We start from the raw sequence: 72,089 nt of genomic DNA, 5'->3' as shown, positions 1-72,089 counted from the left end.
ATAATTTTTTATTGTTCCATGCTATATTATATTCTGTTTTGGACATTATTGGGCTTTATTATACACTTTTACATTATTTTTGGGACTAACCTATTAACCGGAGGCCCAGCCCAGAATTACTGTTTTTGCCTATTTCAGAGTTTTGTAGAAAACGAATATCAAACGGAGTCCAAACGGAATGAAACCTTCGGGAACGTGATTTTCGGAACGAACGTGATCCAGAGGACTTGGACCCTACGTCAAGACATCAACCAGGAGGGCACGAGGTAGGGGGGTTCGCCTACCCCCCCCCCCCCAAGCGCGCCCTCCACCCTCATGGGCCCCATGTTGCTCCACCGATGTACTTCTTCCTCCTATATATACCTACGTAACCCCAAACTACCAGATACGGAGCCAAAAACCTAATTCCACCACCGCAACCTTCTGTACCCGTGAGATCCCATCTTGGGGCCTTTTACGGAGCTCCGCCAGAGGGGGCATCTATCACGGAGGGCTTCTACATCAACACCATAGCCTCTCCGATGATGTGTCAGTAGTTTACCTCAAACCTTCGGGTCCATAGTTATTAGCTAGATGGCTTCTTCTCTCTTTTTGGATCTCAATACAATGTTCTCCCCCTCTCTCGTGGAGATCTATTCGATGTAATCTTCTTTTGCGGTGTGTTTGTTGAGACCGATGAATTGTGGGTTTATGATCAAGTTTATCTATCAACAATATTTGAATCTTCTCTGAATTCTTTTATGTATGACTGGTTATCTTTGCAAGTCTCTTCGAATTATCAGTTTGGTTTGGCCTACTAGATTGATCTTTCTTGCAATGGGAGAAGTGCTTAGCTTTTGGTTCAATCTTGCGGTGTCCTTTCCTAGTGACAGTAGGGGCAGCAAGGCACGTATTGTATTGTATTGTTGCCATCGAGGATAACAAGATGGGGTTTATATCATATTGCATGAGTTTATCCCTCTACATCATGTCATCTTGCTTAAAGCGTTACTCTGTTCTTATGAACTTAATACTCTAGATGCATGCTGGATAGCGGTCGATGTGTGGAGTAATAGTAGTAGACGCAGGCAGGAGTCGGTCCACTTGTCTCGGACGTGATGCCTATATACATGATCATACCTAGATATTCTCATAACTATGCTCAATTCTGTCAATTGCTCAATAGTAATTTGTTCACCCACTGTAATACCTATGCTCTTGAGAGAAGCCACTAGTGAAACCTATGGCCCCCGGGTCTATTTTCCATCATATTAATCTCCCGACAACAAGCTATTTCTGGCGCCGTTTTATTTTGTTTTCTTTACTTTGCATCTTTATCATAAAAATACCAAAAATATTATCTTATCATATCTATCAGATCTCACTCTCGTAAGTGACCGTGAAGGGATTGACAACCCCTTTATTGCGTTGGTTGCGAGGATTTATTTGTTTGTGTAGGTGCGAGGGACTCGTGCGTGGCCTCCTACTGGATTGATACCTTGGTTCTCAAAAACTGAGTGAAATACTTACGCTACTTTGCTGCATCACCCTTTCCTCTTGAAGGGAAAACCAACGCAGTGATCAAGAGGTAGCAAGAAGGATTTCTGGCGCCGTTGCCGGGGAGTCTACGCAAAAGTCAACACACCAAGTACCCATCACAAACCCTTATCTCCCGCATTACATTATTTGCCATTTGCCTCTCGTTTTCCTCTCCCCCACTTCACCCTTGCCGTTTTATTCGCCCTCTCTTTTCCGTTCGCCTCTTTTTTCGCTTGCTTGTTGTTATGGCTAGTCCTCTATCTTCTCCGTTGTCTCCCGAGAATGAAGTTCTTAATTTTAAGCAACGGGAGGGAGAAAATCTAAAAGACGCTTGGTATAGAATTTGCAATGCTCAAAATAGATCTACCAGGAAGCAATCTACTTCCGTCCTTCTCCGCAATTTTTATGTAGGCGCTACTCCTCGGTACAGATATATCCTTGATACCATTACCGAAGGGAATTTCTTGGGTAGCCATACTTTTGATTCTTATAATGCTATGATAGATTTGTTTGGCTCATCACCTCTTTTGGTTAATGGAACTATGTTAACTTTGGAGCATGTAATGCAAAGACTTGAAATAATTGAAAATAAAGTTGCTACCGTAGAGCTAATTGAAAATTTGGATAAAAAGATCCACAACCGAATCACTCAATATGGATCTAAAGTAGGAGTCACTTTGAAAAATATTAAGGAGAAGGAACCCATAGTTAATGAGAAAATAAATCAGGATTCCACTAGAATCGATAAACTTGAGAATATCATTACCAACTTGGGAACCTCTTTTTCTTCCGTAAAGAGTACTACAAGTCCTCCAACTAAAATTGCCAAGCTTATGTATGTTCCTAAGAATAAGGGTGAATCCTCTAGTAAGGAAACTGCGGATCTCAAATCTATAAGTATTCATCCCAATCTTTTTGCTATCATTAAGGAACCATTTGCTACAAATGAATTTTTCAATCTTGTGCCTAAAAGTTTGATAATTAATAAAAAGAAAGAAACTCCTAATGATGATATATGCCTCATTGAAGAATTGCCTACCAATGATGGCAATACCTAGATCTATCCTTGCTATTATGCCTAGCTAGGGGCGTTAAACGATAGCGCTTGTTGGGAGGCAACCTAATTTTATTTTTAGTTTTTTGCTTTTTGCTTCTGTTTAGGAATAAATCTTTGATCTAGCCTCTGGTTAGATGTCTTTTTATGTTTAAATTAGTGTTTGTGCCAAGTTTAACCTATAGGATCTTCTTGGATGATAGTTATTTGATCTTGCTGAAAATTCCAGAAACTTTCTGTTCACGAAAATAATTGTTAAAAATCATCAGAACGTGATAAAATATTTATTCCAATTTCTGCTGATCAATAAACAAATTGTCTAGGTCGTCCTATTTTTGTAGATTTTTTGGAGTTCCATAAGTTTGCGTTAGTTACAGATTACTACAGACTGTTCTGTTTTTGACAGATTCTGTTTTTCGTGTGTTGTTTGCTTATTTTGATGAACCTATGGCTAGTAAAAGAGTTTATAAACCATAGAGAAGTTGGAATACAGTAGGTTTAACACCAATATAAATAAAGAATGAGTTCATTACAGTACCTTGAAGTGGTCTTTTGTTTTCTTTCGCTAACGGAGCTCACGAGATTTTCTGTTAAGTTTTGTGTTGTGAAGTTTTCAAGTTTTGGGTGAAAGATTTGATGGATTATGGAACAAGGAGTGGCAAGAGCCTAATCTTGGGGACGCCCATGGCACCCCCAAGAAAATCTAAGGACACCTAAAAGCCAAAGCTTGGGGATGCCCCGGAAGGCATCCCCTCTTTCGTCTACTTCCATCGGTAACTTTACTTGGAGCTATATTTTTATTCACCACATGATATGTGTTTTGCTTGGAGTGTCTTGTATGATTTGAGTCTTTGCTTTTTAGTTTACCACAATCATCTTTGTTGTACACACCTTTTGAGAGAGACACACATGATTCGGAAATTATTAGAATACTCTATGTGCTTCACTTATATCTTTTGAGTTATATAGTTTTTGCTCTAGTACTTCACTTATATCTTTTAGAGCACGGTGGTGGTTTTGTTTTATAGAAACTATTATTCTCTCATGCTTCACTTAGATTATTTTGAGAGTCTTAAACAGCATGGTAATTTTCTTAAATAATCCTAATATGCTAGGTATTCAAGACTAGTAAAAACTTTCTTACGAGTGTGTTGAATACTAAGAGAAGTTTGATGCTTGATGATTGTTTTGAGACATGGAGGTGGTGATATCAAAGTTGTGCTAGTTGAGTAGTTGTGAATTTGAGAAATACTTGTGTTGAAGTTTGCAAGTCCCGTAGCATGTACGTATGGTAAACTTTATGTAACAAATTTGAAACATGAGGTGTTCTTTGATTGTCCTCCTTATGAGTGGCGGTCGGGGACGAGCGATGGTCTTTTCCTACCAATCTATCCCCCTAGGAGCATGCGCATAGTGCTTGATTTTTTATGACTTGTAGATTTTTTCAATAAGTATGTGAGTTCTTTATGACTAATGTTGAGTCCATGGATTATACGCACTCTCACCTTTCCATCATTGCTAGCCTCTACGGTACCGTGCATTACCCTTTCTCACATTGAGAGTTGCTGCAAACTTCGCCGGTGCATCCAAACCCCGTGATATTATACGCTCTTTCACACATAAACCTCGTTATATCTTCCTCAAAACAGCCACCATACCTACCTATTATGGCATTTCCATAGCCATTCCAAGATATATTGCCATGCAACTTTCCACCGTTCCGTTTATCATGACACATTCATCATTGTCATATTGCTTTGCATGATCATGTAGTTGACATAGTATTTGTGGCAAAGCCACCATTCATAATTCTTTCATACATGTCACTGTTGGTTCATTGCATATCCCGGTACACCGCCGGAGGCATTCATATAGAGTCATACTTTGTTCTAGTATCGAGTTGTAATCATTGAGTTGTAAATAAATAGAAGTGTGATGATCATCATTTTCTAGAGCATTGTCCCAAGTGAGGAAAAATAAATAAATAAAGGCCATAAAAAAAGAAGAAGGCCCAAAAAAATGAGAGAAAAAGAGAGAAGGGACAATGTTACTATCCTTTTACCACACTTGTGCTTCAAAGTAGCACCATAATCTTCATGATAGAGAATCTCTTGTTTTGTCACATTCATATACTAGTGGGAACTTTTCATTATAGAACTTGGCTTGTATATTCCAACAATGGGCTTCCTCAAATGCCCTAGGTCTTCGTGGGCAAGCAAGTTGGATGCACACCCACTTAGTTTCTTTTGTTGAGCTTTCATATATTTATAGCTCTAGTGCATCCGTTGCATGGCAATCCCTACTCCTTGCATTAACATCAATCGATGGGCATCTCCATATCTCATTGATTAGCCTCGTTGATGTGAGACTTTCTCCCTTTTTTGTCTTCTCCACATAACCCCCATCATTATATTCTATTCCACCCATAGTGCTATATCCATGGCTCACGCTCATGTATTGCGTGAAAGTTGAAAAGGTTTGAGATTACTAAAGTATGAAACTATTGCTTGGCTTGTCATCTGGGTTGTGCATGATGAGAGCATTCTTGTGTGACGAAAATGGAGCATGACTAAACTATATCGTTTTGTAGGGATGAACTTTCTTTGGCCATGTTATTTTGAGAGGACATAATTGCTTAGTTAGTATGCTTGAAGTATTATTACTTTTATGTCAATATTGAACTTTTATCTTGACTTTCGGATCTGAATATTCATACCACAATTAAGAAGAATTACATTGAAATTATGCCAAGTAGCATTCCACATCAAAAATTCTGTTTTTATCATTTACCTACTCGAGGACGAGCAGGAATAAAGCTTGGGGATGCTTGATACGTCTCCAACGTATCTATAATTTTTGATTGTTCCATGCTATATTATATTCTGTTTTGGACATTATTGGGCTTTATTATACACTTTTATATTATTTTTGGGACTAACCTATTAACCGGAGGCCCAGCCCAGAATTACTGTTTTTTTGCCTATTTCAGAGTTTCGCAGAAAAAGAATATCAAACGGAGTCCAAACGGAATGAAACCTTCGGGAACGTGATTTTCGGAATGAACGTGATCCAGAGGACTTGGACCCTACGTCAAGACATCAACCAGGAGGGCACAAGGTAGGGGGGCGCGCCTACCCCCCCAGGCGCGCCCTCCACCCTCGTGGGCCCCACGTTGCTCCACCGACGTACTTCTTCCTCCTATATATACCTACGTACCCCCAAACTACCAGATACGGAGCCAAAAACCTAATTCCACCTCCGCAACCTTCTGTACCCGTCAGATCCCATCTTGGGGCCTTTTCCGGAGCTCCGCCGGAGGGGGCATCTATCACGGAGGGCTTCTACATCAACACCATAGCCTCTCCGATGATGTGTGAGTAGTTTACCTCAGACCTTCGGGTCCATAGTTATTAGCTAGATGGCTTCTTCTCTCTTTTTGGATCTCAATACAATGTTCTCCCCCTCTCTCGTGGAGATATATTCGATGTAATCTTCTTTTGCGGTGTGTTTGTTGAGACCGATGAATTGTGGGTTTATGATCAAGTTTATCTATGAACAATATTTGAATCTTCTCTGAATTCTTTTATGTATGATTGTTTTTTTTGCAAGTCTCTTCGAATTATGAGTTTGGTTTGGCCTACTAGATTGATCTTTCTTGCAATGGGAGAAGTGCTTAGCTTTGGGTTCAATCTTGCGGTGTCCTTTCCCAGTGACAGTAGGGGCAGCAAGGCACGTATTGTATTGTTGCGATCGAGGATAACAAGATGGGGTTTATATCATATTGCATGAGTTTATCCCTCTACATCATGTCATCTTGCTTAAAGCGTTACTCTGTTCTTATGAACTTAATACTCTAGATGCATGCTGGATAGCGGTCGATGTGTGGAGTAATAGTAGTAGATGCAGGCAGGAGTCGGTCCACTTGTCTCGGACGTGATGCCTATATACATGATCATACCTAGATATTCTCATAACTATGCTCAATTATGTCAATTGCTCAATAGTAATTTGTTCACCCACTGTAATACCTATGCTCTTGAGAGAAGCCACTAGTGAAACCTATGGCCCCCGGGTCTATTTTCCATCATATTAATCTCCCGACAACAAGCTATTTCTGGCGCCGTTTTATTTTGTTTTCTATACTTTGCATCTTTATCATAAAAATACCAAAAATATTATCTTATCATATCTATCAGATCTCACTCTCGTAAGTGACCGTGAAGGGATTGACAGCCCCTTTATTGTGTTAGTTGCGAGGATCTATTTGTTTGTGTAGGTGCGAGGGACTCGTGCGTGGCCTCCTACTGGATTGATACCTTGGTTCTCAAAAACTGAGGGAAATACTTACGCTACTTTGCTGCATCACCCTTTCCTCTTCAAGGGAAAACCAACGCAGTTCTCAAGAGGTAGCAGTCCACCACAGACTGGGAGGCTAAACATACAAGTTGTATGGTGCAGAGGCAAGTAAAAAAACGCCATCGAGAGCCATCCACTGAAGAAAAAAATCGCTCCTGATATGTTTCTTCAGTCGTGCCGCCGGCCCCCTCTATAATCCAGTTCGCTCGGGGATCTGTTATCTTTTTTTCCAGAGGGCGAACAAGTATCAGCTAGGCCTAGGTTTTGTATTTTAACATGCGTAGCCCATGACATACGGTGACAGTGGTTTCAACTTATTTTTTGAGGTCCATACCGGCCTATGGGCTTTTTCTTAAAGATCGGCGGCCCAATGTATTTTTTTAACCACATTATATATATTTATATTATTACTATTATCGTATCTTTTATAGAGACTTATATATACATTATAAAAACATCCCACGTGTTATTAACTTATAAAAGTAAATGTTTAACAGAAGTTGGCAAGGAAAATCCTGGTTGTTTTGACTCACAAGCAAGGAAAATCCTGGTGATTGCGTACAAAAGCTTGCGGAGATTTTAAGGACCAATGTAATAATAACGCACTCATTTTTATTTTGTGCAATAATTCGCTAATTTGTTAATTATGTATATAAAAAATGTGCCTCTCTGGTTTATTTTTGATATTAATTGCTCCTTCTAACATAACATTATATATATAACGAGCCCAGCTAATTCGTGTATTTGAAGCAAGTGCAAATGGGTTGGGATTTCTTAGATAATATAAATGGGCCGCATTGACGCGAAATTATTTGTTCACCCAGCCCAGCAAATGGACTGTACATTCTAGAAAACATGGGTTAAATATATGCCACATTTTTGCAGGCTGACATGTGGGCTAATAGGTCGAAGCCTACGCAAGGCATTGTCAACTTGGTTGGCATGCCCCTTCAATCTCTCGTCTTCTTCCTCCAGCGTCGCCGGGACCGCCTAGTCCGGCCTCCACCGGCTAGCGGCTCTGCTTAGCACGCATCGCTGCAAAGCGATACCCCACCGCCGGCTAGGCTATCTCTCCACCCCTCCACACCTCCTGTTATTCTCCACCGACTGCAGCCCCACGCCGCACCAGAACTAGTTATAACCCTTCTCCTCCACTCAATCTGCGACTCCACTGCCGCGTCTTCCCATCTCCGAGTCGTTCCCGTCCGGGGCCTCGCCGTCGTCCACCGCCTCGCTGCGCTCGGTGTGGCGTGGTCAACAAACGAGAGTCATCGGAAGAGTACTGTACGTGGAGAGCCTGACGGCTGGGACGCACGAGGTCCATGGTCGCACACAAGGAAAGTTCCTCCTTATTAAGCTGAAAAAAATGTTTCCTCCACCTGACAGCCGGGACCCACCGGCTGTATCTTCACACGGAAGGAAGTGCCTCCTTGTTACGCGAAAAAATTATTCCTCCCGTTGACAGCTGGGACCCGTCAGATTTGGTGGCTGACTTGTGGGCCCACTAAGCGGACGTGTACACAGGGCTTTGTCAACTTAATCAACAAATGATTCTAGCAGCTGCACCGTTGGATGTTAATCCAATAGCCGTGCTCCTTCTTCAACCTCTGTTCTTGCTCCTGTCTCCCGTGGGCGGCACCGCGGCTGTGCTATCGCGCACCCGAACCAGTCAAGTTTCACACTCCTCTCCATCTGCGACTCCACTGCCCCGTATTCCCCATCTTCGGGTCGTTCTAGTCTGGGGCCTCGCCGTCGTCCACCAGCCTTTGGTGCGCTCGACACGGTGTGGTCAACGTGGTCAACAACCGAGAGTCATCGGAAGATGACTGTACGTGAGAGGCTGACGGTGGGGACGCACCACGCCCATAGACGCATGCATGCAACGGAACGTGGCGTGGTCAACGTGGTCAAGGAACGACTTCCATCGGAAGTGTACTGTACGTGGAGAGGCTGATAGCTGGGTCCAGAGCCGCAGCAAGGAAGTGCCTCCTTATTACGTGGAAAATAATGATTCCTCCACCTAACAGCAGGGACCCATCGGACGGGCCACCGTATTTTGCGAAAAAACGTTTCCCCCTGACTGCTAGGACCCACCGGACGGCTCACCGTATTTCGCGAAAAAACGTTTCCCCCGCTGTCAGCTCAGACCCACCGGAAGTGCCTCCTTATATTACGCACACAAAAATGAATACTCCCCCTGCTAGTTGGGACCCACCTTCGTGGGTGGCTGACTTGTGGGCCTACTAAGTTGACGGGGACGGAGTGCTTTGTCAACTTAGTCAATATGAACGATTCTAGTTCCAGAGACCGTACGATGTCCATCCAATGACCGTAGTGCTTCTTCAACCTCTGGTCTTCTTGCTCCAGCCACCCAAAGCAGCACCGGTCTCGCCGCATGCTCCTGTCTCCCGTGGCCAGCTGTGCTGCCGCGGAGGCCTCACCGCCCCCTACTATTCCCACCGCTGGCCAGGCCTTGCAGCGACGGCAGCCTCACACCGCAGCCGAACCAGTGAACCCTCGTACTCCTCTTCGCGCGCGCTTCCACTGCCGCGTCCTCCCTGGCTCCGCGCCGTCCCCTTCCTAGGCCTCGCCGTCGTCCACCGCCTTGGTACTCTCGGCGCGGCGTGGTCAATGTGGTCAACGACCGACTTCCATCAGAAGAGTACTGTACGTGGAGAGGCTGACAGCTGGGTCCACAGCCGCAGCAAGGAAGTGCCTCCTTATTACGCGCAAAATAATTAATCCTCCACCTGACAGCGGGGACCCACCAGACGGGCCACCGTATTTCATGAAAAAAACGTTTCCCCTTGACTGCTGGGACCCACCAGCTACATCTTCGCACGCAAGGAAGTGCGTCCAGGCAAAAAAACGATTCGCCCCCTAATTGCTGGGACCCACCAGCTACATCTTCGTACGCAAGGAAGTGCCTGACAGTCGGGACCCACCTAGTCGAAGCGTACGTAGCGTTGTCATTCTGGTCGCGAACGTGTACGTACATACTGGTCGATGTAGAGGCGCGCACGTGTCGTAGTAGAGGCGCGCTCGTAGCATGTACACGTACGTACAGCGACCAGTGTGCAAGAAAGAAAATACGGCCACGTACATACGGGCAGGGTCTCGAACGCCTACTCGCGCATATGTACGGCCATGGCTCGTGTACATGGCTGGGTCGGAACGGAGAAACAGCATCGTCGTCGTGTTCATGGGGAGCCAACCAGCTGGGTCGGAACAGAATGCGTCGTCATGTTCATCGGGAGGGCTTGGACGGAACAGCCGATGGAAACGAGGCCTGGCGTACCGCAGAACGGAGGAAACGGCCTTGTGTTCGACCGGCCATGTTCGAAACGGGATCCTGTTCATCGGGAGGGGTCTGGTGTACCACAAAACGGAGGAAACGGACCTCCTACGGTCGAAAAGGGGGTCCTGTTGATCGGGAGGGGTGTGGCGTACCACAAAAAGGAGGAAACAGACTTGTGTTGGAGTGCTACGATCGAAACGGGGGTCCTGTTCATCGGAGGGGTGTGGCGTACCGCAAAATGGGACTCCATGGGATACTGTTCATCTCCACCTTCGACCCCCTCCAGCTTCCACGGGCTACTGTTCATCCACCGTCGACCTCCTCCAGCCTCCACCTGCGACTGTTCATCCACGAGCTCATGTTCATCCAGCCTCCACCGCGCGCTACTCCACCGGCTACTGTTCAACCAGCCCTCTCCACGGGCTCCTGTTCAACTACCCCTCCACGGGCTACTGTTCATCCAGCCCTCCATCATCTACTGTTCATCCAGCCCTCCACGGGGTGGTCCTGTTCATCCAGCCCTCCACGGGGTCCTGTTCATCCAACCCCAACCGGCTCGATCGATCGGGGTCCTGTTCATCCAGAGGCAACACCACGGGGTCCTCTTCATCCACCCCCACCGAGAACTATTCATCCAAACCCCCCGAGCAATGCTCACTGTTCATCCAGAGGCAGCATCGATCGGCTTCAGTTAGCAGCAGTAGCGAAGGAATCGCTCGATCGGGTTTGGTTAACAGCCATCGATCGATCGCTCGGGTTCAGTAATGTGTAGCCTGCAGTGCAATCGCTCGGGTTCAGTTAGAGCCCAATGCCTCACTCGGGTTTGGTTAGAGCCCAACGCCTCGCACCCACGCGCGTGCGTGTACGAGAGAAACACGCATCGCTCGGCCCTGACCACCCACCGTAACTGGGAACACCCCGATATTTTCCTCGCCCTCGCTTCTACCATGGTTTTTTCCGTCATGGACGGCCCAAAGAATGTCATGCAGCTGCGTCTTCGGCCCGTCCAGGACGAAAAGCCTATTTTCTGTCATGATTTTTTGTCATAGAAGTAGGACCCCACCACATCTATGATGATATCAGGTTTTGTCACAATTATCGTCATATAAGTGTCATAAGTATGACAGAGAAAATTTTCGTTCGGCCCAAAATGTCACGGATGTGTCTTTTTTTGTAGTGAAAGTCGCTAGTTTTGTTAGAAGGGGTGGTCTTGCCCTTCTTGGAAGTACCACCCATACACATGTTCTTCTTCTTCTCATGAGCACCCTCTCCCGCTTTTACGAAAACTTCTTTGATTGGGAGAGGTTGCTTGGTCTTGCTCTTCTCCTTCTTCTTCTTGGACGTGGGTACAAACCCAAGTCCCTCGTTTGCCAAAACTTCCTTTTGATTGCTCAAAAGGTCATTGAGGTTCTTCTCACCTTGTATGCACGTCACAAGGCCTTTGTTGGGGATGTAACCCCGCGGTGAGACCCGCCCAGAAGGGGTCGGGTTACGTTGTTGGTGACTCAGAGATGAAGGGCTGACAACCTAGGAGGTCACATGAAGGGTTCGAAGGATGACCTGTATGATGAGCCGCCACGAGCCCATCCCAGAAGATGATGTGAGACCCGGCGTCGGTAAGCCGCCGGGTCATGGCTTATCCAGAAAGGCAAGGAGATTTAGAACCCGAGTCGGCCACGTTGTGTGGTCCGACTTGGACTCTTGTAAATCCTAGGGCCTTGACCTGTGTATATAAAGGCCAGACCCTACGGTGGGTTAAGGGAAGAGACAATTGATCAAGAGCTAGGTCAAGCGATTCCGCTCCCTTGTAATCGATACTCAAGCAATACAACACAAAGCAGGAAGTAGGATTTTACCTCGTTGAGAGGGGCCGAGCCTGGGTAAACTTGTGTCCCTTGTCCCGTTCAACCCCTTCGAGCTAACCAACGCTGTGATGGCTCCATGCTAAGTCCTTTGATTAGGACATCTGTCGTGACAAATCCATGATAGTTGGCGCCCACCTTGGGGCCAGTGCACGGTGGTTTCGAGTTCTTGAAGGGCAATTTACCAGGGATCAAGAGTTATGCCGTGGGTCAGATGACTAAGAGCCGCCGTGGAAAACTCTACATCGACGATGCTGGTTGGGGCCCCGAGGCTGACTCAATCGAGTACGAGTACCGGGTCCCCTTCGGCGGTATTCACGTCTTCATCGGCATGATCCGCGAGTCAGAGCCCGAGCCGGACGTCTCCACCAACCTCATCGAGTCCGCTCTGCGCGTGCAACCTGCCCGGATTCACCCCGGGTAGAAGCACATTTTCATGGGTTGTACGTAGGCCATGGAGCTTGCCGAGGGTTCTGAATCTAGAAGAGAGACGACCATCTATTCTAGCGATGAGTCCTCAACCGGAGAGACAGAGTCACTCTATCAACTTCAGGACGGCGGGCTTGGGGGCTATTCCGATGGTGACAATATTCTGGATCCCTATGAGCCGCCATCTAGGGCTGCGATCTTCATGGATGGAAAAGGGCTAGTTCCCAACTGGTCAACTACGGCAGCTATGACGTCTGTTTTAACGGCTGCGGCAGTAGTAGCTGGCAGGTCAGGCCCTTCGCCGGCTCAGGTCTTATCAGATCTGTTGGGCACTTTGGCAACCTTATTAGCAACAGAGGTCACCGTGGTGAATCAGGTGGAGCATAACGCAGAGGTGGCGAAGGTGCGAGACCAATTGGCTAAGTCTCAAGAGGACATGAATGTGGACAACGTCAGGGTGGTGGCGGAACCAGTCCAGATGGATGCAGAGTCCTAGCGCATCAGGGCGGAGGCTTTTCGTCTAAGTTTGGATCAGGACGCCTCTAACGCGGTTCTTCGCAGGAGACACCAAACCCGCCTCCCTTCCCAATATGAGGGGCGGGACCTTTTTAATACACCTGGGGCAGGAACAAGTGACCCGCCAGGCACAGCCCGGGCTGTAGAAGCGCCAGGGAGCGGTGCGGTGGCTCAATCCCGGCAGACAGACTCGCCTCATAGGGATCAGACCCCGCCTCGGCAATTTTCAACACCACTTGGTCACTATTCAAACACGGTGGATAACATGCTAGCGGCCGCAACCTGACTGGCCGCGATTCCAATCGAGGGTGAGTCGCCCATGGCGGTGGAGACCCGAAATGTAATAGAATTACTTCGAATGGCTGTTGCACAACAGGCGGCTTACTCATATAGCAGTGATCATGTTCATTCAACCCCTCGCCAGAGTCGAAGTTACAGCCAGTGCATTGAATTGCCCACAGTTTCCAGCAGTGAACGACGACGTCGACCGCTTCAAGATAACCCGCCCCAAAATAACAACTTGTTGGTCAATGCCCAGGCGATTATGGATCAGGCCAGAGCCCGCCGAGAGGCGGAAGCGGCAGCGGCGGCTCATGTAGTGGCGGCTTAACTGGGGGCTTATCAGCAGCCTTTGGCAACCCCTTCAACTTCAATGGGAGCTGCGAAAATCTCTAGGACAGTTGGAGTACCATATCTGGTACCAGCTTTGCATAACGAACGTCTACCCGAAGACTTCAAGGGCCCTCGTAAGGTGGATAATTACACCGTTGACCTCCCCTTGAGACCTGGATAGAGAGTTATGAGTTAGCCATGGAGATGCTGGATGTCAATGATGTTGTATGTGCTAAATACTTCACTATGATGTTGGATGGACCAGCTCGCACATGGTTAAAAGGATTGCCTCCTAGTTCTATCAATTCATGGGCAGAGCTGAAGGCACAATTCATTTAGAACTTTAAAGGAATGTGCAAGCAGCCCCTTACAATCATTGATCTTGATGGATGTGTACAGCGTGAGGATGAGTCAGCCCATCACTGGGTCTGGCGGGTCTCAGAAATTATTCACTCGTCAGAAAGCACGGAACACCTGACAAGCCAGCCACTCATGCTTGGAAGGATTGTTTCATCATGCGAGAGTACAGAAATTACAATTTCAATCAGCATCACGACAATAATAATGGGCCGCATGGCGGATCAGGATCTGGTCCTCAAGGGTCTGACTTTGGGGGTGGCGGCTCAAATTATGGTTATCAAGGTCAAGGTAATCATGGAGGGTACAATCAGCAGTCTGGTCAGGGCAACTAGCAGCAGAGTAGTTAGTCAGGGTATCAGAGTAACCCTAAGCAGCTTAATGGAGGCCAATATCATGTTTTCACCACAAGTCTTTGCAAGTGTGATCAAAAGGTTCATAAGCGCGCCGTCAATGCTGTTGAGCCAACAGTACCCCAGTACTTGCGATGGTCAAAGCAACCTATCACATGGAGTCGAGCAGATCACCCGCCCCGGGTTGACAATCCGGGTCATCTAGCATTTGTGGTAGCCCCTCAAGTGGGGGGTTACAAATTCACTAAAGTACTTATGGATGGTGGCAGCAACATCAACATCCACTATTACGACATGTTTCGGCGGATGAATTTAACTGGCAAAGACCTTAAGCCATCTTCCACAGTTTTCCACGGTGTGGTGCCTGATGACCCTCAAGTATATGGGATCAATTGTAGCCTTTTCGATAAGTAAGTGTGTCGAACCCAACGAGGAGCAGAAGGAAATGACAAGTGGTTTGCAGCAAGGTAATGTCTGCAAGTGCTGAAAGTGTAAGTAGCAAAGTAGTTTGATAGCAAGATAATTTGTAACGAGCAATTAACGGTAACGGTAACAAAAGTGTAGCAAGGTAGCCCAATCCTTTTGAGGCAAAGGACATGCCAAAACGGTCTCTTATAATAAGCAAAGAGTTCTTGAGGGTACACGGGAATTTCACCTAGTCACTTTCATCACGTTGATTCAATTTGTGTTCGCTACTTTGATAATTTGATATGTGGGTGGACCGGTGCTTAGGTGCTGTTCTTACTTGAGCAAACCTCCTACTTATGATTAACCCCCTCGCAAGCATCCGCAACTACGAGAAAAGTATTAAGAATAAATTCTAACCATATCATTAAACTCTTGGATCCAATCGGTCCCCTATGGAAGAGCGCATAAATTAGGGTTTAAGCTTCTGTCACTCTCGCAACCCATCATCTAATAACTACTCCAAAATGCATTCCCTTAGGCCCAAATATGGTGAAGTGTAATGTAGTCGACGTTCACATGATACCACTAAGGGAATCACAAGATACACACTATCAAAATACTAAACACATATCAAGTTCACATGATTACTTGCAACATGATTTCTCCCGTGACCTCAAGAACAAAAGTAACTACTCACAAATGATAATAGTGCTCAAGATCAGAGGGGTATTAAATAGCATATTGGATCTGAACATATAATCTTCCACCAAATAAACCATATAGTAATCAACTACAAGATGTAATCAACACTACTAGTCACCCACAAGCACCAATCTATAGTTCTGGTACAAAGATTGAACACAAGATATGACTAGGGTTTGAGAGGAGATGGTGTTGTTGAAGATGTTGATGGAGATTGCCCTCCCCAAGATGGGAGAGTTGTTGGTGATGATGATGACGATGATTTCCTCCTCCGGGAGGGAAGTTCCCCCGGCGGAATCGCTCCACCGGAGGGCAAAAGTGCTCCTGCCCAAGTTCCGCCTCGAGACGGCGGCGCTCCATCCAGAAAGTCCTCCCCTTATTTTTTTCCTATGTCAAAATGACTTATATACCAGCAGATGGGCACCGAAGGTGGGCCGAGGGGAGCACAACCCACCAGGGCGCGCCTGGGCTCCCTGGGCGCCCAGGTGGGTTGTTCCCACCTGGTAGGCCCCCTCTGGCACTTATTGGCTCCAATATTTCTCAAATATTCCATAAAAATTCCCCGTGAAGTTTCAGCTCATTTGGAGTTGTGCAGAATAGGTGGCCTGATGTAGCTTTTCCAGGTCCAGATTTCCAGCTGCCAGAATTCTCCCTCTTTGTGTGTACCTTGCATACTATGAGAGAAAAGGCATTAGAATTACTCCGAAAAGCATTATTATGCATAAAAACATTACAAATAACAGTAGGTAAACATGATGCAAAATGGACGTATCAACTCCCCCAAGCTTAGACCTTGCTTGTCCTCAAACGAAAACCGAAATCGAAAAACATGTCCACATGCTTAGAGAAAGATTTGTCAATAAAAACAAAATACGTACATAGCAGCATCATGTGGATTATTATAACAACAACAAACTTAAACATAAAACTTTTATCATAGACTTCTCATGAATAAGTAACAATTCATCACACTATCGAAGTATAAAGCATAAACTCTATTAGAAACCAAAAAACTATGTTCTCAGTCAACTTTGCAACTACAATTCATCATCTTTTCAGGAATGGTCACGTATCGGAGCCTTTAGGCAAGTCGACATACTCAACCATCATATAGTCTTCTATGATTGCTAACACTCACCGCATACACATGAGCAAATCATTTCAATCGGACACATAGAAAGATAGGGGCTTATAGTTTCGCCTCCCACCGTATTCACCTCAAGGGTGATGTCAACAATAATAATTCATGCTACCCATATTCAACTGGACATATGTGCCTATATCTTCCCTCATCACATGATACTTGCCAAAGGAGTAAAATAAAAGGAAAAGAGAAAAGAACTTTGACTCTTGTATAAAAGTAAAAGATAGGCCCTTCACAGAGGGAAGCAGAGGTTGCCATGCACTTATTTGTTTGTATGCTCAACCCCTTAATGCAGAGAACGTCACGTTATATTGCCCCTTGTGATGGCAACCTTTATTATGCAGTCTGTCGCTTTTATTTCTTTACCATCACAAGTTCGTACAACACTCAATTTTCTCTTACACTAAATGATCTTACACTTTTAGAAGCAATTTTTATTGCCTTATTGCACCGATGACAACTTACGTGAAGGATCTTACTCAATCCATAGGTAGGTATGGTGGACTCTTGAAAATAAGATTTGGGTTAAGGGTTTTTGGATGCATAAGTAGTATCTCTACTTAGTGCAGAATTTTTGGCTAGCAAAGATGGGGGGCAAGCACCACATGTTGAAGGATATATGAAAATATAACTTCTATGTGAATATGAACAAACATAAATCATTAAGTTGTCTTCCTTGTCCAACGTCAATAATTTTGGCATATAATATTTTGGTGGGGGCTCACAATCACAAAATATTTCCATGATAGTGTATTTATATGTGAATCTTCCACTAGTACAGCGAGGTACTATACAAACGGTTTTTAACCCCTTTCCGCGACAGCATTTGGAACCGTCGCCAACTGAGTGTGGGCGATAGGGGGGTCCTTCTCACACGACCCAGAAACCATCGGGGATATGCCCTCCTGGCACACACGCTCAGCAAAATGAGGTCGTGTGCGACCGGCGAGCACTCAAATACAGAAATACGTACAGTAGTGCTAAAAAATCCAATTATATATGCGAAAGCATTTCCGGTCGTAAGTACATCCCACACAGTCAGTAACCGCTAAACGTTTCCGTTCGTATATACATCCCACACAGTCGCTCCAAGGAAAACGTTTCTGTTCGCAAGTACATCACACACAATTTTCCCGGTTAAATCGTTTGTGATAGCGTTTCCATTGCACACGGTATTCACAATTTTATCATTTGCGTTATTAAATGCATCACACACGGTGTCTAGAAGAAACTGTGTGTCAAGGGCTCGCAATCACACACAGCTTTTATGTGGTAAACGTTTGCGCCAGGTGGCCTAACGCAAACAGTTTTCAAGAGGATGTCGTGTGTGATTGTTCATTAATCTAACACGGTTTATTCCTAGAAACAGTGTGCATTATTGAATGCATCACACACAGTGTTTTCTCAATAATTGTTTGCAATAGAAAAGCCCAATTAGCAGGCTAATTATCCGATTATTAATAATCCATTTATTAATCTAATTGACATTTCATATTAAGCACACAATATAGTTCATTTTCATAATTGAAATACATCAGAGTACAACATCATATAGCTTCAGCACTCAGCTACCCCATTACACAACTACACCAGCACCAAGTCTCATATGCAACACCTATAATCTTTCGAAATTAGCATCATAGACGGTACATAAAGAGATGTATCTCATCTGGAAAACTGCTGAAGCAGAAGGCGAATATTGAGCCTTCATTGATGTTGAAGGTCTTTGTAACTTTAGGCCAGTGCCTGTGGATGATTGACCGTCCATCCTTCGTCCTCTTCAGGAACACTTCAATATTGAACCGTGGGTGTTGTATGAATACCTTCCGCGCCTCCTGACAATACAGGTGGTTTGAGAGGTAATCATCAGTGAACTACTTTGTAAAGGCCTGAAAACAAGGATGTGCATAAATATCTTATCTATATTGGAAATGGGGCAAAGGAATGAATAAGGAAAGGTATAATAGTTAGTACCATCCTGTAGTGAACTGATGTCTTCTTCATTGTGCAGACAAAGATCATGTTGTTTTTGTCGCTAATTTCTTTATCCTAACAATCTTTCAGAGTTTCATGACTTGACTGATATTCATGGACAACTCATTTCCCCATATGCAAAATGGGTCGAACAGTGGGTCAAAACCTCTGACAGCAGGACCTACATGTGCAAGACCAAATTGTTAAAAACCTAAATATTAGGATTGTTCCTGCAATTGCACAATAATGTGCTATTAGACAACGGACCATGCACGTGCTAACCTCAATTGTAAACCTCAGTGCTTCCCATTGTTTCCCTGCAAAACATATAAGGTAGTTAGTCATCAGGTTAAGTAAGGGTTCGCATGCTATCAGTAAAATATGTTAATGAAAAATAAGCACATTGCAGATTCATCAGATTAATTCAAGCCACTTGGAAAACACATTTATCCAAACCAAGCATGATTAAGAACTAGGAAATATAGCACTTGTATATGTTTCTCATGTATTAAGTGCAACCAAATTCGATTTATTCCTCACATGCACAACAATACAAAATTCTACCCACGACAATTGGACATCGCAGTGTAGAATTGAACCAAGCAGTTAGCTAAACACCACAACAAATGAACCAAACATTAACTGAGCACCACATTGCACAATATAACATACTCCTAATAAAAGATCAGACAGTTAACCAAACCAAGCATGCTTAACAACTTGGAAATATAGCAATTGTATTTTTTTCTCATGTATTTGCTACAGCCAAATTCAATTTATTCCTCACATGGTATACACCAACAGAATGCACCCACAACTATTGAACATCACATTGCATAATTGAACCAAACAAAACAGTTAAGTAAACACCACAACAAATGAACCGAACGTTAACTGAGCAGCACATTGCACAATATAACATACTCCTAACAGAAGATTAGACAGTTAACCAAACCAAGCATGCTTAACAACATGGAAATATAGCAATTGTATTTGTTTCTCATGTATTTAATACAGCCAAATTCGATTTATTTCTCACATGGTATACAATAACAGAATGCACCCACAACAATTGAACATCGCATTGCAGAATTGAACCAAATAGCCAACTGCGTCGCGTCATCGGCGCGCAAGGCATCGATGGTGGCCTCGACGACGAGGTGCTCCTCCAAGATCTGGGGGTCGACACGAATGGCAGCCATCGCGACCTCATCCACGCGTGCAGCCGCAATTTGCTTCTCCGCTACCAAATGGTCCTTGGGATCCTGGCTATACTACGCGCACCATGGCTTAGGGCGGCACTTATTTGGTGGAGGGTCGGTGATTTGGGTGGAAGGTGTCATGCCGGCGGTTGGGGCATGTGGGATGTGGAAGGAGAAGGAGGATGAGGGTCGGGTGTGGATTACCTGCCTGGATAGGCGAGGCCGAGCAGCATGGAGGAGGGTCGCCAGCGAGGAGGCGGCGCTGCAAGCAAGGAGTGAAGGTTTCAACTTGGAAAGGAAGGCAGAAACAGGGGAAATGTGGCTTTTTGCAAGGGGGAGGGGGCGGGGAGGTAGATATTTCCGCGGAAGTCGAAAATTTGGAATCGCTTTAGCGAAAAAACTGGCGCGCAAAATGTCATCAGACACGGTCCCTTATTCAGAACTGGGTACAATATTTGAACATCACAAACGATTCAGATAGCTTAACCCATGTGTGTTGAGTTTGAACGTCAGAAATTTTGGTTCGAATTTCCCTGGTTAGAGTGGTCATCCACGTCATTGCATAATTTGGGTACACAAAGGAGACTACAGCAAGTTCAGCAATTAAACAGAGGTAGCTGACCTAAACATTACTCTAACAAATTAAAGACCAACGCTCTTAATTAAACAAAACAAAGAGTACTACTACGGCTGGTGCTCGTCGATCTCCGCCGCCGCCTCCATGTCCAGCTTGCGCCCGAGGGTCTCCTAGGGAATGGGCTCCATGGCATCAATTGCACCATACTCGGCAAGCATCTCGCCATCCGCGTCCGCCATATCTTTGGAATAGGCCACCATGAGCTGGGCATAGGCAGCCGCGATCTGGGCTCTGTCGGGCTCCGTCATGGCAAGGTATGCCACGAAGGAACGGACGGCTGCTCGAACTCTCTCGGCGATTGCCAACTCTTCGGCCGTGGGTTGCCGACCGTTGTCGGAGAAGCTTCGTTCGATTTGTGCGGTGACCGCCACGAGCTGGGGCGTGGACGACCTTGACATGGTAGTGGGCGGCCTCCATCAGGGCTAAGGCCGCCGCTGCGGAACGAACAGCTGTTGTGCCGCTCTCGCCATTTGCTATCCCCGAGGCAGATGCTGTTGCCGCCGCCTGAGAAGCAACATCAGCCGTTTGGGCTGCCTTGGCCGCCCGGACGCAGACTGCGGTCGCCCTCACGAAGCTTGTTAGCACGCGCCTGGCAGCTACGGCCGTGCTCTCACCAGAGTGGGCCGTCGGAGTTGCCCTCACGACGTGGGTCCATGTCCCCATCTTTCACCGGTGACGAATGAATAGTGAAATGATATTTGGGGAGTGAGCTAGTGTGCTTGACACGCCGTCTGTGGACTGTAGCCGACGCACCTTCTCGCGTAAGCCATAGGCGTACTATACACCGACGGTGCTCCAAGATATTTTGTGCTGCATCTCACATGGTTGGTGATAATAAACTATGTGCGATCTGCTTGATTTAACGTCTTGATTTGAATTACGTAATGGGGTCACAGCTACAAAGGATGGTGTTTGAATTGCTAGAACTTTTATCTGCAGTGAACATGCAACTATAGGTGTGTCGCCAATTTTTTTTTGAATTATTCAGGGTTCGTTTGGACGTTTTTATACATTAACTTGGTTTTGTAGGCATTTTAGGTGCATAATTCTAATTTGAACTACATGCACATGCTCCAGTGCATATAAACGGGTTGAAAAATCAAATATGTGTCCTTGGTTGCATGCTTAAATCCCATGCAAGAAATGGGAATGATTTTCAAACACCTGCCACCGTCACTTGGCTGCAAACATTGAGATACCTGGTTTTTAAATTCTAGTAAATCCAAAACTCATCTGAAATTCATGAAACTCGGCATGCTATCATGGAGCGGCATCAACATGCCATGGTAAAAATTTTGTCCCATTTGGGGCAGGTTTTGGTATAAGCTTCTCACAACAAGCGTGATGGTTTCGGTAGGGAACGCGCCACTTTTGGGGACGAAACGATACCGTTGCCTCTTATTGCTTTCAAAAAATTTCTAGTGTCAACATAGAACAACAAAAGTGTTGTGTTCAATTTTGGAATTTTTCGGGGTTCGTTTGGACATTTTTATACATTAACTAGGTTTCCCAGGCATTTTATGCACATAATTCAAATTCGAACTACGTGCACATTCTCCAATGCATACAAACTGGTTGGAAAATCAAATATGTGTCCTTGGTTGCATGCTTAGGTCCCATGCAAGAAATGGGAATGAATTTCAAACACCCTGCAACCGTCACCCGGCCGCAAACATCGAGATACCTAGTTTTTATATTCTAGTAAATCGAAAACTCATCTGAAATTCATGAAACTTGGCATGCTATCATGGAGCGGCATCAACATGCCATGGTAAAAAATTTGTCCCATTTGGGGCAGGTTTGGTTATAAGCTTCTCACAAACCAGAGCTTCTCAGAACAAGCGTGATGGTTTCGTAGGGAACGTGCCACCTTTGGGGACGAAACGATATCCGTTGCCTCTTATTGCTTTGAAAAAAATTCTAGTGTCAACATAGAACAATAGGAGTGTTGTGTTCAATTTTGGAATTTTTTGGGCGTTTGGACATTTTTATACATTAACTGGGTTTTCCAGGCATTTTATATGCATAATTCAAATTTGGACTACATGCACATTCTCCAGTGCATATAAACTGGTTGAAAGATCAAATATGTGTCCTTGGTTGCATGCTTAGATCCCATGCAAGAAATGGGAATGAATTTCAAACACCCTGCCACCATCACTCGGTCGCAAACATTGAGATACTTGGCTTTTAAATTCTAGTAAATCCAAAACTCGTCTGAAATTCATGAAACTTGGCATGCTATCATGGAGCGGCATCAACATGCCATGGTAAAAATTTTGTCCCATTTGGGGCAGGTTTGGGTATAAGCTTCTCATAACAAGCGTGATGGTTTCGGTAGGGAACGTGCCACCTTTGGGGACAAAACGATATCCGTTGCCTCTTATTGCTTTCATAAATTTTCTAGTGTCAACATAGAACAACAGGAGTGTTGTGTTCAATTTTGGAATTTTTTGGGGTTCGTTTGGACATTTTTATACATTAACTGGGTTTTCTAGGCATTTTCATGTGCATAATTCAAATTTGAACTACATGCACAAGCTCAAGTGCATTATAAATTGGTTGAAAAATCAAATCTGTGTTCTTCGGGGCATGCTTAGGTCCCATGCAAGAAATGGGAATGAATTTCAAACACCAGAGCACTGTTGATTGCCGGCAAAACATTGAGATACTTTGTTTTAAAATTCTAGTAAATCCAAAACTCGTCTGAAATTCATGAAACTTGGCATGCTATAATGGAATGGCACCCGACATGCTGTGGTATTTGTCATGTCCATTTTGAGAGAAGGCGCACTCGAATAACAGCCAACAAAGGCATTTTGAAACAAATAGCTGCCACTGTAACATCTCAAATGTTTTGTATAATTTAAATTGTGTGCGCTTTGTTAACCATTCACCTGACGCCACGCCTCACTCTTTTAATGGATAAGAGGTGCCATGCGGACATGTGCTTGAGTGCTTGACCAAACGGAAGGCGAGCGAGCTATACTCCAATGCGGAGGCTCACCGGGAAGCCTGCAAGTTGTACGCCGCGCAGGCTCAACGGGAAGCGAGCCCTTTGACTTCCACGGCCGCCCGCCTTGCTCGCATCCTCTCCATTAATGGCGCCCAAGACGCAGTTTAATACGGTTTTTAAATATAAAACACTCATCACAAACATTTTAGTTAGAACACCCATATGCAAAACCGACAATTTCCCCAGGAAGCCAAGGGAAAATGTGCCTAGCAGGATTTGTGCAGCTCTTGATCGCAAACGTTTTAGTTAGAACACCTATATGCAAGCCGACAACTTCCCCAGGAAGCCAAGAGAAAATGTGCCGAGCAGGATTTCTGCAGCTCTTGATCGCAAATGTTTTAGATAGAACACCCGTATGCAAAGTGAGAGCTATGGTCTTCCCCCTTATGTCGAGGGAAAATCCGCACCGCAGGATTTGTACATCCCTTCAACGCAAACGGTTGTTTTGGATGACCCGTGTGCAACCACGTACAAACAATTTGGTAAGATTTGCATCTGTCATATAGGGTATGTTGCCATTTGTCAAACTGGAAAGATTTACATTTGTTGATCTAGTAACATTGCCATTTGTCAATCCTTGTAACATTGCAATTTGTCAAAATATGCAGCTAGAAATCACTAGCACTATCTAATTTTTGCAACTAAAATTCAGTAATTAAGCATAGGTTTCATTCATAGATTAAGCAGTCGTTCTTAATTTATACAAACAGTTCAACTCGATAGTTGAACCGACCAAACTTTTCCCCAATTGTTGCCAACCACGTACTGAAATAGCTAGTTCAACTATATATACTAGCTAATTTTAAGTACGTTGTACAGTTCGACCACACATCTATAGTCAGATGAACTGAACAAAATAGCCCCTGAATACTACTACCATGGAGGGGCTTTGTGCTACTTCCGGCAGCCTCTCCTCTACTGAGCGTGCTCAGTAAGAGGCAGAGGAGGAGGAGGAGCCTACCGACGAGATGGAGAAATGCAATACGGTGCCTGCCGCTGCTGCACGTTCAGCGACGCTTGCTAGCTTGAACGCCAACTGCCACTCCAGACGATCCCTCTCGAAGTGGCCGGACTGCTCGTAGATCTCCTGATTCCTCGCCTCTGTGTTGGCATGTGCTGCGGCCATGGCTGCGGTAAGGCTCTTTGATGCTCGACGAGGCGCTCCTCCTCCTCCCGCAGGAACTCGATGTAGCGCGCAAGGTCGCTGACGCATGTGCGGGCCTCCAACTCCGCCTCCCTCCTTCAGGCGGCGGTGGCGGAGCGGGTGATGATCCCGGCGGTCGACGGTGGGCTAGCGGCCACGGCGCCCGATGATGGGGTGGTGGCCACGACCACCACCTCCCTCCTTCAGGCCGCGGTGGCGGAGCGGGTGATGGCCACGATGGCCGGCAGTGGGGTGGCGGCCACGGCGGCCACCTCTCGCCTTCGGGCCGTGGTGGCAAAGCGGGAGATGGCCCTGGCTTTCGACGGTGGTGTGGCGGCAAAGGCGGCCGGCAACAACTGCCGACGGGCAGCAGCGGCGGAGCGTGTGGTGGGTGTTCCGCGCACACCCAACAGGGACGCCACGCGCACTACACTACGCCAGGGAATGCGCCGCTGCCGCGGTGTAGCCTCCTAGCTGGAGCTGTCCTCTGATGACGGCGGAGTGGCTGAGCGACGACGACGGACCGGTGCCATTGGAGATTGTGGGAGAAGCACATGAGATAAGCTACAGGGAGGGAGGGGAAAATGCGACGCAGGACTCGCTGGTCGTGAGGGTTTTTATAGCAGGCCGGTAAGCATTGGGATTTTGAGGGATTTCACCGAGTCAGGCGCAAAGGTTGCGCGGGAACCTGCGAGGCTGCATGGGAATGGGCTCATCGACGATTCATTGGCACCACTACGAGCCACCGTTTGGCCAAAAGAACGCCCCTGTGCGCTGCGCAAGCATGCTCTGTAAGGCGTCTGAGGCAGCAGGGTGTCAAGACGTGCGAGAGGGGGACGAAAGGACACGTACACATATGGTTAATACAAAAAAAACGTTTGCGATTTAATTACCTACTATACCACCGTCCTGGTTTGTAAGTAGGATTTAGCTAATATAATACGAATGCATGTCGGCAAAGATTATATCGTTGGAGTCGTATTTGAACATAGTTTCCAGCTATACAATTTTTGTAACATGCATTAATACTTTTTTGCTTAAATTTAAGGCTATATACCAGCAAGCGTTTTCCTGCAACACACATGGCTTATTCCATCATAAATAGCTCGGATGGATCAACTGTATGCCACGTATCACACACGCAACTCTAATATGATTCGTGCTTGATGTCTCCGACATCGCTTGCACAGTTCGTCTTATCTGCCACGTATCACTGTGCCGGTCTCTGCTCGCGTCCCTCGGCAAGCTCTGCTCGCCGTTAGGCACCGCGGCGCGCTCTGCTCACGTCCGTTGCCGCGCTCTGCTCGCGTCCCTCCGCGCGCACTCTGCCAGCGGTTGGGCGTGCACACAATCACGCCGGGGGCCCCATATGCATGCGGTTGCGCCGCGCGCATTGCCACGCGATGCAGTTATGTGCGACACAATGGAGTTACGCGCTGCAAATTAGAACTGCCATCAGGACCTGCCAATATTCCTAGCCGTCCGGCTTCCCCTTTAATTCCCGCGGCCATTATAACCTTAGTCTCTTCAACCTTTCGATCGCGCTCCACAACACAACAAGCACACCCACGACGACACATAGATAGGGGATGTCCAGCGGCGCTCCAATGGAGTTCGGTGAGCATAGAGTGGAGACCCATGCGAGGGATACGGATCTCTCGGTGGTGTACACCATCGACCCGGCCGTGGTGGACGACTACATCAACAACGTTGAGTAGTTGCTTGCTCGAGACAAGTAAAAGGTGGTCGGCATCGACATCCAGTACACCGCCGGTCGTCCCGGCATAGATCAGAAGGTTGTTGTCGCCCAGTTGTGCGTGCGCCATCATGTCCTCATCTTCCACTACTAGATGGCCACAGAGCCTTGCGACCGTTTCAACAGGTTTGTCAACAGCACCGACTACAAGTTCGCCACGATGGAAACCACCGACGATGTAAACGCGCTCAGTGTTATGGGCTTGGCCTGCAAGAACCTTGTCGAAATCCGTGACCACTACAGGGTCTGGGGCATCACGAAGAAGGACTCCCTGGTGGAACTCGCCTCGGCCATCATCGACCCCTACTACGAAAAGATAAAGCAGGATGCCCAGAGAACAAGTCCCCTATCCTGGCACAAGGCCTGGATGCGGCAACTGGATGAACCTCACCTCAGGTTCGTGTCCAAGAGCGTGTACACATGCTACGAGATGCACAGGCGGATCGTTGACATGAGGAAGAGCCTCGTTACCCAAATCGATGAGCCCGGATCGAGCCACAAGTAGAGCAAGCGTCACAAGAAGTAGATGATGAATAGATGATCATTTATGCTAGTTAACCAAGCATGTAATATATAGTTTACTTTATTGGTGTGTGGAAATGTCATGTGTGTAGTAGCCACCTATGTAAGTGGATGTTTAATTTGGTTATGCAACCATGTCCTTATAAGTATGTGTGTGTGTGTGTGTCTATATATATATATATATATGTTGTTGTTGTTCTGTATGCAATCCCATCGGACAACACACACGTCTTATTAGCAGCAACCGTCTATGTTATTATCTATCTCCGCACACATTTCCGATTACAGACCTATTTGCCGCGTATCACACGCATCTTGTTATATTGAACCATTTATGTTCTCTTGTCTCAACACAAACAGTTCATCCAAGTGAACCTCATGCCGTACAACGCACACACCTTTGATCTGGCTGACCGTTTCTTTTGTGTTGCCTAATCACAAACAATTCATCCGAGTGAACTGTATGCTGTATATCGCACACACCTTGATTTGGCTGCCCGTTTCTTTTGTTCCTCCTCATTGCAAACAGTTAATTGAACTGAACCGTATGCCCTGCATTGCACACGCAACTAAAATCTGAACCGTGTTTGATGCGTCCTCCATCGCAAATGTTTTCACCTTTTTTCGCGGTTTTTTACACCACCATTTGCGATTATGGCATCGCACACAGTTTCGTCGAAGGGTCTCTGATCGTAGTGTCGCGTTAGCAGCATCCTCCAGTAGTGTTCTCTTCCCTTATTAATTCTGTCATGAGTTGCATCATTGATTAATGCTATGTTTGTCAATCTCTAATAAAACTTTCTACTTATACTTTTCCTTATGTGGTTTCATCACCAACCATAGGATTAGCATATGATCTTTTCATTTATTTCCTTTCTTTTTATTGAAACATGAAAGTAAAGAAGGCAAAAACTCAAACTAAACTTTATTATATTACAAGGATAGATTACTAAGCAAGCTCTCAAAAAGAAAGGATCGAACTAAACTTTTATTCATCTAAAGCAAAATATCAAACTACAATAAGTAAAGGCAAAAGATAGTGGGGGTGATACGATACCGGGGCACCTCCCCCAAGCTTGGAGGAAGCCAAGGGGAGTGCCCATACTCGATACTCAATTTTCTTTTGGTTATGAAGAAGGAGGTGGTGATATAACTCCCAATATTTCCATGAGTGTCTCCTTCATGCCCCGAATCTCACGAAGGGCATTGTGAAGCAACTCAGTGTTTTTCTTCACTTCGGCCATAATATGCTTATTCTCCGCCCCCCAAGAACTTGCTCCTGCATCACTTTCTCTTGGACGAGATATGTCCCAATTGGACGGTATGTGCACACGAGGAGTATTTTTGAACCCATAATCATGAATCAAATTGTGCAAATTGTTATGATTTAACCTGTGTAAAGGCCTCCTTTGTGGGAGTTCTTCTTGCACTTCCAAGCTCGCTTGATTGTTTGATGATCTCATGGCTTGATGAGGATTAGGACGAGTAGAGATACCAGCTAGTGTGCCTCTCTTAGAAGCCGGAGGGTGTACTCCAAGGGAATCCCCTTCATCTTCCTCCATGGCAACTTCTTGAACATCCTCCCCCTCTAGCTCCTCCTGCAGTAACCCTGCATCGTCGTCTCCATTGTTGGAAGAGGGGGAAGACATGACGTCTGGCTTAACGGATCTGACCCAAAAAAGCAAGAAAATAAAACATAAGATTTCGCCGTGATACGGTGGTCAGTAGGTTCGGGGGATATATAAAGATCTCGGGAAGTAAGCAAACGGAAGAAAAACGGATTCCGAAAGGTACCCAAGGTGGGCGCAACCCACCTGGGCGCGCATGGAAAGCCAGGCGCGCCCTGGTGTCTTGTTCCCACCAGGGTGACTTTCCCGGTAGTTTGTTATTTTCCTAATTTTATAAATATTCCAAAACTGACAAAAATATTTTTGTGGATTTTTCGGAGTCCGTTTACTTACCGTATCACGTACCTCCTATTTTTCATGATTCTGGAGTGTTCCGAAAGGACTCTTTTATGTGTTCTTCCGGTGTCATAGTTTGGATAAAATTACTTTCAACATTAATGGGCATACCTGAGATATAATGTTTTATTCGTTGCCCATTAACAACCTTCGGGTTAGTACCTTCGGCATTATTTATTTTGACAACTCTAAACCGATAAACCTCCTCGATAACATAGGGTCCTTCCCATTTAGAGAGGAGTTTTCCTGCAAAGAACCTGAAACGAGAGTTGTTTAAAAGAACATATTCTCCAACCTTGAACTCACACTTTTGGATTCTTTTATCATGCCATCTTTTAACCTTTTCTTTAAATAACTTGGCATTTTCATAAGCTCGGGTTCTCCATTCATCTAGTGAGCTAATATCAAATAACCTCTTTTCACCGGCAAGTTTGAAATCATAGTTGAGTTCTTTAATTGCCCAATATGCTTTATGTTCTAACTCAAGAGGCAAATGACAAGCTTTCCCATAAACCATTTTATAAGGAGACATACCCATAGGATTTTTATATGTTGTTCTATAAGACCAAAGTGCATCATCTAATTTCTTGTACCAATTCTTCCAGGACCTATTGACAGTCTTTTGCAAAATTAATTTTATTTCTCTATTGCTAAGTTCAACTTGACCACTAGACTGAGGATGATAGGGTGATGCAATTCTATGATTAACATCATACTTGGCAAGCATTTTATGGAAAGCACCATGAATAAAGTGAGAACCACCATCAGTCATTAAATATCTAGGGACTCCAAACCTTGGGAAAATAACTTCCTTAAGCATTTTAATAGAGGTGTTGTGATCAACACTACTAGTTGGAATAACTTCTGCCCACTTAGTAACATAATTAACAACAACCAAAATATGTGTATACCCATTAGGGGAAGGAAAAGGTCCCATGTAATCAAAACCCCAAACATCAAATGGTTCAATAGCAAGTGAATAATTCATAGGCATTTCTTGACGCTTACCGATATTTCCTATTCTCTGACATTCATCATAAGATAAGACGAACTTACAAGCATCCTTGAAAAGAGTAGGCCAATAAAAGCCAGACTGCAATACCTTGTGAGCAGTTCTGTCTCCCGCATGATGTCCTCCATAAGCTTCGGAGTGACATTTTCGGATTCAGGGTTCCGCAGACCCTTGAGAGGTTCGAACTCTGGGGTGTGTGCGAAGGACTCGTCCTCCCCAGTCTGCCTGTTCAACGATCCCACGGCCAAGCTCGATGAACCCAATGGATAAGAGACGCAGCAGCTTATCCTGGTTCGGGCCACCTTGCGGTGTAATACCCTACTCCAGCTTTGTGGTGGATTGCCTCGAGGGGCTGAGGATGAACTAGTACAGTGGTGGAACAGCCTCAGGAGGTGAGGTGTTCTTGTGCTCGATGTGTTGGGGAACGTAGTAATTTCAAAAATTTCCTACGCACACGCAAGATCATGGTGATGCATAGCAACGAGAGAGGAGAGTGTTGTCCACGTACCCTCGTAGACCGACAGCGGAAGCGTTATCAGAACGCGGTTGATGTACTCGTACGTCTTCACGATCCGACCGATCAAGTACCGAACGCACGGCACCTCCGAGTTCAGCACACGTTCAGCTCGATGACGTCCCTCGAACTCCGATCCAGCCGAGTGTCACTACAAGAAACCTGTTAATACATGACGGATTTCTCGTGACGTTATGAGAAATCGTCATGGACGATGATGGATTTCCCTTATCCGTCATGGAAATCGTCATGGATCAGCAGGATGTGACTGTACTCCGAAAAAGGTAGCTCATTTATGATGGACCTCGATGGACCGTCACGGAAACTGTCACAGATCAACTTGCTGGTCTAGTCTTTTTCTTTCTTTATACAGCATCCGGACCATCACCGATGGCTCCCGCCGATGTGTCGTGTGTGGTTCTTTAGTTGGCCCATATGTCAATGTATACTCAACCGTATAACAAAAGTTAAAAATAAAAGGAGGACGCGCCAGAAATTTCGAGAGAGCGCGCGCGTGGACATACAAATTTTAAGTGGCCGACGCAGCCGGTGGCAAAATTTTGGGGCCAGCCTATTTAACCCATAGTCCAAGCCCATCTAAACCCTAATCCCCATTCTCTCCTCTGTTCCCTCTGCCGCCGCCACAACTGCCCACTCCCGATTCCGGCGATTCCAGCGGCTACAGCCGGCGCGGTGCACACCGCGGAGCTCGCCTCGCTTGGGTCCATCCTCCCCTCCGGCAAGATTTTCCCTTCCCATCCTCTACCGCTCGCCCAAAACCCACACCCGTCCTAGGGTTTCGGCCTCTGACATCGCCTTCATCGTCGACGCATCTCCGGCGGCTCTTCTCCGTCGTCTACAGCGCCCCACGCGCGACCTCGCTTCCTGATGGTCAACCTCGAGCAGGGCAGCCTGGAGGACCCCCGCCCGCAGGATCTACGGACGCGGCACACCCTGCAGACGCCTGTCCTGGACGAGGGCGGCCACGGGGGCCTTGTCCTGCTCAACGACGGCCGCGGCGAATGCCAGTGCTCCTCCTCCTTCTCGACCTCCAAGGAGGGGCGCCGGTACAGCACAAGCACGTCCAGCCCCTGAACCCACCTTCTGCACCCATCCAGCGGCGTACATGGCATGCTCCTCCTTGATTCAGTCGTCCCTGGAGGAGGTGGAGCAGGAAGTCCAGCACCCCCCTTGGCCTCCTATCATCCAGCCATGGACGAGCTCAATGATGGCTGCGTCCTGCCCTCCTAGCGTGGTGAGCTTCTCCCATCTCCCACCTTTACGCCCAAATCTGGATGATACTTGCAATCTGAATATGAATCATGTTTTTATTCAGTTTAGGGGTGGATTCAGTTGCTGAGATGAACATGTGAGCTTGATTAGTAACCGATGGTTTTGTGGATCTGGTGCTCTTGCACTGTTACACATAATTTAATCAAGGTAAGCTAATTCTAACACTACGACTCTCTATGATATAGCTAATTTTTTCTGACATGCACCGGTCTTCTTGTTGCTTTGGTACAGATCTTTTTGGAGTTAATCTAGAAACTCAAGCTTGTTAGATATAACTCAGCCGCGACTCTGTATCTTGCCAGGATGGACTTGTTTTGCAGATGTGTGTATATGGTACTTCAGAAAAAAAACTAATTATTAACTGAAACACTCTCTAATTATTAACTGCAAATAGCTATAAATTTGAATGCCATAAAAATGTGTAAATATCAAGAAACCACACACATTGTCAGAATGTGCAAGCTGTTTAGAGTATGTATCAGTCTAAGTAATCATATATCTGTAGCGTAGTATCCATGTGTTAGTCTGTTTGATTTCATAAATATATACATATTAAAAGGAAAATAATATATGTGGATTTCAATGTAGTTTTGACATATTTAACTTGCATGGATTTAAAAATTGTAGTTAACCGTGTCTGGGGTTATGTTGATGTGACTTTTCTGATCAGTTCATGTGTCGAGAGTTGCAAAACTGGAATTAACCTTCTCTGACATGATGCCCAAAATCATCCTTTTAATGCTACAGGAATAGCTCCAGAGTTGACGATGATTTTTAGCCTGATAAGGTAGAAGTATGGCTAACCGGATGTTTAGCTTGGTGTGTGAATTAAAAAGAACTGATAGATGGTAAAACATTCATATATGTATGTGAGATTGTCTTACAAATATATGTAGGTCACTGTAATAGTATTTTCTTATTGAAAAGGGAGAAAAACTACTACCAGCTCGTTTGGCTCCCCTGATTTCATTACATCTATCTAGATTTCATTTGGCTGAATCTAGATTCCGAATCCAAATTTCAGGTTTGGCTGCCACTAGGATTTTGAGGTCAAATCTGTACCAGAACCAAAATGAGCATGACACTGTACCAGCACTCAGAACTAAGAAATTGTCAGTCGTTGTGTATTGCATTTATCTTTTCGTTTGGATGCCAAAAATTATCTTCTTTGTGGCTTGATTAACTTCCCTTTCTTCTGTTCAAGCCATTTTGAATGAGATTACTACCAATGACAAATAGTATGGAAGGCGAAACAACAATTTACTATAATTACATTGCCTTCACTTCATCTATAATGTCACCATCAACTGTTTCTATGTTACCTTGTAGATTCATTCAACAGAAGACACTTGTAATATTGTGCAAATAATTAGCTAGCATTGTGAAAAATCCTATTTCTCAAAAAAAGTTAAGAGTGTGATATTTAGTTGAGATATGACATATCAATGCTAATATATTAGGACGTCCTAATTGTGTAGTTCCTAGCTAAATATGTAAGGGCATGTAATGTTCGTAACATATTGAAGTGTGATACTACACAATATTTGTTTTATCTTTGGTTGGACTATTTTTATGTGTGTAATAGTACAAAAAAATTGAGTGACTTCTACTTGATCCAATCCTTTATTAGAAGTAGTAGTATCTTACAAATGTCTTTTTAGCTAGATTAGTCGTAAGCCACATATGCCAGATCTTTTTCATGTGGAATATCATATCAGATAGGACACATAATCCATCAAGACATAATCATCATGGAATTGGTCCATTCCTTTTTTTCCTTTTGAGAAACAATGCCTAGAAATTTTCATTAATGTGCAATATTCAGCTGGGCTGCATTTCTTATCGAGTTTACTGTAGTGATAGTGTAAATTAAGCACAACAGAGTTTACTACCAACTCTATTGATCTATGTTTGCTCATCATTCCTTTTTGTTGCCACCGGTTGTCCCTTTTCAGACTTTTGTTAATTTGTTGCACTACTTTTGCATCCTGGGAGTGAAAGAACGTATAACTTGATAATGTGTAGCAAGCTACTTGTAGTTTAACCCACTAGTTGTAATATTTTATAACTTGACATATTTTTCATCATGTGGCAGATATTAGTATGGGAGCAGTTTCGAGAACAAAGACATGCGTTTTGACAACATTTTGGCATGGACGGGTTGATTTGCTCCTATAAGTGTTGGATGACCCCTAATTGGTGTGTGGCAGCCTGACAAGAGTGGCGTGGCCTTGGTTGATGGGGGTGGTGCTGGCTGCAGAGTAGCATAGTGTTCTCCAATACATGCTTGTAAATTAATGTTTTTTGGGTCTTTTATTTGCGCTCCTGTATAAAGTGTACTTTTGGATATGTTGTAATTTTTTTCTGATGACATGAGCATATACTTTTTGTCAAATTCTTATTGGCTTAAATTTTCATGGAAAATTTGAGATCTCCTGGACTGAAATTAGTGGGCGTTGAAATTAATGGGCTTAAATAATAATTGGGTTGATTTCTATATGGGCCGCCATTGTTGGACCAGGCCGAAGTTTAGTGGGACAAAACATACATGGGCTGATTACTACATGGGCTGCCATGTCATATCCTTGTCAGCTGATGATGTGGCATAGAAGTTAACGCCGTTATGAGCACTGCAGTTAGATGTCATCCATGACGGTCAAGTTCCGTCATGGTCGGTGACGGTTTTGGATGATCTGTCAAGGAGTGTGAAGTGCTCAGATTATGACACGATATACATGCCGGATTTGAAATCCGTCACACATACCTTTGCATGACCGTTTTGCATAGGTCTGTGACGGACTAAAACTGTCATGTATTAACAGGATTCTTGTAGTGTGTTGAGGGAGTGTTTCGTCAGCACGACGGTGTGGTGACGATGTTGATGTTCCACCGACGCAGGGCTTCGCCTAAGCTCCGCAACGGTATTATCGAGGTGTAATATGGTGGAGGGGGGCACCGCACACGGCTAAAATATCGTATATCAAGTGTGTATAGAGGTGCCCCCTGCCCCCGTATATAAAGGAGCAAGGGGGAGGCCGGCTGCCCTAGGTGCGCCAAGGAGAGGGGGGAGTCCTCCTCCTAGTAGGAGTAGGACTCCCCTTTCCTAGTCCAACTAGGAAGAGAGGGGGGGAAGGAAAGAGAGGGAGAGGGAGAGGGAAAGAGGGGCTGCGCCCCCCTCTCCTAGTCCAACTAGGATTCCTCATGGGAGGGGGCGCGCCACCTCCTGGCTGCTGCCCTCTCTCTCCCCTCAAGGCCCACAAAGGCCCAATACTTCCCCGGGGGGTTCCGGTAACCCCTCCGGCACTCCGGTTTTATCCGAAACTTCTCCGGAACACTTCCGGTGTCCGAATATAGTCGTCCAATATATCAATCTTTATGTCTCGACCATTTCGAGACTCCTCGTCATGTCCGTGATCACATCCGGGACTCCGAACAACCTTCGGTACATCAAAATATATAAACTCATAATATAACTGTCATCGTAACTTTAAGCGTGCGGACCCTACGGGTTCGAGAACTATGTAGACATGACCGAGACACCTCTCCGGTCAATAACCAATAGTGGAACCTGGATGCTCATATTGGTTCCCACATATTCTACGAAGATCTTTATCGGTCAGACCGCATAACAACATACGTTGTTCCTTTTGTCATCGGTATGTTACTTGCCCGAGATTCGATCGTCGGTATCTCGATACCTAGTTCAATCTCGTTACTAGCAAGTCTCTTTACTCGTTCCGTAATACATCATCCCGCAACTAACTCATTAGTCACAATGCTTGCAAGGCTTATAGTGATGTTCATTACCGAGTGGGCCCAGAGATACCTCTCCGACAATCGGAGTGACAAATCCTAATCTCGAAATACGCCAACCCAACAAGTACCTTTGGAGACACCTGTAGAGCACCTTTATAATCACCCATTTACGTTGTGACGTTTGGTAGCACACAAAGTGTTCCTCCGGTAAACGGGAGTTGCATAATCTCATAGTCATAGGAACATACTAAACGATCAAGTGCTAAGCTAACGGAATGGGTCAAGTCAATCACGTCATTCTCCTAATGAGGTGATCCCGTTAATCAAATGACAACTCATGTCTATGGCTAGGAAACATAACCATCTTTGATCAACGAGCTAGTCAAGTAGAGGCATACTAGTGACACTCTGTTTGTCTATGTATACACACATGTATTATGTTTCCGGTTAATACAATTCTAGCATGAATAATAAACATTTATCATGATATAAGGAAATAAATAATACTTTATTATTGCCTCTAGGGCATATTTCCTTCAGTCTCCCACTTGCACTAGAGTCAACAATCTAGTTCACATCGCCATGTGATTTAACACCAATAATTCACATCACCATGTGATTAACACCCATAGTTCACATCGTCATGTGACCAACACCCAAAGGGTTTACTAGAGTCAATAATCTAGTTCACATCGCTAAGTGATTAACACCCAAAGAGTACTAAGGTGTGATTATGTTTTGCTTGTGAGATAATTTTAGTCAACGGGTCTGTCACATTCAGATCCGTAAGTATTTTGCAAATTTCTATGTCTACAATGCTCTGCACGGAGCTACTCTAGCTAATTGCTCCCACTTTCAATATGTATCTAGACCGAGACTTAGAGTCATCTAGATTAGTGTCAAAACTTGCATCGACGTAACCCTTTACGACGAACCTTTTGTCACTTCCATAATCGAGAAACATATCCTTATTCCACTAGGATAATTTTGACCGCTGTCCAGTGATCTACTCCTAGATCACTATTGTACTCCCTTGCCAAAATCAGTGTAGGGTATACAATAGATCTGGTACACAGCATGGCATACTTTATAGAACCTATGGCCAAGGCATAGGCAATGACTTTCATTCTCTTTCTATCTTCTGCCGTGGTCGGGCTTTGAGTCTTACTCAATTTCACACCTTGTAACACAGGCAAGAACTCTTTCTTTGACTGTTCTATTTTGAACTACTTCAAAATCTTGTTAAGGTATGTACTCATTGAAAAAACTTATCAAGCGTCTTGATCTATCTTTATAGATCTTGATGCTCAATATGTAAGCAGCTTCGCCAAGGTCTTTCTTTGAAAAACTCCTTTCAAACACTCCTTTATGCTTTGCAGAATAATTCTACATTATTTCCGATCAACAATATGTCATTCACATATACTTATGAGAAATGCTGTAGTGCTCCCACTCACTTTCTTGTAAATACAGGCTTCACCGCAAGTCTATATAAAACTATATCCTTTGATCAACTTATCAAAGCGTATATTCCAACTCCGAGATGCTTGCACCAGTCCATAGATGGATCGCTGGAGCTTGCATATTTTGTTAGCACTTTTAGGATTGACAAAACCTCCTGGTTGCATCATATACAACTCTTCTTTAATAAATCCATTAAGGAATGCAGTTTTGTTTATCCATTTGCCATATTTCATAAAATGCGGCAATTGCTAACATGATTCAGACAGACTTAAGCATAGATACGAGTGAGAAAACTCTCATCGTAGTCAACACCTTGAACTTGTCGAAAACCTTTTTGCGACAATTCTAGCTTTGTAGACAATAACACTACTATCACTGTCTGTCTTCCTCTTGAAGATCCATTTATTTTCAATGGCTTGCCGACCATCGGGCAAGTCAACCAAAGTCCATACTTTGTTCTCATACATGGATCTCATCTCAGATTTCATGGCCTCAAGCCATTTTGCGGAATCTGGGCTCACGATCGCTTCTTCATAGTTCGTAGGTTCGTCATGGTCTAGTAACATAACCTCCAGAACAGGATTACCGTACCACTCTGGTGCGGATCTTACTCTGGTTGACCTACGAGGTTCAGTAATAACTTGATCTGAAGTTCCATGATCATCATCATTAACTTCCTCACTAATTGGTATAGGCGTCACAGAAACTGGTTTATGCGATGAACTACTTTCCAATAAGGGAGCAGGTACAATTACCTCATCAAGTTCTACTTTCCTCCCACTCACTTCTTTTGAGAGAAACTCCTTCTCTAGAAAGGATCCATTCTTAGCAACGAATGTCTTGCCTTCGGATCTGTGATAGAAGGTGTACCCAACTGTCTCCTTTGGGTATCCTATGAAGACACATTTCTCCGATTTGGGTTTGAGCTTATCAGGATGAAACCTTTTCACATAAGCATCGCAACCCCAAACTTTAAGAAACGACAACTTTGGTTTCTTGCCAAACCACAGTTCATAAGATGTTGTCTTCAACGGATTTAGATGGTACCCTATTTAACGTGAATGCAGCTGTCTCTAATGCATAACCCCAAAACGATAGTGGTAGATCGGTAAGAGACATCATATATCGCACCATATCTAATAAAGTACGGTTATGATGTTCGGACACACCATTACACTGTGGTGTTCCAGGTGGCGTGAGTAGTGAAACTATTTCACATTGTTTTAACTGAAGGCCAAACTCGTAACTCAAATACTCTTCTCCACGATCAGATCGTAGAAACTTTATTTTCTTGTTACGATGATTTTCCACTTCACTCTGAAATTATATGAACTTTTCAAATGTTTCAGACTTCTGTTTCATTAAGCAGATATACCCATATCTACTCAAATCATGTGTGAAGGTCAGAAAATAATGATACCTGCTACGAGCCTCAACATTCATCGGACCACATACATCTGTATGTATGATTTCCAACAAATCTGTTGCTCTCTCCATAGTTCCGGAGAACGTCGTTTTAGTCATCTTGCCCATGAGGCACGGTTCGCAAGCATCAAATGATTCATAATCAAGTGATTCCAAAATCCCATCAGTATGGAGTTTCTTCATGCGCTTTACACCAATATGACCTAAACGGGAGTGCCACAAATAAGTTGCACTATCATTATTAACTTTGCATCTTTTGGCTTCATTATTATGAATATGTGTATCACAACGATCGAGATCCAACAAACCATTTTATTGGGTGTATGACCATAGAAGGTTTTATTCATGTAAACAGAACAACAATTATTCTCTAATTTAAATGAATAACCGTATTGCAACAAACATGATCAAATCATATTCATGCTCAACGCAAACACCAAATAACACTTATTTAGCTTCAACACTAATCCTGAAAGTATAGGGAGTGTGCGATGATGATCATATCAATCTTGGAACTACTTCCAACACACATCGTCACCTCGCCTTTCACTAGTCTCTGTTTATTCTGTAACTCCCGTTTCGAGTTACTACTCTTAGCAACTGAACCAGTATCAAATACCGAGGGGTTGCTATAAACACTAGTAAAGTACACATCAATAACATGTATATCCAATATACCTTTGTTCACTTTGCCATCCTTCTTATCCACCAAATAGTTGGGGTAGTTCCGCTTCCAGTGACCAGTCCCTTTGCAGTAGAAGCACTTAGTCTCAGGCTTAGGACCAGACTTAGGCTTCTTCACTTGAGCAACAACTTGCTTGCCGTTCTTCTTGAAGTTCCCCTTCTTCCCTTTGCCCTTTTCTTGAAACTAGTGGTCTCGTCAACCATCAACACTTGATGTTTTTCTTGATTTCTACCTTCGTCGATTTCAGCATCACGAAGAGCTCGGGAATTACTTTCGTCATCCCTTGCATACTATAGTTCATCACGAAGTTCTACTAACTTGGTGATGGTGACTACAGAATTCTGTCAATCACTATTTATCTGGAAGATTAACTCCCACTTGATTCAAGCGATTGTAGTACCCAGACAATCTGAGCACATGCTCACTGCTTGAGCTATTCTCCTCCATCTTTTAGCTATAGAACTTGTTGGAGACATCATATCTCTCAACTCTGGTATTTGCTTGAAATATTAACTTCAACTCCTGGAACATCTCATATGGTCCATGACGTTCAAAACGTCGTTGAAGTCCCGATTCTAAGCCGTTAAGCATGGTGCACTAAACTATCAAGTAGTCATCATATTGAGCTAGCCAAATGTTCATAACGTCTGCATCTGCTCCTGCAATAGGTCTGTCACCTAGCGGTGCATCAAGGACATAATTCTTCTGTGCAACAATGAGGATAATCCTCAGATCACGGATCCAATCCGCATCTTTGCTACTAACATCTTTCAACATAATTTTCCCTAGGAACATATCAAAAATAAACATAGGGAAGCAACAACGCGAGCTATTGATCTACAACATAATTTGCAAAATACTATCAGGACTAAGTTCATGATAAATTTAAGTTCAATTAATCATATTACTTAAGAACTCCCACTTAGATAGACATCCCTCTAATCATCTAAGTGATTACGTGAGCCAAATCAACTAAACCATGTCCGATCATCACGTGAGATGAAGTAGTTTCAATGGTGAACATCACTATGTTGATCATATCTACTATATGAGTCACGCTCGACCTTTCGGTCTCCGTGTTCCGAGGCCATATCTGCATATGCTAGGCTCGTCAAGTTTAACCTGAGTATTCCGCGTGTGCAACTGTTTTGCACCCGTTGTATTTGAACGTAGAGCCAATCACACCTGATCATCACGTGGTGTCTCAGCACGAAGAACTTTCGCAACGGTGCATACTCAGGGAGAACACTTTTATCTTGAAATTTTAGTGAGAGATCATCTTATAATGCTATCGTCAATCAAAGCAAGATAAGATGCATAAAAGATTAACATCACATGCAATCAATATAAGTGATATGATATGGCCATCATCATCTTGTGCTTGTGATCTCCATCTCCGAAGCACCGTGCTCGTGATCTCCATCTCCGAAGCACCGTCATGATCACCATCGTCACCGGCGCGACACCTTGATCTCCATCGTAGTATCGTTGTCGTCTCGCCAACTTATTGCTTTTACGACTATCGCTACCGCTTAGTGATAAAGTAAAACAATTACATGGCGATTGCATTGCATACAATAAAGCGACAACTATATGGCTCCTGCCAGTTGCCGATAACTCGGTTACAAAACATGATCATCTCATACAATAAAATATAGCATCATGTCTTGACCATATCACATCACAACATGCCCTGCAAAAACAAGTTAGACGTCCTCTACTTTGTTGTTGCAAGTTTTACGTGGCTGCTACGGGCTTAGCAAGAACCGTTCTTACCTACGCATAAAAACCACAACGATAGTTTGTCAAGTTGGTGCTGTTTTAACCTTCGCAAGGACCGGGCATAGCCACACTCGGTTCAACTAAAGTGAGAGAGACAGACACCCGCCAGTCACCTTTAAGCAACGAGTGCTCGCAACGGTGAAACCAGTCTCGCGTAAGCGTACGCGTAATGTCGGTCCGGGCCGCTTCATCTCACAATACCGCTGAACCAAAGTATGACATGCTGGTAAGCAGTATGACTTATATCACCCACAACTCACTTGTGTTCTACTCGTGCATAACATCAACGCATAAAACCAGGCTCGGATACCACTGTTGGGGAACGTAGTAATTTCAAAAATTTCCTACGCACACGCAAGATCATGGTGATGCATAGCAACAAGAGAGGAGAGTGTTGTCCACGTACCCTCGTAGACCGACAGCGGAAGTGTTATCACAACGCGGTTGATGTAGTCGTACGTCTTCACGATCCGACCGATCAAGTACCAAACGCACGGCACCTCCGAGTTCAGCACACGTTCAGCTCGATGACGTCCCTCGAACTCCGATCCAGCCGAGTGTTGAGGGAGAGTTTCGTCAGCACGACGTCGTGGTGACGATGTTGATGTTCCACCGACGTAGGGCTTCGCCTAAGCTCCGCAACAGTATTATCGAGGTGTAATATGGTGGAGGGGGGCACCGCACACGGCTAAAATATCGTATATCAAGTGTGTATAGAGGTGCCCCCTGCCCCCATATATAAAGGAGCAAGGGGGAGGCCGGCTGCCCTAGGCGCGCCAAGGAGAGGGGGGGAGTCCTCCTCCTAGTAGGAGTAGGACTCCCCTTTCCTAGTCCAACTAGGAAGAGAGGGGGGGAAGGAAAGAGAGGGAGAGGGAGAGGGAAAGAGGGGCTGCGCCCCCCTCTCCTAGTCCAACTAGGATTCCTCATGGGAGGGGGCACGCCACCTCCTGGCTGCTGCCCTGTCTCTCCCCTCAAGGCCCACTAAGGCCCAATACTTCCCCGGGGGGTTCCGGTAACCCCTCCGGCACTCCGGTTTTATCCGAAACTTCTCCGGAACACTTCCGGTGTCCGAATATAGTCGTCCAATATATCAATCTTTATGTCTCGACCATTTCGAGACTCCTCGTCATGTCCGTGATCACATCCGGGACTCCGAACAACCTTCGGTACATCAAAATATATAAACTCATAATATAACTGTCATCGTAACTTTAAGCGTGCGGACCCTACGGGTTCGAGAACTATGTAGACATGACCGAGACACCTCTCCGGTCAATAACCAATAGCAGAACCTGGATGCTCATATTGGTTCCCACATATTCTATGAAGATCTTTATCGGTCAGACCGCATAACAACATACGTTGTTCCTTTTGTCATCGGTATGTTACTTGCCCGAGATTCGATCGTCGGTATCTCGATACCTAGTTCAATCTCGTTACCGGCAAGTCTCTTTACTCGTTCCGTAATACATCATCCCGCAACTAACTCATTAGTCACAATGCTTGCAAGGCTTATAGTGATGTGCATTACCGAGTGGGCCCAGAGATACCTCTCCGACAATCGGAGTGACAAATCCTAATCTCAAAATACGCCAACCCAACAAGTACCTTTGGAGACACCTGTAGAGCACCTTTATAATCACCCATTTACGTTGTGACGTTTGGTAGCACACAAAGTGTTCCTCCGGTAAACGGGAGTTGCATAATCTCATAGTCATAGGAACATGTATAAGTCATGAAGAAAGCAATAGCAACATACTAAACGATTGAGTGCTAAGCTAACGGAATGGGTCAAGTCAATCACATCATTCTCCTAATGAGGTGATCCTGTTAATCAAATGACAACTCATGTCTATGGCTAGGAAACATAACCATCTTTGATTAACGAGCTATGGCAAATGAACAGCCGCGTCCGGCACCTAGTCTAGTCTTCTCACCAGCGCGGAGCTAAGTGCTACCACTAGGACGTGGGAGGGAGTCCCCGAGGCCCGAGGGCGGCACTCCGGAGACTCCGGGGCGTGTACAGCCCCACTCATTATTACGTGAGAGTGTCACGAGCGGAGACCTTCACAGGCACTGGGCCTTGCTTCATGGGTAGAACTTCTGGAGGAGCTGGATGTTCCAGGCGTTCTGGATGGGGATCCCGTCCTGCGTCTCTAGGCGCGCGGCGCCAGGCCCGGAGATGCGGGCAATCCTAAACAGGCCCTCCCACATGGGAGAAAGCTTATGCAGCCCCTCCCTGGAGAGCACCCACCTCAGGACGAGATCACCCACCTCGAGCGTCCTGGAGCAGACATTGCGGCAGTGGTATCGCCGCAGCACTTGCTGGTACCTTGCTGCCCGGAGCGAGGCTTAACGGCGGCGTTCCTTCCCCAGCACGAGGTCCATCCCCCGCGTGGCGTACTGGGGTGCCTCGTCAAACGCCAAGACCCGCGCGGGGCGATGCTTGACCTCGTGTGGGAGAACCGCTTCGGCTCCGTAGACGGGGAAGAATGGAGTTTCGTCGGTTGGCTTGGTCGCGGCGGTGCGGATGGACCATAGGACGAACTGGAGCTCGTCCAGCCAGCCCCTGCCGCAGGCCTCGAGCTTCTTCTTGAAAGTTCTTGCCTTGAGGCCCCTCAGGACCTCCGCGTTTGCGCGCTCGGCTTGGCCATTGCTCTTGGGGTGCGCCACTGAGGGGTAGCATATCTGTGTTCCAAGGTTAGCACTGTATGTTTTGAAGAGGTTGCCAGAAAATGCGAGCCATTGTCGGTGATGATACAATTTAGGACCTGAAAGCACAAGTGCTCCCTGGGTGATTTTGTTAATTAATGTCAAGATATCTCTTGTTGGACTAATACTTTTATCTAGTATATTTTAGATGAATTCAACAATGGAGTGGCATGGACAAGAGGATGTGGAACCCCTTCAAGATGCTAAGGACAGAAGATTGGCAAAAGCTCAAAAGCTCAGGACTCTACATTTTCATTTTAGTGATCCAAGATCACATTGAATCCATAGGAAAGCCAATACTATTAAAAGGGGATGAGGTGTTGCTTAATGGCTTGCTTGCTCAAAGTGCTTAGCGATATGCTCCAAAGCCCTCAACCACTTTCTCATTTCCACAAATGTCCTAAACCAAAAGTCAAACTCGGCCCCACCGATTTGATCTATCCGGCGCCACCGAGTTCACTTGACATAGCCACTGCCATAAACCCTAATCACTTCAGTCTTACCGATGGGATCTCGGTCTCACCGAGATGGGCTTGCAAGCTATCTATTGCCTGTTGCAATTATTTCGGTCTCACCGAGATACGCAATCGGTCCCACCGAGTTTGCTTGACCAACTCTCTGTTTTGCATATTACCAAAATCGGTCCCATCGAGTTTGCGTAATCGGTCAAACCAAGTTGAGGTTTTACCCTAACCCTAGCACATCGGTCTCGCCGAGTTGATCATATCGGTCCAACCAGAAAACTCTAACGTTCACATGTTGAACCAAATCGGTCTGACCGACTTTCTCGATTCGGTCCCACCGAGTTTGGTGAACTGTGTGTAACGGCCAGATTTTGTGCGGAGGCTATATATACCCCTCCACCCTTCCTTCATTCGTGAGGAGAGCCATTAGAACGTGCCTACACTTCCAGCATTCATTTTTTGAGAGAGAACCACCTACTCATGTGTTGAGACAAAGATATTCCATTCCTACCACAAGAATCTTGATCTCTAGCCTTCCCCAAGTTGCTTTCCACTCAAATCATCTTTCCACGAAATCCAAATCAGTGAGAGAGAGTTGAGTGCTGGGGAGACTATCATTTTAAGCACAAGAGCAAGGAGTTCATCATCAACACACCATTTATTACCTTTTGGAGAGTGGTGTCTCCTAGATTGGTTAGGTGTCACTTGGGAGCCTCCGTCAAGATTGTGGAGTTGAACCAAGGAGTTTGTACAGGCAAGGAGATCGCCTACTTCGTGAAGATCTACCCAAGTGAGGCAAGTCCTTCGTGGGTGATGGCCATGGTGGGATAGACAAGGTTGCTTCTTCATGGACCCTTCGTGGGTGGGCCCTCTGTGCACTCGCGCAACCGTTACCCTTGGTGGTTTGAAGTCTCCATCAATGTGGATGTACGATAGCACCACCTATCGGAACCACGCCAAAAATCTTCATGTCTCCAATTGTGTTTGCACACTCCAATCCCATCCCTTTACTTTCTTGCAAGTTGCATGCTTTACTTTCCGCTGCTCATATACTCTTGGCATGCTTGCTTGAAATGTATTGTGAATGTTTAAACTTGTGCTAAAACTCCACCTTAACGTGAAGAAATTAAAAATTGTTACTTTTCTTTGTTGAGGGTCTAATCACCCCCCTCTAGACACCTCTTCTCGATCCTTTCAGGACCCCGAACTGGCTCATGAGGCCCTTGATGAACCTGACTGCCAAGCCGGCTGGGATGGTGCGGACCGCCTCCAGCTCCGCCGACTTGGTGAACTTGTTGATGGCGACGTAGAGGTAGCGGTAGCCCCCGGGCGCTCTGGGTAGTGGGCCCAAGATGTGGGGCCCCCAGACCGCGAACAACCACGAGAGCGGGTTGGTCTGGAGACCCTGAGCAGGCTGGTGGATTTGCTTGGCGTCATACTGGCAAGCTTCGCAGGATCTCACCAGCTCGATGGCATCGTTGAGCACTGTGGGCCAATAAAATCCGCTATGGAACCCCTTGCCCACGAGGGTGCACGATGATGAGTGATGCCCGCAGTCCCCACCGTGTATGTCGGTCAACAGCTCACACCCCTGCTCCCTGGAGATGCATCGCAAAGAAACATCGTTTGGTCGTTTCCGGTAGACCTCACCGTCCTGAATGCAGTAGGCAGTGGCCTGCCAAGCCAGGCATTCCGCGTCTTCTTCCTTCTCCAGCAGGGTTCCCTGAAGCAGGTACGCCTTGAACTCTTCGGTCCAGCACCCCTCCTGAGGCTCGAGCGTGAGGAGCAGGCGCGCTCCTGAGGTCAGGCCACAGGCGGGGGCTCCCGAGGTTGGTGGGGGGAGCTCCTCCTGAGGCACTGTTGCCCCCGCGGCGGGTGGGGCTGCCGAAGGCTTGAAGAGCCGCTCCTCAAAGACGCCGAGCTCCTGAGGCAGGCACCTGGACGCTCTCTTGGCGATATCGTCGACTTCCTTGTTCGTGTCGCGAGGCACATGCTGCAGTTCCAGGCCCAAGAATTGTTTCTCAATTTTGCGTACCTCTGCAAGATATGCCTCCATGTGCTCGTCCTTCGACTCGTATACTTTGTTGGGGAAGTTGACAAGGAGCTGGGATTCGCCCTTGATGGTGAGGCACTTCACTCCCAAGGCTGCCGCAGCCTTGAGACCAGCGATCAAGCCTTCATACTCCGTGATGTTGTTGGAGACCTTCTCGCCCTGCTGGAAGCAGAGCTGCACGGCATAGTAGAGCTTGTCCTGGTTGGGCGAGATGAGCACGGCTCTATCCCCCATGCCCTAGCGCGCGAAGGCGCCGTCGAAGTACATGACCCAGCTTCCTGGTGAGAGGGGTCAGTCCTCACCTGCTTTGGGGCTGGGGACGTCGGTCCATTCTGCCACAAAGTCGGCGAGCGCCGCACCCTTGATGACCCTGGTGGTGCTGAACTCCAACTGGAACGCCTGCAATTCAATGTTCCATTCGGCGACTCTCCCCGCGGCATTTGGGCTCCGAAGCAGTCTCTCTAGTGGGTAAGCCGAGATGACTTTGATGGGGCGGCCATGGAAGTACTGGTGTAGCTTCTGGGAGGCGACAAGGAGCACGACCAGGAGCTTTTGCGGCATGGGGTAGCATGCCCGCGCGTCACACAATACCGTGCTGACGAAGTACACACTACAAAAAGATACACTTCCGTGATGATACGTGTTCGTCACAGTAGGTCACGTTTTCTGTCATGCATGTACATCCATGACAAATTTATGACAGAATCAAGATAGTCATACCTGTGTTGTCATAGAAGTGTTCCATGACATTACCAAAATTATCATCACGAAAGTGTCCACTTCCATGACGATAAATCGCGCGTCACAGAAGTGCTTTCGTCAAGGGTGACCGACACGTGGCATCCACCGTAACGGAACGCCTTAAGCTATCGGGTCCGGTTTTGGATCCGATAACCCGTTAACAGCCTGGACCAATGGGGATTTTCCATGTGTAAAATCATCATTGGCCGGAGGAAACACGTGTTGCCTCACTGTTGGGACAGATGTCATCCACTCATTGGACAGGAGGCGCCTATGATAGGTCGACACGTGGCACGGCCCAACAGTGGCCCATTCCGGTGAAAAAGGACGGCCCAGTAAAAAATAGCAGGCCGGCCCATATAAGGCCTACTTGTGTCAGGTCCATTTAAGCCCACGGCACGTACGAGATGTGCCAATTCGGCCCGTCAACGGCCCGTTAAAGATTTGACACCATTGCAGCCCATCGTCAGTTCGAGCCCGTTAACAGCCCGCTATATATTTGGGCTCAATATCGGCCCGATGAGATTTCGGCCTGTTAACGGCCCATTTAGTGGATGGGCCAATTTTCACAATGTACATCTTTCGGCCTTTTAGCGACCCATTTAAATATTGGGCTAATTTCCGGCCCGGTGTCTCTTTCAGCCTGTTGACGGCCCATAAATTAGTTGGGCCATTTGTAGTCAGACCTGAGTTTTGGACTTTTAGCGACCCATTTAAGTGTGGGCCAATTTCCGGCCCGGTGTGTCTTTCAGCCTGCTGACGGCCCATATATCTATTGGGCCATTGTAGTCGGACCTGAGTTTTGGCCTTTTAGCGACCCATTTCATTGTTGGGCCAATTCCCGTCCCTGTGTGCCTTTCAGCCTGTTAACGGACCATAAATGAGTTGGGCCATTTGTAGTCGGACCTGAGTTTTGGCCTTTTAACGGCCCATGCCCTTCATGGTCCAATACCGGCCAGGTTTCTCTTTCGGCCTGCTAAAGGCCCACAACACAGTTTGGCCATTTACAATACAACCCGACTTTCGGCCTCTTAGCGGCCCATGCTCTTCATGGTCCAGTACAAGCCCGCTGTCTCTTTCGGCCTGCTAAAGGCCCACAGTATAGTTGGGCCATTTGTAGCCCGAACTTAGTAATGGCCTGTTAACGGCCCGTGAAATTAATTGGGCCCACCTGTTGCCCGCTTCGATGTCAGCCTGTTAACGACCCGGGAGTTAAGAGGGCCGACCATTAACTTTCGGCCTGGTAACGGCCCATTAACTTAATGGGCCCACTAAAGTTCGTACATGTCTTTAGGCCAAATTAGATAATTTGAGCCCATTACGACGAACAATTATGCACAGGACCAAAACCGATCAAGCAAAGGTACGGCATACAGGGAAAAACGTTGCACATCCAGCATATATTACAGGAAATTACATCCACTGGGCAATCAAAGATTGATGCCAGTGCGAATAAATGAACAGAACCTAACGATCTACAATGTCACAATCTGCAACCTTAGCACGGATGACGCCCATAAGCACGTGGGCAAGTTCTTGCTGCTTTGCTACACTGTGTCTGAAAACATTGATCAGTTGTTGTGTCGCATGACTCTGCACCTCTGATTCCTCCACCATTTCCATCATTCCTTCAGCCATTAATTGGTTCACAAACATACATTTTTTCCATTGCATTCGAGACAGAGGATACTGAACAGATTCAGATGGCGATTTTGGCAGGCTTGTATTATTGATAGTGGAGAGTGTCTCGACCACTGCATCATAACATAATTTAGGAGGGGAACCAAACAGATTAATCATGAGTTATTGGCATATTACCTGGCCTAGATTTATTGGAAAGAATCAATGGGGTTGCCTTGCTGTTTTCAGAGTTTGTCTTCTTATCTTCAGCAGCCTGCACCAAATTAAGACACTAGCATTGCTATCTTTGGCCAAGTCAGATAATAGGAAAGTAACATTGGCACGACGAACGTTTGGGCAACTAGCCAACACCAAATTAACACAATATGGCACAACTATCATCAGCCAGCTAAGGTAATACGAAAGCAACATTGACACAATGAATGAATGGGCAACCAGAGTAGCACTACAATTCAGTAATGTGCATGATATGAGATAGTACACTCATGCAGCTCAGTATGCAAAACTACCAGGCAATTTTGTTTACAAAAATCAACATTGGCGCCTTTAACATTTTGCTACAACTAATTTTAGATCAGACAAAAGGTTGGATTCACGCCGATTAACAAAATACATGCTGATGTAAAAATATAGTGATATACAACAGGTACTTACATCAGCATTGGAGCACAGAGAATTCCCGCAAGATGTTTTCCTCGAATACAATCCCAATGAAGGAAATCTTCTATCATTTAACCTTATTTTCTAAAAGAGAGATGGGTAAGAAACATGTAGAAAATATGATCAGAATGCTAAAAAAAATTCATGATGCGAGGATACGCACACGCTTCTTAGAATGGAGTTGACATTCTTTAGCTGGACTGGAGCGGACTAGTTCTTTGGCCACTAGAATCTGCTTATTATCAGTGGGAGTTGGGTTTCTCTGTGCTGGAGCAGTATCTATGAAAAATGGAGTTGGTTTATTATCTCCTGGAGTTTGGATCTTTTGCAAAGACCTGGTTTGTAACCCTTTAGATTCTAACGTAGTCGTCTTCCCCTTGCATGCCTTATATAGAAGAATGGTGCTTCAATTATAAAACATGCTACAACAGATATGGAACAGGTACTGAAGAATAGAAAGGCATGACATATTGACATGTATTCCCTCCATCCAGAAATAGATGGATGGGTCTAGGCGTATTTCAGTTCTAGATACATCCAGTTTTATCCATTTCTGCGACATGTAATCCGGACGGAGGGAGTATGATGCAAGAGCTAGGGATACGACAGGACAACACAGTAAAAAAAACACGGAAAACCCACTGCAGAACCAAAGTAATCAAACCCACTCATATGAGACAGTACACTCATGCAGCTCAGGATGCAAAACTACCAGGCAGTTTTCCTTACAAAAATTAACATTGTGGCCTTTAATCATACATTTTGCTACAACTAAATTTAGATCAGATAAAGGTTGGATTCATGCCGATTAACAAAATACATGCTGATGTAAAAATATAGTGATATACAACAGGTACTTACATCTGCATTGGAGTACAGAGAATTCCTGCAAGAATCTTTCCTCACAGACGATACCAATGCAGAAATTCTTCTAGTTGTTAAGCTTATTTTCTAAAAGAGAGATGGGTAAGAAACATGTAGAAAATATGATCAGCATGCTATAAAATTTCATGATGCAAGGATACGCACACGCTTCTTAGAATGGAGTTGACATATTTTTGCTGGACTGGAGCGGACTAGTTCTTTGGCCACTGGAATCTGCTTATTATCAGTAGGAGTTGGGTTTCTCTGTGCTGGAGCAATATCTATAAAAAGTGGAGTTGGTTTATTATGTTCTGGCGTTTGGATCTTTTGCAAAGACCTAGTTTGTAACCCTTTAGATTCTAACATAGTCGTCTTCCCCTTGCATGCCTTGTATAGAAGAATGGTGCTTCAGTTATAAAACATGCTACAGCAGAGAGATGGAATAGGTACTGAAGAATAGAAAGGCATGACAAATTGACATGTATTCCGTCCATCTGGAAAAAATGGATGGGTCTAGCCGTATTTCAGTTCTAGATACATTCTTTTTTATCCATTTCGGCAACATGTAATCTGGACGGAGGGAGTATGGTGTAAGAGCTAGGGATACGACAGGACAACACAGTAAAAAAACACTAGTTGAATGTAAAACTGTATGCTAGCGGAATACGAACAGAAAAAACTAAGGCAGCATACACATGTATGATTGGGAAACTAAGATGGCATTGCAACAGAGCACTAGAACATCACTTCAATGTTAAAAAACATGGTATGGTAGACAGATGAAGTACGTACTGATGAATAACAATGCATAAGATATTCAGAAGCATGATGTCCAAATTAAGCAGATTGCATTGCGATAGAGTAGAATGAGAGTACTTGAATTTGAAAACATGTTATCATGAATGGAATAGGTACTGAAAAACAAGAAGGCATGACATATTTACATGCATGATCAGCATGCTAAGCACATGGCATTGCAACAGAGTAGATACACTCCAGGACATTATATGCATGTTGTACCCATATCACGGGCCAAGTTAGAGCAAGGACCTTGTGGGGTGAAGAGGATTCAACATCTTTCTGCAAGTCTTCTGAAGAACTGCCTTTACATGTTCCATCATATTGGGTATCATTGACATCAAGTTTATTGGCCTTTACATTGCTCCGTGAGGTTCTTGTGGATATATCAGTGTTTGCAATTATATCTGACATGCAGGGAAGACAACTAGTAGGTAGATTTATGTAATGAGTGCATGTAGGAGACGACATAAATAGTAGGACTGGGGTTAACTAGCAGCAACAGGTCTCAAAAACTAAAGGGAGAACACAAATGAAAGCTACAGAATATGTATCGTTTGTACTCAAGATTAACTAGATGGCACACAAAAGTATTAAAGAACAACATAGGTAATACTAGAAGTGGTATAATACTATAATCACCAGCCTGTGGGATAGCATTGGCTGATGGATGATAACTATGGAACAGCGTTACCTAAAGAACAAGTATCTTAGCTGAACTATGGAATAGTGTTAACTCCTGAACAAGACCCGTAAGAGATCAGCATGAATATACAACGAAATGTGATAATCTATTTTCCATGCTTAGATGAATAACAAAGCCATAAATGTTGCACACAAGTAAGATGAGGGTACAACCTATCTGGCCGCCATCCATAGGAGTGAGCATCATGTGCTGACTTGTCGATGGCCCTGCAATTGTTGTGGCTGTCCATGTCGGGCACGCACATTCGATGCAGGGAACTGTTGAGTGGGGACTATAGCTCCCTTCTGGTGTATGCTTCCCTTGTTGGAGCAGCTGCGGTGAGTCGGAAGATGGTGTGGCTGAAGATGCAGATAACGCATAATGTTAAGAACGACACATCTCTTTGATCTGAAGAAATACACTAAGAGATCAACAGCAAGGTACGAGAGTGGTCACACGTCTGTTGACTGAGACTAAATTGGGGTCACATGATTTTATTTTATTTTGGTATTGTCCGATCTATGCTGGATGGCTTGATGGTCGTCTTGTGCCTCCCGGCTGACACTGTTAGGAATCTTCCCCGAAGAGCCAGCGACCAACGGCCGAGCAGCTTGCCTCCACCGTCCGTGGCCCCGGCCAAAACCCCGCTCCCCGCCCCACCGCACTGCCGTGATTGCGCCGCCCCCGGGCCAATCCACAAAGCTCCCCGTCATCCAGATCTAGCGGCGGCAGTACCTTGAACCCACACAACTCTAAGATAGCCATCTAAGCGCTGCTACCATGGCGAATTTGCGGCCCCGCACCCTTACGTTAGACACCAGCCAACCGACAGCCTAGGAGCTCCGCCGCCTCGAGGGGTGCTGCTTCCCATTGGGAATCGATTGGCCCAGAATAAAAATTCAGACAACTGACGCCTAAATAAAGTGATTTGAGATGAGGGTGCGACCTATCTGGCGGCATGGTGAAGTATGCATGTCTAGCTGCCGAGTCGGTGAGGCCGGCGTGGTTGTGGTGGCCACCGGCGGCAGGGAAACAACGATGTCGCGACGGTCGACGGCTACGGGGAAGCAGTGCCGGGACTCTGGACGGATCCGAAGTTGGAGCCGCTCCGACACCGTGAACAACGGCGGGGGTGAATCGGCTCCGGTATGGTTAGCGCGGCCGTCGTCGAGGCAGCTCCAGCAACACAGAGTAAGAGGCACACGGCCCAGTGCACGACGGCAAATGGACAACATCTCCGGCATTAGGGAGGAGGGCGGCTATGAAATTGGTGCTATGGGGGCGCCATGGAGGAGGGGCTGAGGTTTCATGGCTCGGGGGAAGGGAGCTTCCGGGGAGAAGGTGATTTGGCGCCCACGAGGTATGAATGGGGGGGGGGGAATTGGGAGGGGAGTGGAACCATGTTTTACAGACGCATTTGTCTGAAATGTGAGCGGGAGTTACAGTTCTACCCCTGCCTTTAGGCTTCTCGGCTTGGGTCTGTGTACTGAGGGTCGGGGATAGTAGAGTAACTTTGCTTCTCCCCAAATAGTGGGCGGGAGAAATTTCGGGCGAGGAGGGCGTGTTTTGAAATATAGTGGGCGCGAGCGATTTCGGGCGAGGAGAGCGTGTTTTGAAAAAGTGGGCACGAGCTATTTCGGGCGAGGAGAGCGTGTTTTGCCGACCATGGTTTATGAATTATTCGGCACATGTCATTTCGGCCGAGGAGAAGGCGCGCTTGGATGAGGTTACGAACCTACCCTCGATGTACAACGGGCCAATCAATGCGTCTCCCACATAGGACGGTAATTTCGCGTCTCCCATTTATTTGCTCGGGCGAATTCCACCGAGCAGAGGATGTTTAACGGTTCGTTCAAAATTTGGGAGAACGATCATCCACGTCTACCTTACCAAGTCGATTCGAATCAAATTTAGAAATATTAGCTTGCCACTTCTTTTTTAGAAGGAGAGATGATGCTCGGGAGTAATGTGTTTTTACATGCTCGTTGCTAGGTATTTACTATATGACAAATAGTTGACCCACTCAAAAACGGGAATCAAACCCAAAATGAAATATCTCGATTCAATGAAATAGCTCGTTCACCAGGTCAAAATAGTGAACTAAATCCAAAATTGAACACTTCAATCGAATAGCATGCTGTACAGTATTATAGTACTCTATGAACATGTTGAAAGTCAAATTAATGAACTTGTTTGATATACGCATATATCCGTTCATGTGTGGATTGCAGACAACATGTTCTCCAATTTAAATATTTGAATGCAAGTTTATATGGAAACATGGTTTATATCAGTCTTTGATGCATAAAACGCGACCCCCTCTCCCGGACTCCTGCTCTCTCTCTCTCTCTCTCTCTCACCGACAATCTTCAATTCTGTTGCACACATCCAACACACAAACCTTGTTGGTCCTCTCTCTTTCTCTCCATCTCTCTCTCTCTCTCTCTCTCTCTCTCTCTCTCTTTGTGTGTGTGTGCGTGGGGGGGTCTTTCTAGTTCGCATGCATATACACTCCATCTATAGGTCTCTCTCGCACACTATGTATGATTCTCTAGTCCAAGCTAGATATCTTGGGTGCACTCATCGTACGCACACAAATTCCTTGGCTCGTTGCCCGTAACTCTCTCACGCACCACTCTGTCGTCTCGGAGCTCTTCCCCTTCTCTCTCAAACTCTCCATCTACCTAGGTCACACATACACATGCATATCTCACTCGCACTCGATAGGCCCATCTAAAACTCTATCTCTCTCCCTCGTTCTCTCTCCATCTCACACGCACACACACACACACAATCTCATGCCTAGCTAGCCAAGTATGATGGTCTCTCACTCAATTGTAGGCACACACAGTCCCCCCTATATGTATATGACTAGCTAATCTTAGTCTCCATCACAAACATGTGCATGGTCTATCTCGATTTCTCTCGGGGCATCTTTCTATCGCGCACGCACCTCCCTCGATCTCCCACCCATATAGTCCCCTCATGATCTCGAGGGGGTCTCTCTATCACAAACACACCCTCTCGCCCTCCCCATGTGTCCATGTTCTCCATGTGTCCCTCCTGACCTTTGTTCCTTGTTGGCCAGACCTCTATTGGACATGTGCTATAGGGGTGTCTCTCTCCGTTAACAATCACACACTAGCTATCTTCATGTATCTCCTCGCCTCGCTTTTCTATCTCGGAGATGCATGCGTGATATGTTCGCCTAAGAAACGAAAAAACACACACTCTCTCTAATTTATCATTTGTTGTCACTTTCTCTTTCACACACATACTCTTTTTGCACACTTACTCATTCTCCTTCACACGCACTTGATCCCTCTCGACTTAGGCACTCTCCTCGGTCCATAGCATATTGATTTATTGAAATGTCAAACATCACAAAGTTTGACCATGTACGTGGAGAAAAACAATTACATCTGGAACGGCAAACATATACCATTAGATTCACCATGAGATGTAGTTTTGTATGATGTATCTTTGGTATTGAAGATATAAATAACATTTGTGTAAACTTGATCAAAGTTTCCAAAGTTTGACTTCTAAAAAATTACATGCACTGCATTATCGAGCGGATGGAATATCTCTTTCCCCCTCTCAGCTATCTGACGCACCACTCAGCCTTATCAGGGCTCCTCAATCTCTCTCAAACTTTATATCTCCCTGGTTCACACATACACATGTCTCGCTCGCGCTATACATATAGACCCATCCAACACTCTCCGCCCTTGTTCTCTCTCTATGTGACACGCACCCCCCTAATAAGTACCATAATCCCTCACTCCATCATAGGCGCAAGCACTCCCCCCCTAAGTATGATTATCTCTCACTAGCCATCAGGAACACACGTATTGTCTCCTTCCATCCATACATCTATCTCGATATCTCTCATGGTATCTTCTATCGCGCACACACCTTGTCACTCGATCTCCCACACATGTAGTCCCAACACGATCACCTGGGGATCTCTCTATGACAAACATACACTCTCTCCTCCCCATGTCTGCATTTTCTCCGTACGTCTCTCTCGACCTCTCTCCCTTGTTTGTCAGACCCTCTTGGCCACGTGCTAGGGGTCTTGCTCTCTCGGTTGCAAACAACCACACACTATCTCCTCACCTTGCTTCCGTTGTCGAAGATGCATGTGTGATATGTTTGCAAAAGACACACACGTTTTTTCTCGACTTTTATCGAGTGTTGTCCATGTCTCTTTCACACACGCACACACACTTTTTTCACTCACTCTTTCTATTTCTCTCTCTCTCTCTAGTTAGGGACTCTCTCACGTCCATAAGCATATGGATGTTTTGAAAAGTCAAACCTCCGAAAAGTTTGACCAGGTATATGTGGAGAAAAACATTTACATATGGAAGGATCATTAGATTCATCACAACATGTACTTACTTCATACTATCATTTATCTTTGGTATTGTAGATATAAGTAATTTCTTTATAAACTTGGTCAAAGTTTCAAAAGTTTGACTTTAAAAAAAATGTTGGAACTACATTATCGAACGGAGGGAGTAGCTCTTTCTCTCTCTCTCTGCTATCGCTCACGGGCCTCCCCTCTCACACGAACACTCTATACCGATGGATTATACGCTCACTGTGTCAGCGTATAGCTCCGTATATTGTTTAGTTGACCGGCCAACCAGTGCACATGCTGCTTTGTCAGCTCGTGTTCTGTATCTTCGTGTGCTGGCCCATGTGGCAGTGGGTGAAAATAAGTAAACTAGAGGCCCATCTGACACGCGGTGAAGTAAATAAAGTTGAAACCACTCGGGTAGCACCCCGCACGCTGAGGGCGCATTGAGGACACACTTCTTCCGCGTGGAGGACGCACTCGCGCACAATTCACCACTGCGCGTCGGCATGCACAGAAGGACACACTCGCGCACACCCAGCACACAACACACACCAGCACATGTGTACACCGGCGTCGCTGCCGGTTGAGATGGACGGCGAGGCAGCCAACAAGCGGAGGCGGCTCAAGCCAAAACAGCATCCGGCGAGCCTGGACTTCATCAGCAGCCTCCCTGACGACATGCTGCTCGTCATCATCGGCCTCCTCCCCACCAAATCTGCTGTTCGGACCACCCTGCTCTTGAAGGAAATATGCCCTAGAGGCAATAATAAAGTTATAATTTATTTCCTTATATCCTGATAAATGTTTATTATTCATGCTAGAATTGTATTAACCGGAAACATAATACATGTGTGAATACATAGACAAACAGAGTGTCACTAGTATGCCTCTACTTGACTAGCTCGTTGATCAAAGATGGTTATGTTTCCTAGCCATAGACATGAGTTGTCATTTGATTAACGAGATCACATCATTAGGAGAATGATGTGATTGACTTGACCCATTCCGTTAGCTTAGCACTCGATCGTTTAGTATGTTGCTATCGCTTTCTTCATGACTTATACATGTTCCTATGACTATGAGATTATGCAACTCCCGTTTACCGGAGGAACACTTTGTGTGCTACCAAACGTCACAACGTAACTGGGTGATTATAAGGTGCTCTACAGGTGTCTCCAAAGGTACTTGTTGGGTTGGCGTATTTCGAGATTAGGATTTGTCACTCCAATTGTCGGAGAGGTATCTCTGGGCCCACTCAGTAATACACATCACTATAAGCCTTGCAAGCATTGTGACTAATGAGTTAGTTGCGGGATGATGTATTACGGAATGAGTAAAGAGACTTTCCGGTAACAAGATGGAACTAGGTATCGAGATACCGATGATCGAATCTCGGGCAAGTAACATACCGATGACAAAGGGAACAACGTATGTTGTTATGCGGTCTGACCGATAAAGATCTTCGTAGAATATGTGGGAACCAATATGAGCATCCAGGTTCCGCTATTGGTTATTGACCGGAGAGGTGTCTCGGTCATGTCTACATAGTTCTCAAACCCGTAGGGTCCACACGCTTAACGTTACGATGACAGTTATATTATGAGTTTATATGTTTTGATGTACCGAAGGTTGTTCGGAGTCCCGGATGTGATCACGGACATGACGAGGAGTCTCGAAATGGTCGAGACATAAAGATTGATATATTGGAAGCCTATGTTTGGACATCGGAAGTGTTCCGGGTGAAATCGGGATTTTTCCGGAGTACCGGGAGGTTACCGGAACCCCCCGGTAACTTAATGGGCCTTAGTGGGCCTAGGTGGAAGAGAGGAGAGGAGGCCAGGGTAGGGCCGCACGCCCCTCCCCCCAATCCGAATAGGACAAGGAGAGGGGGGCGGCGCCCCCCCCTTTCCTTCCTCCCCTCCACCTCTTCCCCCTCTCTCTCCTAGTCCAACATGGAAAAGGGGGGGAGTCCTACTCCCGGTAGGACTAGGACTCCTCCTGGCGCGCCTCTCCCCTTGGCCGGCCGAACCCCCCTTGCTCCTTTATATACGGGGGCAGGGGGGCACCTCTAGACACACAATTGATCATTGATCTCTTAGCCGTGTGCGGTGCCCCCCTCCACCATATTACACCTCGATAATATCGTAGCGGTGCTTAGGCGAAGCCCTGCGTCAGTAGAACATCAACATTGTCACCACGTCATCGTGCTGACGAAACTCTCCGTCAACACTCGGCTGGATCGAAGTTCGAGGGACGTCATCGAGCTGAACGTGTGCTGAACTCGGAGGTGCCGTGCGTTCGGTACTTGATCGGTCGGATCGTGAAGACGTACGACTACATCAACCGCGTTGTGTTAACACTTCCGCTTTCGGTCTACGAGGGTACGTGGACAACACTCTCCCCTCTCGTTGCTATGCATCACCATGATCTTGCGTGTGCGTAGAATTTTTTTGAAATTACTACGTTCCCCAACAGTGGCATCCGAGCCTGGTTTTATGCGTTGATGTTATATGCACGAGTAGAACACAAGTGAGTTGTGGGCGATATAAGTCATGCTGCATACCAGCATGTCATATTTTGGTTCAGCGGTATTGTGAGATGAAGCGGTCCGGACCGACATTACGCGTACGCTTACGCGAGACTGGTTTCACCGTTGCGAGCACTCGTTGCTTAAAGGTGACTGGCGGGTGTCTGTCTCTCTCACTTTAGTTGAACCGAGTGTGGCTACGCCCGGTCCTTGCGAAGGTTAAAACAGCACCAACTTGACAAACTATCGTTGTGGTTTTCATGCGTAGGTAAGAACGGTTCTTGCTAAGCCTGTAGCAGCCACGTAAAACTTGCAACAACAAAGTAGAGGACGTCTAACTTGTTTTTGCAGGGCATGTTGTGATGTGATATGGTCAAGACATGATGCTATATTTTACTGTATGAGATGATCATGTTTTGTAACCGAGTTATCGGCAATTGGCAGGAGCCATATGGTTGTCGCTTTATTGTACGCAATGCAATCGCCATGTAATTGTTTTACTTTATCACTAAGCTGTAGCGATAGTCGTAAAAGCAATAGTTGGCGAGACGACAACGATGCTACGATGGAGATCAAGGTGTCGCGCCGGTGACGATGGTGATCATGACGGTGCTTCGGAGATGGAGATCACAAGCACAAGATGATGATGGCCATATCATATCACTTATATTGATTGCATGTGATGTTTATCTTTTATGCATCTTATCTTGCTTTGATTGACGGTAGCATTATAAGATGATCTCTCACTAAAATTTCAAGATAAAAGTGTTCTCCCTGAGTATGCACCGTTGCCAAAGTTCGTCGTGCCCAGACACCACGTGATGATCGGGTGTGATAAGCTCTACGTCCATCTACAACGGGTGCAAGCCAGTTTTGCACACGCAGAATACTCAGGTTAAACTTGACGAGCCTAACATATGCAGATATGGCCTCAGAACACTGAGACCGAAAGGTCGAGCGTGAATCATATAGTAGATAGGAGCAACGCCAGATGTTATGAACGTCTGGCAGAGCAAAGTTGATGACTACTTGATAGTTCAGTGTGCCATGCTTTACGGCTTAGAACCGGGTCTTCAACGACGTTTTGAACGTCATGGAGCATATGAGATGTTCCAGGAGTTGAAGTTAATATTTCAAGCAAATGCCCAGATTGAGAGATATGAAGTCTCCAATAAGTTCTACAGCTGCAAGATGGAAGAGAATAGTTCTGTCAGTGAGCATATACTCAAAATGTCTGGGTATAATTATCACTTGATTCAACTGGGAGTTAATCTTCCGGATGATAGCTTCATTGACAGAATTCTTCAATCACTGCCACCAAGCTACAAGAGCTTCGTGATGAACTATAACATGCAAGGGATGAATAAGACAATTCCCGAGCTCTTCGCAATGCTAAAGGCAGCGGAGGTAGAAATCAAAAAGGAGTATCAAGTGTTGATGGTCAATAAGACCACTAGTTTCAAGAAAAAAGGCAAAGGGAAGAAGAAGGGGAACTTCAAGAAGAACAGCAAGCAAGTTGCTGTTCAGGAGAAGAAACCCAAATCTGGACCTAAGCCTGAGACTGAGTGCTTCTACTGCAAGCAGACTGGTCACTGGAAGCGGAACTGCCCCAAGTATTTGGCGGATAAGAAGGATGGCAAGGTGAACAAAGGTATATGTGATATACTTGTTATTGATGTGTACCTTACCAGAGCTCGCAGTAGCACCTGGGTATTTGATAATGGTTCTGTTGCTAATATTTGCAACTCGAAACAGGGACTATGGATTAAGCGAACACTGGCCAAGGACGAGGTGACGATGCGCGTGGGAAACGGTTACAAAGTCGATGTGATCGCCGTCGGCACGCTACCTCTACATCTACCTTCGGGATTAGTATTAGACCTAAATATTTGTTATTTGGTGCCAGCGTTGAGCATGAACATTATATCTGGATCTTGTTTGATGCGAGACGGTTATTCATTTAAATCAGAGAATAATGGTTGTTCTATTTATATGAGTAATATCTTTTATGGTCATGCACCCTTGAAGAGTGGTCTATTTTTAATGAATCTCGGTAGTAGTGACACACATATTCATAATGTCGAAGCCAAAAGATGCAGAGTTGATAATGATAGTGCAACTTATTTGTGGCCCTGCCGTTTAGGTCATATCGGTGTAAAGCGCATGAAGAAACTCCATAATGATGGACTTTTGGAATCACTTGATTATGAATCACTTGGTACTTGCGAACCGTGTCTCATGGGCAAGATGACTAAAACACCGTTCGCTAGAACTATGGAGAGAGCAACTGATTTGTTGGAAATCATACATACAGATGTATGTGGTCCGATGAATATTGAGGCTCGTAGCGGATATCATTATTTTCTCACCTTCACAGATGATTTGAGAAGATATGGGTATATCTACTTAATGAAACATAAGTCTGAAACATTTGAAAAGTTCAAAGAATTTCAGAGCGAAGTTGAAAATCATCGTAACAAGAAAATAAAGTTTCTACGATCAGATCGTGGAGGAGAATATTTGAGTTACGAGTTTGGCCTACATTTGAAACAATGCGGAATAGTTTCGCAACTCACGCCACCCGGAACACCACAGGGTAATGGTGTGTCCGAACGTCGTAATCGTACTTTACTAGATATGGTGCGATCTATGATGTCTGTTACTGATTTACCGCTATCTTTTTGGGGTTATGCTTTAGAGACGGTTGCGTTCACTCTAAATAGGGCACCATCAAAATCCGTTGAGACGACGCCTTATGAACTATGGTTTGGCAAGAAACCAAAGTTGTCGTTTCTTAAAGTTTGGGGTTGCGATGCTTATGTGAAGAAACTTCAACCTGATAAGCTCGAACCTAAATCTGAGAAATGTGTATTCATAGGATACCCAAAGGAGACTGTTGGGTACACCTTCACACATGATTTGAGTAGATATGGGTATATCTGCTTAATGAAACAGAAGTCTGAAACATTTGAAAAGTTCATATAATTTCAGAGTGAAGTGGAAAATCATCGTAACAAGAAAATAAAGTTTCTACGATCTGATCGTGGAGAAGAGTATTTGAGTTACGAGTTTGGCCTTCAGTTAAAACAATGTGAAATAGTTTCACTACTCACGCCACCTGGAACACCACAGTGTAATGGTGTGTCCGAACATCATAACCGTACTTTATTAGATATGGTGCGATATATGATGTCTCTTACCGATCTACCACTATCGTTTTGGGGTTATGCATTAGAGACAGCTGCATTCACGTTAAATAGGGTACCATCTAAATCCGTTGAAGACAACATCTTATGAACTGTGGTTTGGCAAGAAACCAAAGTTGTCGTTTCTTAAAATTTGGGGTTGCGATGCTTATGTGAAAAGGTTTCATCCTGATAAGCTCAAACCCAAATCGGAGAAATGTGTCTTCATAGGATACCCAAAGGAGACAGTTGGGTACACCTTCTATCATAGATCCGAAGGCAAGACATTCGTTGCTAAGAATGGATCCTTTCTAGAGAAGGAGTTTCTCTCGAAAGAAGTGAGTGGGAGGAAAGTAGAACTTGATGAGGTAACTGTACCTGCTCCCTTATTGGAAAGTAGATCATCACAGAAACCAGTTTCTGCGACACCTACACCAATTAGTGAGGAAGTTAATGATAATGATCATGAAACTTCGGATCAAGTTATTACTGAACCTCGTAGGTCAACCAGATTAAGATCCGCACCAAAGTGGTACGGTAATCCTGTTTTGGAGGTTATGTTACTAGACCATGACGAACCTACGAACTATGAAGAAGCGATGGTGAGCCCAGATTCCGCAAAATGCCTTGAGGCCATGAAATCCGAGATGGGATCCATGTATGAGAACAAAGTATGGACTTTGGTTGACTTGCCCGATGATCGGCAAGCTATTGAAAATAAATGGATCTTCAAGAAGAAGACTGACGCTGACGATAATGTTACTGTCTACAAATCTCGACTTGTTGCGAAAGGTTTTCGACAAGTTCAAGGGATTGACTACGATGAGACCTTCTCACCCGTAGCGATGCTCAAGTCTGTCCGAATCATGTTAGCAATTGCCACATTTTATGATTATGAAATTTGGCAAATGGATGTCAAAACTGCATTCCTGAATGGATTTCTGGAAGAAGAGTTGTATATGATGCAACCGGAAGGTTTTGTCGATCCAAAGGGAGCTAACAAAGTGTGCAAGCTCCAGCGATCCATTTATGGACTGGTGCAAGCCTCTCGGAGTTGGAATAAATGCTTTGATAGTGTGATCAAAGCATTTGGTTTTAGACAGACTTTTGGAGAAGCCTGTATTTACAAGAAAGTGAGTGGGAGCTCAGTAGCATTTCTGATATTATATGTGGATGACATATTGCTAATTGGAAATGATATAGAATTTCTGGATAGCATAAAGGGATACTTGAATAAGGGTTTTTCAATGAAAGACCTTGGTGAAGCTGCATATATATTAGGCATCAAGATCTATAGAGATAGATCAAGACGCTTAATTGGACTTTCACAAAGCACATACCCTGACAAAGTTTTGAAGAAGTTCAAAATGGATCAAGCAATGAAAGGGTTCTTGCCTGTACTACAAGGTGTGAGATTGAGTAAGACTCAATGCCCGACCACTGCAGAAGATAGAGAGAAGATGAAAGATGTTCCCTATGCTTCAGCCATAGGCTCTATCATGTATGCAATGCTGTGTACCAGACCTGATGTGTGCCTTGCTATAAGTTTAGCAGGGAGGTACCAAAGTAATCCTGTTGAGGATATAACCATCAGAGTTACCCGCTCAGGAGGGGCCGGGTTATGTGATAATGATCATCACGTAAATCCCAATACCAGGCTAGAAGATGGCGGATTCATAGTGGGCTTAAGACCCGGAGGCGGCTTAAGGCCCGTAGTGATAAACCGCCGTTATGGCAAGACTTGTAATGTAAGGCAAGGGTAGTTAAGAGTCCGAGCCGTATACTGTTATAAGCCGGCCGGGACTCTGAGAGCCGCAGGGCGTCAACCTCTCTATATAAAGGGACGACCCGGCGGCGGTTCAGGACGAGAGACAAGAGATCGAGAGCCGGGCATAGCGATTAAGCTCCCTGGTCATCGAAACCCTAAGCAATACCACCTCAACTGGACGTAGGATTTTACCTTCACCGTAAGGGGCCGAACTAGTATAACCCTCGTGTTCCTTGTCTCGTTTAACCCCTTTAAGCTTCCTAGCTGCGATGGCTCCATGACTAAGTCCTTGCACGAGGACATCTGCCGTGACAATTCCACGACAGTTGGCGCCCACCGTTGGGCCAGGGCATGGTGGATTCGAGTTCTTGAAGGGCAGCTTCGAAGGGCTCAAGGGATACGCGGTGGGCCGGATGACCAAGAGTCGTCGCGGCAAGCTCTACATCGACGATGCAAATTGGGGCCCCGACGCCGGCTCAATTGAGTACGGGTACCGGGTCCCCTTCGGCGGAATCCATGTCTTTATTGGCAAGATTGGTGAGCCGGGCCCTGAGCCGGACCTCGGCGCCGATCTCATCGAGACGGCTCAACGTGCACGACCCGCCCGGACTTTGCCTGCCTTGAAGCGTGCTTTCGTGGGATGCGTCCATGGAGAGCTCTCTGAAGGATCTGGATCTGGTGATGAGACGGCCGCCCGCTCTGACGGTGAGTCGTCCATGGATGAGTCAAACTCGTTGTATCAACTTCAAGATGGCAGGCTCAGGGGTTGTTCCGATGGCGACGGTATTCCGGACCCCTTTGAGCCGCCGAGTCGGGTTGGAATCTTCATGGCTGGCGCACAACCTGTTCAAAACCCCACCGCCGGGGCAGGAAGCCCTGTGCCCTCGCCGGCTCAGGTGATGATGGATCTCACAGACAAGGTGACGGTCTTGTTAACCGCTACGATCGCCCCGGCGGATCAAGCTCAGCATGACGCTGAGGTGGCACAGATAAAGCTTGACCTAGCAAAGGCCAAGGAGGATCTGGCGGCGGAAGGGATCAGGATTGCTGCGGGGAGGGCGGCTCTCGACGCTCAGACTCAGCTGATTCAAGCGCAGTCTTTCCGGCTCACGATGGATCAGAACGCGTCCAATGAGATCATGAGAAGGAGGCATCAAAAGGCCCAATCTTGACTCCCTCCGGTTTACGATCCTCGAAACCTCTTTAACACGCCAGGTGCAGGGCCCAGTAACCCACCAGAGATCACGGCGCCCGGAGCTGGAACGCCAATCAAGCCCCAAGTGATGGGACCTCCCCGGGTGAACACTACCCCGCCTCAGTACGTGCCAATACCACCGGGTCATTATGCCAACCCGTTGGAAAACATGGTCGCTGCGGCGGCGCGACTGGCGGCTCTCCCAATCGATGGCGACTCTCCAACGGCGGTCGAAACCCGCCGGGTCAGAGAGCTCCTTCAGACGGCTCTAGCGCAATAGGAGGCACATTCTTATATTCGGGACAGGATTCATTCAACCCCTCGTCCAGGCCGGAGCCCGAGTTATAGCAGGCACATGGTCTCAGCGACCGGCTCAAGCAATGTCCGACGCCGTGACTTGCCTCCTGGCCACGGCCCGGTTCAAAATGAAGCTTTTAACATGGTGGACCAAGACAGAGCACGGCAAGAGGCCGAGCGGGCGGCTCAGTTGAGGGCTTACCAGCCACTCCCGGCTTATCCGACGGCTTCCATTGACGCGGGTATACCTACGAGGACCGGAGGTGTTCCTTGTCTGGTGCCGGCTCTCCGTAATGAACGTCTGCCCAAGGATTTCAAGGGGCCTAGGAAGGTACCTAATTACACGGCTGATTTACAACCCGGAGCATGGATCGAGAGTTACGAGATGGCTATGGAGTTGCTGGAGGTCAGTGAAGCGGCAATGGCCAAGTACTTCACCATGATGTTAGATGGGACTGCCCGCACTTGGTTGAAAGGACTGCCACCGAACTCTATCGGGTCTTGGGCTGAACTAAAAGCCCGGTTCATCCAAAACTTCAAAGATACATGTAGGCAATCTATGTCAATTGTGGATTTGACTAATTGCAAGCAGCAGGAGGGTGAGTCTACGACCCATTAGGTTCGCCGGGTCAAAGAGATAATACATTCATCTGATAAGATGGATGCCGGCTCTGCAGTCTTAATGTTAGAGCAGAATTGTCGTTTTGCGCCCCTGAAGATGAAGCTCGGGCGGCTCAAGCGCGATTGCAATGATATGGGTACGCTGATGGCGGCTCTGGTCAAGTATGCCGACTCTGATAGTACCAAGGATCCCGCGTCGGATGATGAAAGGACAGGGAAGGGAAAACGGAATGGCAACGGCAAGGGCCCCCAGCATAACCCGGCGAACCAAGGAGGTAACAAGCGTAGGGCTGATGGTAGTATGGAATTTTTGGCTAACACCGACTCACAGGGTAACAACCACCGGCGCAAGGGGAGACCACCTCCCCGAGCCGGCGGGTCAGGCCCGACGCTTGAACAATTGTTAAATGAGCCTTGTCCAAGGCAAGGCTCTAGGGAAAAGCCGGCCACTCATCTGTGGAAGGATTGCGCAATCATGAAGGCCTTTAAAAATTCCAATGCTTTCAATGGCAACAGTGGCCCGGGCGGCGGCTCAAATTCCAATTCTCAGAATGTTCAAGGGGGCTTTAATCAGCAGTCCGGCCAGGGTCATCAGCAGCAGCAGGGGGATACCAGACCAATCCAAAGCAGCTCAGTGGTAGACAGTATCATGTGTTTACCACCAGTCTGTGCAAGCGAGATCAGAAGCTTCATAAAAGGGCTGTGAATGCTGTTGAGCCGGCGGTTCCATGCTATTTAAGATGGTCTGAGCAGCCTATTGTGTGGAGTAGGGAAGATCACCCTCCCCGGGTTGATAATCCGGGTCACCTGGCCCTGGTGGTGGCTCCTCAGGTGGGGGGATATAAATTCACTAAAGTGCTCATGGACGGAGGCAGCAGTATCAACATCCTCTATTATGAGACCTTCCGTCGTATGGGGTTGATTGATAAGAACCTCAGCCAGTCCAATACTGTTTTCCATGGTGTGGTGCCTGGTAAGTCGGCATATCCAGTTGGTAAGATCGAGCTGGAAGTGGCTTTTGGAGATGAGTACAACTATAGGGCAGAAAAATTAACCTTTGAGGTGGTTAAAATAAGAAGTCCGTATCATGCTTTATTTGGGCGGCCGGCTTACGCCAAGTTCATGGCACGGCCGTGTTACGTGTATCTGCAGCTCAAGATGCCGGGTCACAATGGGACCATTACGGTTCATGGTAGCCGAAAGATAGCCTTGGAGTGTGAGGAAGGTGACGCGGCTTACGCTGAATCTATTTGTGCGACAGAGGAGTTGATGTTTTACAAGGACAATGTTGACCCGGCAGATATGACGTCTTTGAAAAAGCCGACCACGGAGCATGAGCCGGCAATGAAATTTAAGTCAGCTGATGAGACTAAACTTGTTGACTTTGTTCCAGGTGACTCATCTCAGCAGTTCAGCATCAGTGCCAATCTGGATCCGAAATAGGAAGGCGCGCACATCGAGTTCATCCGTGAGAACAGGGACATTTTTGCATGGAAACCTTCTGACATGCCAGGTGTACCTAGAGAACTCGCTGAGCACACTCTCAATATTGATCCGAAATTTAAGCCGGCCAGGCAATTCCTTCGGCGGTTTAATGAGGAGAGGCGGAAAGCCATTGGTGAGGAGGTGGCCCGGCTCTTGGCGGCCGGGTTTATTGTTGAAGTTTTTCATCCAGAATGGTTAGCTAACCCGGTGCTCGTGCTAAATAAGAACGGCACCTGGCGGATGTGTGTGGACTACACGGATTTAAACAAAGCTTGTCCGGCTGATCCTTTTGCTCTCCCCCGTGTTGATCAAATTATTGATGCTACGGCGGGTTGTGAGCGCTTGAGTTTTTTGGATGCTTATTCTGGGTACCATCAGATTAAAATGGCAGTTAAGGACCAGGAGAAGACGACGTTCATCACTCCATTTGGAGCCTTCTGTTATGTGTCTATGCCTTTTGGGCTCAAGAGTGCACAGACGACTTACCAGCGTTGTGTGCAGAATTGTCTTCATAACCAGATTGGGCGCAATGTTCATGCCTATGTGGATGATATCGTGGTTAAATCCAGGGAGAAGGAGACCCTGGTAGATGATCTTAGGGAAACCTTTGATAATCTCCGGGTGTACAAGATGATGCTTAACCCGGCCAAGTGTGTTTTTGGTGTTCCTGCAGGCAAGCTCTTGGGTTTTCTGGTTTCTCACAGAGGCATTGAAGCTAACCCGGAAAAGATCAAGGCAATCACCTCTCTGGCTAAGCCGGCGTGCATAAACGACGTCCAGCGTCTGGCGGGCCGCATCGCTGCTTTGAGCCGGTTTATAAGCCATTTGGGTGAAAAGGCCATGCCATTGTACCAATTGATGAAGAAAACAGATGACTTTATCTGGAATGATGCTGCTAATGCTGCTTTTGAGGATTTTAAGAGACAGCTGGCTGAGCCCCCAGTCCTTGCTGCTCCTGTTTACAAGGAGCCCTTATTACTGTATGTAGCCGCTAACACACGGGCCGTCAGTGTGGCTGTGGTGGTGGAGCGTAAGGAAGAGGGTAAGGAGTATCCGGTTCAGTGGCCGGTTTACTATGTCAGTGAAGTACTCATTGAGTCCAAACAGCGGTATCCACATTGGTAGAAGCTTGTTTATGGGGTATTCATGGCAAGCCGGAAGCTTAAGCACTATTTCCAGGGTCACCCTATCACTGTGGTTAGTTCTACTCCCTTGGGAGATATCATTCAAAACAGAGAAGCCACAGGAAGAGTGGCTAAGTGGGCTATAGAACTTGGGCCTCATGGTCTGAAATACGTGCCACGCACGGCTATCAAATCTCAAGCATTGGTGGATTTCATCAACGATTGGACAGAGCTGCAGGTGCCTGAAGAGAAACCAGATAATACATGCTGGACTATTCACTTCGACGGGTCTAGGCAATTGGAGGGCTCGGGGGCTGGAGTTGTATTAACTTCCCCTCGAGGTGACAAGTTTTGCTATGTGCTACGGTTGATGTTTCCCTGTACTAACAATGCGGCTGAGTACGAGGCCTTGCTCCATGGTCTTCGGATGGCTAAGGAGATGAGCTTGAGCCGGGTAAGGTGCTTTGGCGACTCAGACTTAGTGGCCCAACAAGTGTCAGGCAAGTGGGATTCCAAGGACCCTCTCATGGCGGCTTATCGCCGTGAAGTTGATGCCATTGCTGGACACTTTCAGGGTTACCAAGTAGAACACATCGATCGCAGGAAAAACGAAGCGGCTGATGCATTAAGCCGGCTGGGCTCTCAGCGAAAGCCGGTGCCGCCTAATACTTTCTTGGACATTTTGCATAACCCTTCCATTAAGTTGCCTACAGAGGAAGACTTGGCTGTCCCTGACCCGGAGGCACAGTTGGTGGCGGCTCTCCACATCACCCCAGACTGGACAGTACCATACTTGGCTTACATGACCCGGGGAGAATTGCCTGAGGATGAAACTTTGGCCAGACAAATAACCCGGCGGTCTAAGTCAATGATAATCATCAATGGTGAGCTGCATCGTCGCAGTGTCACTGGAACTTTCCAGCGTTGTGTTTCCCCTGAGGAAGGTCAAGAAATTTTACGTGAGATTCACGAGGGGGATTGTGGCCATCATGCCGGCTCAAAATCCCTTGTGGCCAAGGCTTTTCGTCATGGTTTCTATTGGCTGACGGCTCATGCTGGTGCAGAGGATTTGGTCAGTAAATGTGACGGTTGCCAGAGGTTCTCGCAACGGGCTCATGTGCCGGCTCAAGAATTGAGGATGATTCCACTTACTTGGCCATTTGCGGTCTGGGGGCTTGATATGGTTGGGCCTTTTAAAAGGTCCAAGGATAAGAAGACCCACCTCTTGGTGGCGGTTGACAAGTTCACAAAGTGGGTTGAGGCAGTGCCAGTTAGCAAGTGTGACGCGGCCACAACGGTTCAGTTCATGAAGAGGGTGATATTTCGCTTTGGCTTTCCATATAGCATTATAACTGACAATGGACCAATCTGTCTAAAGGCGCCATGGAGGAGTTTTGTCAACGAGAGCATATTCGGCTTGATGTTTCATCAGTGGCTCACCCTCAATCCAAGGTCAAGCTGAGAGAGCTAATTTGGAAATCTTGAAAGGCATCAAGCCCGGGCTTTTGGTCCCTTTGCAACGGACGCCGGGTTGTTGGATGGAGGAGTTACCCTCCGTGTTATGGAGCATCAATACTACTCCTAACAGGTCTACGGGTTACACGCCTTTCTTCATGGTTTATGGAGCGGAGGCGGTCCTCCCTAGCGACATCCGTCATGACTCGCCTCGAGTGGCGGCTTATGTTGAGGCGGATAATGAGCGGGCGCGTCAAGATGCTCTTGACTTATTGGACGAACAACGTGATGTGGCAGCAGCTCGCTCGGCGATTTACCAACAAGACCTGCGCCGCTATCACAGCCGCTGGGTTAAGTCGAGGGTCTTCCAGGAAGGTGATCTGGTGCTCCGGCTCATCCAAGATCAAACAGATGCGCACAAGTTATCCCCGCCTTGGGAAGGGCCCTTTGTGGTCAGCAAGAACTTGCACAACGGGTCATACTGCCTTATCGATGTTCGGGAGCACAAAGATTCACGTAAGTCAGAGGAAGAGACCCGTCGGCCGTGGAACATAGCTCAGCTTCGGCCTTATTACACTTGAGCCACCGGCTCTCATAATGTATATATTTCTATAGCCATGTATATATTATGATAAATAATAAAGCAGGACCTCTGTCCTTTCCTCCTCCGAAGGTAAATGTGTTATTTCCATTACAACATCACATGGTCACTTGGAGGTGGATCCGGCTTATGATCGTATTCGAATCTAGCCGTTAACAATATGATCACTTGGGGGCTTCCTGTTCAAACATAGGTCATATTCAAATCAAAGAGAACATAGCTGTCGATACCCACTTGATTGGCAAATTGCCGAGCTCATTGGGGAGTTTTTCTTGATCATATTTGAATCATAGTTCAACCCCCTTTGGGAACCGACGTGGATCGTATTCGAACCAAAGAGAACATAGCTGTTGGTACCCTCTTGATCGGCAACGCCAAGGCCACTGGGGGCTATATGATCGCATTCGAATCTTAGCTTAACCCCTTTGGGACGGTTCTCTGGTCGTATTCGAATCAGAAGCCCCTAAGTTTTGATCTTTTGGTTTGCAACAAGTTCTTTTGATCATATCAACAGTGTGCAAGGGCGATTCTTACCCCGCCGGCTTAACTTTGATTAACAATGTTGATAGCACACAATAAGCATTATCGATGCTGGTGAACCGGAGTTGAGTTCTCAACCTCATTATTTGGGTTACATAAACCGGAAGTATACTTGAAGGCTTGTAAGTATGTTATTATGGTTACCTCAAGGATACAATTAAGGGCTGGTCTTTGGTGACTTTGGTTCATAGTCCGGGTTATATGTAAAGTATATGACTCTCAGTGCGGTAAGCCGCCCAGAGACTTGTGATTTGTTCTCTATGCAGGACAATTAAAGACAGCTCTTTAACTTAAGGAAAGTAGATGATCGAACATAACCCGGACGAATATAAAGGAGCAGCTTCAATGGAGTTAAGCATTCTACACGTGCACGATGGCACGACAAAATTAAGTGTTTGTCCTACTCTATTACAAGACTCCCCGAGTCCAAAAGGTGAGGCATTGTTTTTAAAGGGTAACCATGAGCCGCCTAAGAAATCAAGATGCTTGTTGGGTTGAAGCTCCCGGCTCATCCCTCTCCGCTCCTCCGGCTGTTTCCATGACCTGGAAGGTTGATGATTTCCAGTCAATGCCGCTCAAAGCTTCAAATTGAGCCTCGTCATCAATTAACCCGGCCGGGTCAACTTCTAGGGCGAAGGTATGCTTACGAGTCGGCGGGATCAGGCTGACTGCTTCATAGCGCGGAGTTGGGATCCTCTGATTCTCCGCGTCATAGCCCGACTGATACTTGGTAAGTTCTGTGTCATTTCCAATCAAGGTAGCCACCGGGCGCACGCTCTTCACACAGGCGGCGAAGTCTTTCTGGTCAAAGGGGGTACCGTCTTCCTTCAGGCTGGGGTATCCAAGAGCCATGTCGGCCGGGTCTAGCTCCGGGAGAAAAGCCTTGGCCCGGCTCAGAGCAGCTATAGCTCCGGCTCTTGCAGACGCCCGTCTCAGCTCTTGGAAGCGTTGAGGAAGTACGGCAAGCCGCCTGAGTACGTCTGCCAGGTGAGTCGGAACCTCATTGGACAGAGCCACAACGGCTAAAGCACGCTGTGACCCGGTGTAGAGTTGCTCCACCAAGGTGTAAACAGCCATCAGCTTGGTCAGCGCGTTCTGATTAAGATTGGAGCTTCTGGGACCTATATAGCAAAGTCAGGTGAGCTGATGGCAATGGTGGGGTTTATGAGACATGAATGATGTAAACTTGTTAAATGTTTGCAGAAGGACTTACCGAAGATTGCGGAGACCATCTGTGACACATGGCGTTTTAAGCCGGAGAGTTCGGCGGTTCTTTTAGTCAGAGCAGCCTCCGCTTGTTCGGCCCGGCTGAGCAAGGCAGTCTTCTCCTCGGCCCAAGTCTTTCTTTCTGTTTCAATTTTTTTCTTCAATTTTTCTTGTGCAGCAACACTGAACTCAAACTTGGCATTGGCCTTCCGGGTCTCAGTTTCCTGAGTCTTCAGGCGGTTCATCAGCTCAGAGATTTCCGATTCAAATTTCTTGCAGGCAGCCTGTATAAATTCCGGGTTACAGTTTGAGTGGTTATCATGAAACATTAAAGTCCCAAGCA

The sequence above is a fragment of the Triticum aestivum genome, chromosome 3D (genome assembly GCF_018294505.1).
Source record: "Triticum aestivum cultivar Chinese Spring chromosome 3D, IWGSC CS RefSeq v2.1, whole genome shotgun sequence".
Taxonomy (NCBI): Eukaryota; Viridiplantae; Streptophyta; class Magnoliopsida; order Poales; family Poaceae; genus Triticum; species Triticum aestivum.
The sequence above is the reverse complement of the archived record's forward strand: the minus strand, read 5'-3'. Positions refer to the sequence as shown.